We start from the raw sequence: 72,089 nt of genomic DNA on the forward strand, positions 1-72,089 counted from the left end.
GCGATTTTTCAGACTCAATTCAGACTCTATGCTCTGTATAATTTTTCATTGTTAGTTTTCTGGTTAATTTGATTATTTTAACGTCTGTTCTTTATTATTTGCAGAAGAAGTTGTTATAAATACGTTACGGTTAAGTGATTTATTTTTCCCCGACGCTAAATCTATAGCCATCGCTCGACTTTTCGACTTATACATGAAATCGATTATAGACAGAGACTTAGGAGAAGAATTATAAGTTTTTTTTGTTTTGAAAATTTATGCATATATGAATATTTTACATGTTAGACCATTTGCATGTAAAAATCCAACACGCTCCTTTACGAGAAATTTTTATTCGAGAACCTATGTTTGACTTTTATAATTCTGCATCACAAAATAAAGGGAAAAAATTGATACTTATAATAATATAAATTAATTGATAAAAATTTAAAAGTAGGCTTCATTACAACAAAATGTTACGTCACATATCTCAAGCGTCAGTATATGTTTATTTTTTTTTTGTTTCAAAATTAAATACAGCATCGTCTAAAAAATTGTGCAGGGTGAGGTTGCTTAAGTCGTACCCCTTGAAGTAATAGCACTGTGATTTTTCATAAAATAAATTCTGAGCATATTTTGAAAATGTATTTAGTGAGCTTAATAATTAATAATTACAGAATTTTATTTGACGACTAAAGGAGACTAAATTAAAATCTTAGTATGTAGATGGAAATGTTTATAAAATATAATTCTACCTTATTTTTTTTTCCTAAAATCAGTTTCATATGTTGTGTACTAATTTTTTACCAACTTATGTAGACATGTATATTTTACTTATTAGATTATTTTCATATTAAAAATTCAAGATGCTTCTTTACAAGAAAAAAGTTTCTGAAAGCTTTTGGGCTGAAGCACAACTATGGTGGATTTTCCAGTATTCAATGTTTATTCTGCATCTCAAAACTAATAAAAAAATGATACACATTACATATAATAACATAAATTCACAAATGAAATAAAATCAAAAGTCAGCTATATTTATTTCTAGTATCTTAAAATTCTCTGAAGATTTACAGAGAATGAGGTTGCCTCATAAAAAAATAAATTATTTATAAACCAAAATTAAACAAATCTTGAACGTTCATTATGATTAATAATTACTGAATTAATTTTTTTTATTTTAATTTTTTCGTAAATGTGTTTTTGTATAGGCAACTACCCGACCAAAGAGACAAGATTTTATTCTTAAAATAAAGCCGGAAATATTTATAAAATATAACTTTACTCTATTTTGTACTTAAAATTGATTTCACATGTGAATTGCTTAAGTTCTATCAAACCCTTGTCTATTCTGAATGCGAATTGTTATCACTGTATAGTATTGATGTGTTTATGTAAGTTTCTTCCAGGATAAACTTGTTCTATTAAACAAAATACTTTAGTAGAGAAATAGCAAAAGAATCCTAATGCGATGAATTTTATATGGAGAACGAGACAAATTATACAAAGTAGAATATGTTATATAAATGATTATACAAACATCTAATATTATTTTATTAAATATAAACAAATGAACTTTATCTACGTCTATATACTTTCCCATTAAGGTATTTTAGGTCATTTTTAATAACCTTAGATTTAAACCATTGTATAAAAAGAATAGTAAATTTTTTACTATCGCCTTTTTATAATTTATTTATCAATGTTACAAGAGTACATGAAAAAAGTAAATCAAAAAAGTTAAGTTTTAAAATAAGAAATTTACAGTGACCACTAATCATCAATCTAGAATTATATCGCAATGGTATATACTATGAAAAAAAAGATTAATTTCCTTTTTTCACAAATTTCACATAGGGCAACGATATGCTAGAGAGGAGTCTATAAAGAAGATTTTCAGAAAACTTCAAGTAAATCGGTCCAGTAGAGTTTGAGAAATAGTTATCATCGTATTGAAAACCATAGTTTTGAGAAAAAGGCATTCAAAGTTTTGCAAAAGGAAGGAAACCGAAGAGGATTATCATGGTCGAACAGCTGTATCTGCGTAAATTAAAAATTTTAAAAATCCTATCATACATATATAGTATAACATTAAAAATATGTAAAAAAAGCAAAATTGGAATTTCTACCCTTAAGTTTGTTTCAAATCTGATAGACTTGTCGAATTTCATCCAAAACTTTGCCGAACGCCCCAGATGTTTCCTACAGATGTCCATTACATAAGTGTCCTTTACCATCAGGATGGATCTTTCTAAACAGTCCCACGTCAGTCATATTTTAGTCAAAGAATAGAGAATATTACCTACCATACCGCCATATGTGTTAACGTCGTGCCGTTGTGACGTAACTCGGAACGTCGGATCGTCGGAACATTCATATAATCTGACATTGTGCTCGGGTATTGTGTGTATTCGTTCGTTTTTCTCGCTTTTCTTTAAAAAGGACATAAAAGGACATTGTCCCGTGTTGTTATGCTAATAATAACGATAATAATGTGACGCATCTGAATACAACGGCTAAAGGTAAAGGTGGGTATGGTATACACGTCGCCTGCGATTACCTCAGGCGGCGCACTCTCGACTAGAGTAAGAGAAATTAGTTGAAAATGACGCAAAAAACTATGTCATACGTCATTTTTTTTTAAATTTTATTTTTAATAGCAATTAGAATACAAGACAATTCTATGAGCTATTTGGCTTATGACATTTGTTTTATTCTACTTAGCAAACTATACACATAGTACATTCAGATAATTTACAGGTATACTTATTTGAAAGCGTGAGAAGGATCGCTATCCTGCGATATCACCTTCTTAGATATTAGGTTGTCAAATATCTTCCTTCCGCCTTTTTGTATTATAAACCAAGAGCAAAAAAGCGGAAGGGAGATATTTGACAACCTAATATATATTTTTGAGATTACTTTGAAAATTTGATTTTTTTTTGTATTTTGAATTTTTTTGACAAAATACTTATTATTATAATCTGTCTATATCTCATAATTTGATGTGCATATGTCTAATGATCATTTGGACCGCCAAATGGCATTTGTTTTCACTTTCTTTATTGGATCTCCGAAACCGGTGGACTTGCCTTACCAAAAATGTTGCCAAAAAGAATTTATTTTGTTTATTAGTTTCCTTGATACTTTTTTAACTAAATTACCTAATAAAATGGCAATGGCCCATTTGAAAATTTTTCTTATATTAACTAGGAGATTAAAGTGTAAATGAAGTGCAAGTAGCCAAATAGGCAAAAACTTAGATTATACATCTTTAAGGGAAATGTAATGCATAAGGATTGAAATTATAAAAAAAAATATTTCAGAAAATATAAACAACAAATAATTATTAAGAAAGTTTTGCAATACAGTCAAAGTACAAAAGTGCCTTTTTAATACTATCACAACTCATTTTATTCAAAATTTTGACATCCAAGTGTATGCAACAGTTTTTACTAAATTTTAGGAAATTTATAATGTCCGGAATAAAAATTAAAAGTTATTCAACAAAAAGTAAAAAATGTCCTAAATCCTTATAATACAATGTATGAAAATACAATAAACTTGAGTTTTAAGTACAAATTATTCAAAATTTTAATATCCAAGTGAATATAACATTTTTTATCAGATTTTAGTAAATTTTATAAAGTTTTTATTTATGGGAATTATTATGTTCAAAATAAAAATAAAATGTTATTTGAAGAAAACTAAAAAATGTACGCTTTAAAAAAATGAATTCTTTATAAGGATCAAAATATTAAAGCACACATTTCGACTACGCATTATTCAAAATTTTATTACTAATGTATACGAGTATGTAACAGTTTGTATCAGATTTTAGTGAATTTTATCTGGTTTTTATTAGTGCAATCTTATTATTATGTCCAGAATGAAAAGTAGAAGTTATGTGAAGGAAACAAAAAAATGTACGAAATCTCTATAATTAGAATACTAAAACCCACGTTTTGACTACGGATTATTCAAAATTTCAATATGCAAATATATATAACAGATTTTACTATGTTCTAGTAAACTTTATCTAATTTTCAGTAGTGTAATCAAATCACAATGTTCGGAATAAATATTAAAATGTTTTAAATCACTATATTACAAATTATGGAAATACTAAAGTCCGCATTTCAACTGCAAATTATTCAAAACTTTAGTATCCAAGTGTATCTAATAGTTTTCACGATAATTTTGTAAATTTCACTTAGTTTTTACTGAGGTATATGAAATATAGAAGCCTGTTTAAAATTGTTAAAGTAATCAAAAAATTGTAAAAAAATATTAGGTTGTCAAATATCTCCCTTCCACTTTTTTGCTCTTGGTTTATAATACAAAAAGGCGGAAGGGAGATATTTGACAACCTATTATTCAAAAAAATTATTATATACACAAAACTTTTTTCTAGTAAAAAATATTCTCTAGTTTTTAATAAAGTTTATAAATTATATTGTTTAAAAAAATGTAAAAATTCTTCTAAATTCAAAAATGTTCAATATCGAAATACTAAATACTTAAATCAACTACTCAACATTCATCTCCAAATTTTTTTACTAATAACAAAAATATCATATTTGTTCATGTGTTCAAATTCAATTTTGCTATAGGATTTTTTCATATTTTCAACTCGAGAATATCCCCGAATGTATTTTGCCGCAAAATCAACAGTGATTTACTTTTCTGACGCGACTTTTAAATTTCGTTGCCGCGCGCATCAATCACTCGAGTAATTCAAAATTGTTGTCGCCTCTAAGTGGATTTACTGCACATTCTATTACTTAATAAACGTTTTTGTAAAAATCACATTCGATTACATATTTTATAAGAGATATGATAAAAGATTTAGATCCACAAAAAAATGATAAGTGAAATAAATCGTATATTCATAAAGCACTACACAAAATATTAGGTTGTCAAATATCTCCCTTCCGCTTTTTTGCTCTTGGTTTATAATACAAAAAGGCGGAAGGGAGATATTTGACAACCTAATATTTTTTGCTCCAATGAACTTTTCTAAAATACATTTAAATATTTTATTATATGTATTAACTACACCAGTTGCTTATACAATTATAAAATAACTTAATTATTAGTAAATTTACTATCATAAATATCTTGGACAAAAAGTTTGGTTCACTCAAAAATTTTCTCTTACATTTACCCTACTTAATAAATTTGCTTCATAAATTTCGCGCGCCCCAATCCCCCGTATAAAATATGAATTAATATCGATATCAAAGTACATTTTGCCAAAAACTAATTTCCATACAAAACCTTTTTTAAAATTACACGAAAAAATATCGCAATATGAATTATTGCCGAAATATCTATTGTTGGGCGACGGCACTATGTGAAAACGCGAACGCTATCATTTGTTTCATCCCCGAACGAATAGACGAAAATCATCCCTCTCGGTCGAAATTGCCTGTTTGACAATTGTTTATTGAGCAGAAATTCTCAATATTATTAAAAAGGATTCAATATGGACATGGAAATAAAGTATACGAGATATTGGATTTTTTGGTTTGAGCCAATAACGCTTCACATTTGAAAATTGCTAATTAAAAGTATTATACATTAGTTTATAAATATTTGAACTATACTGATAAATTTATTACTCTTTGTTGTTAATTTCAAACTCCTATTTTTTATTTAAATCCATCAATTTTGTATAATTATTATTGGTAAACAATGCAACAAAATAGTCACAAATTCGCAATTTATGTACATATATACTTTGGCAGATTTATTTAATTTATATATATATATATATATATATATATATATGTATTGTTTTACAAGTCATACAAATGTAGGCTGATTTATAATCTTTATATATATAGATTGTAAAATGATATATTTATTAGATAACTTGTTTTCTCACACATAAGTCACATTAACTGTTTTTTGTTCTTAATTATAATTTCAAATACTTTAATCATCAATTATATATTTGTTTATATAATCGCAATCAATTATATATTTATTTATATCATCACACTTACTATTTTTATTTTTAATACATTTATTGAGTTATTTATTTTGCTATTTATATATGTTTTGTTTCGTATAAATAATTTTTCTTAACGTTTTTTGCCTATATTTGTTTAAGAAAATTGTTACTAAATGATTTACTATATGTATATTCATGTTTGAATTATTATTTAATTTGTTTTTTTTTGTTCATTGATTTAATTACGAATTTATTATTAATATTTTTAATCTTGATATTTATTTTTTATATATTAATTATAAAGCAAATTATCAAAATGCATTCAGATGTAATAAATATAATCGATGGTTAACATTATTTTTATTAATATATATTTATAAATCTTCTTATACATTTATGTATTTATAAAGTAAGTAATTTTTTTGTATAATAAATTATTTAATTATTTAAGTATTTAGTTGTATAATTATGTAACAATTCTCACAATTAATCCATTAAAAGTTCCATTAAATTTATTTATTATATTATTTTTATGTTGTTTTTTATTAGTGCATAGTTGTTTAAAAAAAATCCAAAATAATAATAAACGTCCAATAAATCACAGTTTAAATGTTTTTTTTTCAAATAATTTACAATAATTATAAAATGAAGTATCTAAATACAATTACAAACCAAATTACAAAAATTATAAATAAAATTACATAACAATAAGATGAAAAGAACAATTAACGAACAATCACGAGTCTAAAATTGTTTTTTTTTTTTTTTAATTTACAATAATAATAAAGGACAAATTCTACATTATTAATTACAGCACTTAAAGCAGAATTTAATTACAAACTAACTTTTTTTTTCAACTATTTAAATAATTTAAAAAAAATCAAAACAATGATATAAAGTATCACAACTCACTAGTCAATTTTTTTTTATTGATTTGCATAAATTTTAAACAAAAAAATCATAAAAATTAAATAAAGCCAAATATAAAACTATTTCTTTTTTCAATAATTTGTAATATTAAAAAAATCTGTAAAAATCAAACGCACAAAGTACATGAAGTATAATTAGTATGATTATTATTGTTTATTTCGTAATACTACTATGTTTCTTAATTTCAGGGTTTTGTATTAAATGTAATAATATCCCGCAGAAAAAAAACGTATATACTGATCACGACATTTTAACGAGATACTTTCATCTCTCAGAACAATAATTTTTATCACCTAATAAAATCCTGTGCCAATTTCATACCATTCCAATCACAATAATTTCAGAAATATTTATATTTTTTTTCAGGCGTCTATAAAACCGTTGGAATACTTGTGGTTTTTATTATTTGATATATACATTGCCGAAAAAATGAAATTTTTCACACATGCAGCACCTATCTAGCCTGTTGTCGTTATGTCGATGGCAATATTTTTATAACCCGGTTATAAATCTGGTTAATAAAAAAGAATTAAAACGCATTTGTTGCGGTTATAAAATTTATTCGAACTTCGACGTGGAAATGGAAAATGAAAGGGAATATGGACAAATGTAAAGTATATGTTGTATTAGAATACATGGACATTAGAGTAATATTTTTATTCATTTTTCAATTTCTTTATTTCTGAGAATCCTTTAGTTTTTTCGTAGAAGTTTTCCTCTACGAGAAACGTAGCTCGCGGCTTTCTACGGAAATGAAAGTCGAGATTTCACGGTTTTCTTCGAAGATCTGACATCGAGAGGGCGTAAAATGTTTGTGAAAAAAGCAAAAAAAAATTAGAGCGTCATTTTACCTCCTGAACACTGATATTTGCTGAACACTGCGAAAATAACATTTGTAAAAAAATATGCGAACCTGATGTAATTTTATACTAAACATTTATCCCAATAGTTTTCTTGGTGAGACCTATTATTTTCCGCATACAATTTTCCCAAATAACAATTACAATGCTTTCTAGGTACAATTAAACAATGTTAGTTTCTCCGTATCTGGATCGAGTAAATGTGTGTCAGACAGAACAAAAGTTTCGAAAGCGTTTTGGTTCTGTGGGAGCTTTTCAGCGCGATCGATTGATTTTAAATTGCATGCGATTCAAGGTAATCAAAGTTCGGAATATGGAATAGCTTTCGCGGCTTTTCCAAAACTATAGACGCCACTGATAATAGATCGAGGGTAAATGATCCCGAATTTATTTTGAATTAATTTTTTGTAGAAATGTTATTAAAAATTAGAATTAGTTAGGGAAAAAATAGTTTTTTTTCATTCCACGTAATTTGAAAATTATGAGCTTTTAAGTGCAACCTAGAGCTTTGGTAAAACTGTGTCAATTTTTCGGTTATTATGATTAATTTTTATTATTTTTTATTCATTTCAACTTTTAAATATTAATTGTAAATAACATTTCTAAAATCACAAAAAAAAATAATCACAAAATTGCCGTAAAATTTTTAGAATCAAACCTTTTTGTTACTGTGAACTTAAAATTATTAAAATGCACTACTTTTAGAGGCCCTAATTTTAAAAAAATGTACTAAAGTGTGTTGGAATATTTTATCAAAATTTGGTTCATTTAATCAGGATTGTAAAATGGTGAAAAACTCAATAATTGGATGATAAAAAATGAGTATAAAAATTAAAACTCGAATTTAATAATATAATACATTATATAATACAATATCGCTCACATTCATTTCAAATGTTTCTATTTTACCTCATTTGAACTGACTTATTAAATAAAAATTAAACGTGGATTATATAATTAATTTTTCTTAGAGTAAGTTACTGTAATCGCCACAAAATCGAAATCGAAATTATAGCATATCTTCACGTTTCAGGGGTTTCTGAACATTCTGTCATGTGTCATGTGTGTGTGTATGTATGTATGTATGTATGGATACATTTTTCAATAAAATATATAGACTTAATAAAATATATACTTATTACATAAAATAATTATCAATTTTTAAATAACTAAATTACATGCTTTCAACTACTAAACAAATTAACTTATATTTTTAACCGCTTTGATTTTATTTAGATTAATTTTATTATTTTGATTTGAATTTAATTATTATTAATTTGATTTTATTTAGATTAATATGAACTTTGATTTTATTTAGATTAATTTATTGGGTTAATAAACATCTATAATAACTTGTCAGATACTATTAGATTAATAAGAACAATTTATTTGATTTTTTTTATTTATAAAAATTGTTTGAACCTAAATAAATTGATCTAATTGAATCACCATATAATGTATTAATAATAGGGTGTGTTAACAAAAATCTGTAACATAGCTTATTAAGGTTAATAATATATATATATATATATATATATATATCGATATTTAGTGAATATAAATAATTTAAGGGATAGTAAAAAATTAGTCTTTTTAAAATCAGTAGCTAAAACAAAAGCTAATTTTAAAAATCTGTTCAAATGCACACATATTTTTTCCAAATTTTTCTCATTCGATTCAGAATGGCTTGAAACGTTGAGACAACATTAAAATAGCGAATCGGATTTTTTGATGAAAACAAACTTTTTCGAGAAGTTAAAAATATTTATATCAATTTATATTAAAAAACTCCCAGTTCATTTTTGTCAGATTGTTCATAGTATGACAATATTATAATATAAGAGCTAGTAAATTTTTTTCTCCCAGCTCTCTTATTAATAGCTATAGAATCCCACATCTGGTCTGGTGTGAGAAATTAGCTAGAATATCAGAAAAGTGGTTTAGAAGTTTTAGTATATGAGGGGCAAACTCGTACCCGATCATATATAGGTTTAACATTTGGAAAGCACGAGTAATTAATTCGAACCGAAGAATATATATATATATATATATATATATATATATATATAACCATACATATATAAATATTTATACATATGTGCATGTTTAATCAGAATACGCCGTTTCTGAAACAAAAAGCGAGCAAAGTACGAAAATACAAGACAGGCAGATTCGTATTCGAGTAATAATAACATAAAATATAATGCTTGAAAAAATTAATGATATGAAAAAATAGCATTAGTATTTATAAATATACATCTCATCAAAATATATAAATTTTTAATATTTTTTAAAAATTAGTAGGTACAGTTGATATAATGAATTTTTCTGTCTATCTAACTTTCCTAGAACTGTAAAAATGGCACAAATAAAAGCAGAAAATTTTAGGAAAATTATAAACACAGATATTGCAAGAAACGTGAATATGTAGAGAAAAATATTTAAATGACTTCTATTATAAATTTAGTTTAATCTTGCAACCAATTATTTATTAATCCTGGGGCAGTATTTTATACTAAGAGCTCATTGGAATTTTATGAGTTTTTGATTTATTTAAAATTAAATATTGATGAATAGTATATCTATTATTTTATTTCGTTTACAAATTCATCCCTGTATTTTTCGTATTTCCGCGTGTTTTCCGCTCATAACAAACTTGAAGCTCAAAGATCGGTTCGAAAGATAAAAATATTTAATTAAACTTAATTCTATTACATTGTGCTAAAATACAAACTTTGCCCACTTTATACGCCCAAGAGATTTTCCGAAAATTACATATATAAGGAAAACTTGTGCGATAAATTAACAAATTGATTATAATAAATAAAATTATGTATTAATCTGATATGTGTTAAATTATCCCTTATCATTGAACAGTCGATTTTGGAAACAGTATTCAATGAAGTGGCTTAATTTATACAATAGTTTAGGGGGGTATATGGTATATTAGCATTTGGCCCTCATAGATCATAATTCCGTATATAATACGTCTATAATTTCAAGTCGATTGACTTAAACCACTGATTAGACCTTAATACGCTAGAATCACTTTTGTTCTAAAGAGATAGTAATGTAATATATCTATCTTGACTAATTTTATTCACTTAATATATCATATCAGAAATATCTTTAGAATTTTCATTTCTTTACTTACTCATTTTATTGAATTAAATATGAATTTACTATGATAACACATGATTTTTTATAGAATTTAATAGTAAAAAATTATTTAAATTAAATGCCTATGTTTTATTTATTTTTAAAGTTTGATATAATCACTCAAATATTAATTTAATAAACAAAATAAATATACCAAGCAAATAAATTATTTTATAAAAAATAGACGTTACCCGATCCTCATTAGTTCTTTGTTTATTTTTTGGAGAAACTCATTTTGTTTTAATTTTTTCTACCATAATTTTGATATGTTGCTACCTTATTCAGTAATAATCATTTTATTAAACAAATATAAATTTTTATGGATTTCCTTTAATTTTACATTATTTTTTTCATGTGGGTAGTTCAGTCCAATACTTCTTCTGGTTCTTTTTTACATTCGTATTTTTTAAATTTTTTTACAATGCGGAATTAAAAAATATATACTAATATGTATATATAGGGTGTCCCAGAACTCACCGTCAATTAGAAACTAGGTGTAAAGTAATTATCACTATCATGGAAAAAATTAGGGAAAAATCTCACGTAACTTGAAAACTATGAGCTTTTAAGAGCTTTAGTGAAAATGTGATATTTTTTTGTTTATTGTATTTAAATTTTATTAATTTTATTTGTTTAACTTTGAATCTGTAATTATAAATAACATTTCTACTACCACGATGGATTGACATAATTATTCCAAGATTTAGAAAAATATATCTTTTGTTGAATGAATTCAAAATTTTCAAAATTGTTCATACTGGAAAGGCGCTTCTATAAAAAATAATCAGAATTGTAAAATGATAAAATACCTAATAGTTATATAATAAAAAAATCGAGTAAAAAATGAGCGCTTGAAAATAACATGCATTTTTTAGTACATTTTACTCACAATATATTTGCTAAATCTCTGGTTGCAATAAAAGCTCCTAATTTTCAAACTATGTCCGATGATTTATTCATGATAGTCATCATCAATACTTTCATCCAGTTTTTGCTTGATATTGAGTTCTGGGACACCCTCTGAAGTTGATCCTTAATATTGATAGTTTTGAATTTCTTTGCTTCCAGGGGCTCAAACGTTTCAAAATTTATGAAATAAAATTGTCTGAAGGTTTTAGCTTTTATAATAAAAATTCTAGTACAAAGATCAATTCACCAAAGCTTTAGATTGTACTTAAAAGCTCGTAATTATCAAACTACGTCAGATAATTTTTTTTCTAATTGTTTCATAATATTTTTCATCAATACTTTCATCCAATGTTTGCTTGTTGTTGAGTTCTGGGACACCCTGTTAGGGCAGAGCCCTAATATGAGAAAGTTTGAATTTTTTTGCTTCTAGGGGCTCAACGCTTCAAAATTAATAAAAAAAAATCTCTGAAAGTTTTAGCTTTTAATATTAACTAGTCCACACTCCAACTAAAGTTTCTTATGGAAATAACATGGGTAAAATTTCATTTGAGAATTTTATAATTCAGCGACAAATGAAAGAAAATTTTGAGAATAAAATTGTAATTGCTTATTTTGGTCATAAATAAGAAAATTGCAACAAAAAATTGTTTTTTTTTATGTATAAAATATGAATTTACTTACTGAGAAGAGCAAAAAAACTTTGGTCAGGAGCTAAAACGTTCAGATAATTTTTTTTATCAATTTGGAAGCACTTGAGCCCATTGGTGCAAAGAGATTTGAAAACATCCATATTAAGAACCACCCTAATATATATATATATATATATATATATATATATATATGTATTGATGTATGCATGTACTCGTATGCATGTGATGTTATACAAAAAGTCGTATATACAATTCCATTATGAGTCATGTAGTCAAATATAAGCGTTGAATTAATGGAACGTGAATACAACAGGTGTTGCAAACACGTATTATATTGATATACTCTCTCTACTAACTTCCACCGACACTCTCTCTCACCTCTCTCTATAGCTCTCAGTCAACCAGTCAGTACACGCGATTCTCATTCTCATCGGACGGACGAATTCGAACTGAATGTATAAACAGATAGACGAACGGGGACAAAGTCTCATATGGATACAGAACAAATAGAAATTCATAGTTAATATTATACGGTGATGAAGGAAATGCACGTGAAAACGGTTCGAGAGCGATTTTCTAGGCAAATAAAATTTAAAGTTGGCGGTTGATATTTGGTAAAACTATTGATCTTATATACTTGTTTTAAATTGTATTATCTTAGTGTTTAACAAACCACTACTACATTCCCCTATTACCCCGTACTGAATGTCCTAACTGAATCTTTAAACTCAAGAGGTTTCTAATGTCCGTAATAGAGGGTCATGTAATGATGGGACGTAATGGGGCGCTTTTAATTTACCAGTACATTTTGCGACCTTAAAAGGGTTCCGAGGAAATTATCAGACTCAAACAATGATAGTGCAATCGTTAGCATATTTTAGAAAATTACATAGGATAACGGCGTTGATTACAACGGCTTGTTCCATACCAAACCGGTACGGCGTTTTGCGTTTAACCTGAAACGACGCGTTGTTTCGGGGTTAGAAGCCAAGTTGGCCTACCGGGGTAAGGGACATAGGGAAAAATTAATTATTGATATTAATTAAATATTTATTCTATAAATTTGTAATATTATTTACTTATATTATTTTTATAATTTATAATAGTATTTGGGATTATTTAGAATTAACATGCATTATTTAATTTCAAGCATTAAATATTGTAAATAGTCATGTTAGAAGTGCTGTCGTTTATATTATTTTAAATCTATTTCTGCATTTCAATATTTCTAAATAAAAGTCTGTCATCCTGTTCTACGAAATTCAATTTTGTGCAACATGATGGACATTGCACAGATAATATATTCTATTGATTTTTGCACAGACATTCCGACATGTACGTGTTAATATATAGGAGGTGGTAGAAAATTTATAAAAAATATTGCAAAAAATTACTTATCGACAGAAGCAATAAATTAAGTATGACACAGATAATAAAAAAAAATTCTGACATTATTATAATTCATTTCATTCATTTATAATCTAAAATTGTAAGATATTCCAAAGAAAAAACGTTTCTGTATGAAAATAAATTTTTACTTAATAAATTTATCAGGAATAAACTTTCAAATCTATTCGATACGATGATATTTTTGTAATTTTGTACAGAAACTTATTTAAATATGACCTTATTTGTCCAATATTTCACTATTTTTTGTAGTATAAATTTTGTCACCAGCTTCAATTCTATAAAATATTTTCCACGTGCACTTTTATTAAATTACATCTAAAATGAAAAGTGTGTATTAGTACACCCCCTCATCCTTGCTTCGTCATTATTTACAATTTTCAGACGTTCGTCTTTACTTTTAAATGAATTGCTTTGAAGATTATAAATATTGATAAGCACCTTTACTCTGTGTTTATTTTTCCAATATATTTCCTACAGTTTGCTTACATATTGACTCATCTTATAAAAAATATACAGCAAAGTCAGAGAAACAAAATTTTGAGATTTACCGAGTACTTTACTTGAATGTAGTAAATATATCATTTGCAGAGAACGTGCAGATAGAATTATTAATATTTCAAGAAATTTGTAATTAATGAAATCCCACATCTGAAACATGCGCACGGATATGTGCAAACAGTATATGACTCAAAGAACGTTTATGGTAATCCTGCTGCATTTTCCTCAATTATTAATATTGGAGTCGTAAATGGAACAAAATTATTACTGCGAGAAGCAGAAAGGATTCTCAATTGTAATATAAAATTACATGGTGAATGAAATATTGGACGCCAACTGAAGTCTAGTCACTGGTGATCTTTTTCTGCTGAAACTTCTTGTACCAAAAACTAAGTTATTAAAAAAAACTTTGCAAAACTTAGATTTTTGAGAAATTTTGATATTTTTGAATAAAATTCACTTTTGTGAAAAATTGGATTTTTTCAATATTTTGATTTTTTTGTATATAAATTTTTTCGAAAATGTTAAACTTTTTTAAAACAATGGCGCTGCATAGATGATTTATAGTCGAAATTTGTCTGCACATTTCTGTAATGTTTTGGTTCAGGTTTAAAAATATTAAATTACACTCAAAATTAAATAGTTCAATTATCAATCCAACTTAATTCTAAAACAGTAATACTTAAAACATACTTTTACATCATAATAAATCTAATTTTCAAATGTAGACATAATAAATCTTACAATTAGAATCGTTTTGCGAATTGTTTGAAACCGCAGGCATCTGCGCCGTCTCGACAAGATTTTCGCTTTGCAAATGCTGTAATTAGCAGTAATTAAAATTCGCATATCTTAACCCCAAAAAAAAACATATAAATCAGTAATAGTTCCAACAACTCATACCCTAAAATAAAATTAATTCATGAGTGTTAACAAACATATCACATTTGAAGTTGAAAATATCGAACGTTCATGAAAGTACTCACTAAAATCAATACTTTTAAATGAAAATTATAAATGTATTTATTTCCATCTAATGATCATTTATATCAACTATTATAAATTCTATGCCGAAGTGTCGAGCATATTATTTTCCCTGCAGTTATTTTTAAAGTGTGATATAAAACAGCAGTAATAGCTATAAAAACTATAAGCGAACCGAATACAAACTTTTTCCGCAGTTTATTTTACTTTTCTCTCAATATAGAAAATGATTGAGAAAAGTTAAAATGACGATTCGAACGAAATATCACGTACGATGAAATTGTTTCAATATACACATAATAATAGAATAAAGACTCGAAGGAAAATATTAAGGGCGAAGGAAAATTAGTGGTGGAAAAATCGAAAACTGGGTATATATAATACATATAAACATGAAATTAGCAAATCGAATTAATTATAACTCATATTACTTCAGAACCTAAATATTTAACATCTCGATTTTCTATTATCTCACTTTTCCTTTCCAATTGCCGAAATTATCGCTCACGTGCCCGTCGGTGATATCGTTACCAAAATCGTAAATATTCCCCTAAATGTCGATATTCGCCATTTGGGCATTCGATTTCTATTCGGGGGCAATAATGAAAATTGATTTGGCAACCATTTCTAATTGCCGGAGATCTCGCGATAATAACACATCGCGTATGTGGGCGATTTAGTCGGGGTAACTTATTTATTAGAATTGCAAAGCGAGGTCGCAAAAACGCATAAATTGAAGTAAATATAGAAAATAATCGATGGAGAATTAGTTTTGTGCAGTAACTGATATTTTATACAAAAGCTGTTTGGGGTTTTGCGTAGGCTTGTGCAATTTTTAGCCTAAATTGCACGCAACCTGCGACGACGCGTTGTTTCAGGTTGCTGCGCGCACGGCGGTAGTCGGAATCTTGGGAAACAACTTTTTAAGGATTTTTGATCACAAAAAATACAAATAATTGTTTAAATATTTCAGATAAATAAAACCGTTTTGTTACATATTTTTACTGAATATATCACTCCATATATATTACTACATTTAGTGTACATTACCAAAAAACTTAAGTGCGCCTTCGATATTCAATCACACTAGGGCACAATCTACTAGATTTTTCAGTATTGACAGAAAACAATCAATCATTACACTGTCATTCGGGGATGAAAGCAATCGGGGTAGAAATTTGGGGGCAATGGGGTTGTTTTCGAAAGCGTACGTATATCGTCTAAGAGGGTTCATCTAGCCTGAATTACATCAAATATAGGCGAACAACACACGTGTATTATGTGAAAATACAATACACACTGTCCTCGAATAAATTTGTAATAGAAGAGCTGAAGGAGTATGAAACTGATAGGAATTAATAAATATAATAGCTTATTATTGGGAAGGTTCTATTTTTGATGACTTATATTTTTTTATCTTTGTTTTTTATAGTTTTTTTTGTAATAATCATTCAATACAATGTTTTGATAATTCTTGTGAGACTCATATAAAAACAATAAATTTATAGATATATTTTTTTTTATTCACAAAAATATAGTACTATACAATTGACAAAGAATCAATTGTATTTATCAAAAAATCGAACAACTTAAAAAAATTAAAATATTGTACCTGTTATCATTTATTTATTTATATTGTCATTTATTTATTATCATCAAATTGTACTTTAGCTCTGATAAGGATATTTTTACGTCAAAATTCATTATAATTATTTCTGAACGTTTTTTATAATTTTTATCGTATATATATATATATGAAAACTAGATAAAATTTTTAATATATTTGTCAAAGACTGTTTATACTTAAATTGTACTAAAAGAGTACTAAAAGTATGTGGGTTTACAAAAATATTTCCATTTAGTATCAAATATTTTTTAAAAAAATTTGAAAATTTTTAAAATTGAACTATATTTTGTAGAAGTCTAAATTTTTGCAGAATTAAACTCAAATATTTATTTTATGATCCTAGAAAGTTTTTTTAAAATTGTTACATAAATAAATGAGCTATTTATATTTCAATTACCAAACAGTAGAATTATTGATATGATCTTTCACACTAAATAATTATTTATAATTAAAATTCTTTTCAAATATTTTTTATTAATTTATCTTATTTTATTAAAATAAATAATATTGTTACATTCAATATTATGTAATTTTGTGTTAAGTGCATTATTAATTTTACTATATATTGTAATTTATTCATATTTTAATATATATATATATATATATATATATATATATATATATATATATATGATTGTTTCTTTTCCGTGTGTTTCAGTCTTGTGTAGTCGTAACATCTACAAATATCTTCCAAAAAAATCGAGTGTTTTTAACAAAAAAATATTAGTGATATGGATATATAAATTATTACAGAATAAACCTGATGATGGAACGTACCTAGTTCCGAAATGTCGTATTAAACATCTTCAAAAAACAAATTGTTTTTTATTATTGGATTTACTGTTCGGAAAAGAAACAATCAATATATTGAAAAAATCCAGGACTTATCTATTGAATATATATATATATATATATATATATATAATTGTATATATATATATATATTAATTGTTATCCATAATGTAAAATAATTGTATTTTTAAGTTCTCTTGGAAGAAATCTGTGGGTTATATATTAAAAACATTTTTTTTTAATAAAAATTAACTCATTTGTTACCAGCCTCTTATATTTTACAGAATCACTCTTAAATAGTCTTAAACAGTATGAAATTTAAATAAATTACACAAGAAATCTTAATACTTTTAATTTATAATACTTGAAATTTTTAGCCTAACTTGCATGCAACCTAGAACAACGCGTTGTTTCAGGTTAGTGCGCATTGTTGGGAAACTTTCATAGTTAATCAACAAAATCAAGTAAATATCACAGTCTTTTATAATAATATTTTTAGTGCTAACGTTACTTATTCAATATTTACTAGCGCCTTTACCATTCTATTCTATAAGATATCTGCCACTAATGTAGAAGCACTTGAGAAAAGACATCAATAAAGTTTATCAATTGTTCAATGACAGATTGTAGATGCCAAACAACGCCATAACTTATGTATTATACACAGGTCCTCTCTAATGTATGGATATTGTCAAGACATTGAGAGAGGAGAAAGTTCTGAAATATATATAGAAGATCCTAGAAATCACAAAAGGGAGTAGAGTTATAGAGAAGGATAATAATGCAAATACTATTATACAAAATTTTATCTTTTATCAAAGTGTTGTTAAAAACTACCTTTACCATTCCAGACTCGACTATGAATTTTTCACGAGTACGTTCACCCACCTCTATTTTCCCTGCTATTTTTTATCACGTGTAGTGTTTGTTATGTAAAACCGAGACCAAACCGAGTATATTATACTATAATATATTATGTTATGTTCGTGTCGGGTCAACCATTATCATATTTTAATTACTATCGTGCGATTTTTGCGATGATGACGCGCTCATTCAGCATTCTCACTCCGGAGTGGAGAGGACGAGAGCCCCGAGAGCGGATTTCGAGAGCGCCTGATGGAAATTATGTAAATTTAGCACATTAAGGACCTTCACTTCACACCCCTACCCTGGCATATACACACTATAAAGGGTGAGAAGACATATGCAAGGTGTACAATGTTAGGATGTCACATTTGCACCAGAGAAAAGGTCGATGGAAATTCGGTTTTGGGTGTAAATCAGGCTAATATATTTTAGTAAATTCAGAATTGATTTTGGGTAAAATAGTAAAGATTTTTTGTACTTCTGAATGATATCAACAAACCTCTAACACATTTCAAGTTTTACATTTACACGTAAAATATTTTTGTTACATACGCCATCGGCTTTTCGGACGATCGAGCTTAACCTCGATCGGCACGTTATTTTAGGTTGACAAAAATAACGCGTTGGGGCGCATGCCGGACTTTTTGAAAATCGCACTTGACAATAATACGGCGCTGTAGACTTCATAAAATAAAATATTATATATATATATATATCGGGTTGCTTTAAAATTTTGTTAATTTTTGTAGAATATTATCTTTTACTCCAGACGACCAGATCTTTTACTCTTGAAACAAAATTACTTAATTTGTATCTTCATGTTTCAGAGGTTTCTGAACATTTTGGCATACCTCAGAAAAAATTGATGTGTGTGTATGTGTCTGGAGACATATTTTCGTCCACGTTTTCGGGCGCACGAATCAACCGATTTGAATGGTTCAGAAAACATTCGATTCCTATTGATAGGGAGATGTGCTGATTAGTTTTTGGCAAAGGCAGGTCCAGCCATTTTGAAGATACCGAGCTAAATGTGCAAAAATGGCAGATTTTAGTAGAATTGAGCATCCGATTTGATTGATTTAAAAAACTTTCTGATTGTGTTGACAAAACAATTGCTTTTGGAAAAAAAATATCCCAATTTATAAAATGTCTAAAATAATTCAGACTTTAATTTTAATTTGGTTGAAGTTTGCACTTATATACTTTAAATGCATAATTTTAACTTCGTAATTCATTTTATATATTTCTTATAAATATTCGACAATATTTCAGTATTTATTTATAATAATCTATTTGAAAATATTTAATATTCCTCGAACATTTCGTTACGGTAAGGAAAGTTCCAGCAATTTCTCTTTTATTAAAATTAGTTAGTTTTTAGTAGAATAAGTTATAGTAGTTAAAATAATTGAAAATGAAAATTGTTACGTAAATTTTACGTTTCAAAGGTTTCTGAACATTTTAGCATTAGAAAAAAATTATGTATGTGTGTATGTGCGTGTATGTGTGTATCTTTGTCCGGATTCATTTATCGTCGATAATTTCAAGATTTGAATGATTCGAAGAGGACTGGTTAAATTTATGGGAAGGCAGGTCAGGTGGTTTTGGAGATCTAATGAAGAAAGAAAAAAAATGCTATTTAGCAGTCAAAAATTAATCCTATACATATACAAATCAGTTCCTCAGATATCTTATATAGATTTTAAAATTAAGTACAAATTTTGCTTACATGGGTTTCTCGTACAAAAGTTAGACAGCGACGCGGCGCTTATGCGCTTCAATATTTACTCTTAAAATAAAATTACCTAACTTGTTTCAATTTTTGCATAGTGCTTTCTTATAATCACATTGAATTTTCATCCATGTACTATTTTTTACAAATTTAAACACATTTTATTATCACGCCTCCTTAGGAACAAGTTGGGAACTTCTCTTACAAAATTTTACTAAGGGAACCTTTATCAATTTCCTCGTATTAACCTCTTGCAAAAACTTCCCGATCGTTTTAACAAAATTCAAATATTCAAATAGTACTTTAAGTAGTTTCGAGTGGATTCGAGGAAATAAGATAAATTGATTTAGGATTCATTTCAAATGATTGTGTTAGATTGACAGGACGGAATAAATTACGAGGGAAAGGACTTGGATAAGGGTCGGATAAAACTTACTATTTGGTAAAAAATAGTTTTGTGTAGTATATAAGACTATTTTTTACAAATATTTATTCCATTTGAATATTTATTCCTCCAGCTATCCATTACAAAAATGCACAGTCAAAATGCAATAACTCGATGCATTTCGATGTTCGATTCGTATTAGTTTCAATTAAGTAATAATTAATGTACGAGTAGTTATTTGTTAGTTATTGATATCCGATATGCTTTCGGGAATGTTTAAATGAGCGTTGAAAATGAAAATATTTCCGATATAATACTATGAGAATCGGGTTAATTGATGAGGTTAATTAAAATCGAACCCGATAGTATAAATAGCAACTGTATTGATACTGATTGAAAATTCGAATTTGTGTGAGGGCCTGGGGTAAAAAAAAAGTTGGTAGAAATATACAGGAATTATAGAAAAACATGACAAATTAGTATAACAATAATTCTAAATAATTCTTTCTTTGAATAAATTCTAGTGTATTGCCTATAGTTGCTCCGAATAAAATCAAATGAGTATTTAATTTCTACATTTAGTTCTTACATAATTTTTAATTTTATTATGTAAAATTTATAAAAAATTTAGTGGTTATACATATTATTCAAAAAAATGTAAGACAAATCTTTAAATTATCTAATAACAACTTTATTCATGCATTATATATGACATTTTCATTAAAAATAAATTTTGTTATATGATCTTCGACTATCATAACATTTCTGCATTAATATTTCATTATATATAAATATATATATATATATATATATATATATATATTAATTAAAGCAATAATATTACCAAACAATTATGCCTTTGTAATCTCTTTAAACAAATTAAATATGTGAGGTATTTAAAATATGATGCAAGTATTTTTAATTAATCCAAACAATTGGAATGTTTTGATTAGCAAGTACGTTTAATAAACATATAATTAAATTAATTTACCAATAATATATACACAAATATAATATAAGAGAAATTTTATAATGTTTAGTATTTTAATTCCATATATTTTTTGTGAATTGTTATACCTAAAATTTTACTTTTAATGAAAAATTAATTTGAACAGGTCATAATACATTTTATTTAGAACAAACTGTCGTGTTCTGTAAATAATAAAATTTTACACAAATCTCGTTCAACAAACAAAAACATATTGTTTATGTCTACTATTATAACTTCATATATATTTATCGTTAACTTTTTTATTATTTTTTTCTAGGATCTAACGAAAGTTTAGGTATCTTATAAATTGTTATATCTAATTACTTTCAATGAAAAATTAATTCTATTAAACCATATTTCATTTATAACATTTTATCGTATTCTGTAAATATTAAAATTTTACATACATTTGGTTCAACAAATAAAAATTTAATTTTTTGACTCTCATACATTTTTATTTTTCCATTTTGCAAAATCCTTTGTACACTTTTATTGTCAGTAATTCAGCTTTATTAAATGCATTTCTCATTTATTTGACTTTATGCATGCCATGACCTATTTTCAAATTTTAATTCAAAATTCCACCAGGAAAACAAAAGTTTTTACTTTCAGAATTAAAAATATTAAATTGTAGGAAAATAATGAAAAATTAAATTTGATGAATTAAATTAAAATGTTTAAAATAAAGTGACTGGGTTTGAATTATAAAATTAAAGTTTGAATTAAAATGTTATATTTAAAGTAGTTTTATATATTTTTTTAAGCTTTAGAATTTTGGTCATCTTCGATGAGATTTTACTAAAACTTTATTTATATAATAATAATAAGCTACAAATTATAAATTTTTTTTGTTTCAAACCCATTTATTAAACATACATAAGATAAAAAATTGCTATTAATATTCTAGATAATGCATGCTTTTTATTGCATTTTTCCATTTCACACTAATTTTTGTTGAATCATTTTTCTCTGTTTATTTTTCTATTATTATTTTATGTATTCCATTTCCATAAAACCTATGAATTTTAAATAACACAAATTCCAAAGCAATTAAAATAAAAAACGCATAAATTAAGTGAATTTCATATTTATATCTCTGATTATAAAACATCTTCATTCATTAACATTCATCCATTTAAGACTCTTTTCAAATTAAATATTCATATAAATACAATCAGGGGAAAAGTCTGTGATACAGATTTTAAAATGGGAAGAAAATTTATAGATTTGACATAAAAAATATTGTATGATATATCAAATTAAATCAGGTATAATTTGAATATACAATTTTTGGACATTTAATTCTATGGAAATATATTCTTTACAAATTATTATCTTAATGCTGGGAAACAAGAATAACTGAATTCTATACTTTTAATTAGAAAATATGTAAAAATAATTGTTGAAATTCTTGATAAAAAAACTTAAGAATAATTTTAACTTGAAAACATCACAAATTTATCAAATACACATCAGGTTTAGACTGTGATTATACGGGAGCACTTTTTCAATTTTGTGCAAATTTAGGCAACTATTTTTTTGAAATTGAATTCGAAAAGAAATGACGATTGTTAATGTTCCGGAGATTAATTGATTTATGATTTATGATTTACATTTGATTTGCTCAGATATAACAAGATAGCAAAAATAATGAAAGTTACAGTATCTGTAATAATATATTTGAAAACGTTTAAAATTTCTCGAATATTTCTTTACGGTACGGTAAGTTCTAGCAATTTGCCTTAAGGCGCGATGCCATACACCACTAGTTTTATTTTACAATTATATATAAAAACGCACAAATTAATAAGACGCAAATACAAATAAAAATGTATTAAATACAAATAATACTTTACAATCAAATCAAATATTGTATATGAATCTAACAGAACTAGATGCAAATATTATCAGAAATAATTTCGACCATATCGCCACGAAGGTTGAATTATGACTGATTGTGAGGTACAATAAACATTTCGTGTTGCACCCTCTATGGTTCCGTACCCGAAACTATTCAATTAGATAACAATTTTTGAATTTTTGAATTTTAGTATCACCTGGTAACAATTCGTAGTTTTGTCCCTTTCTGACCCCAATAAAAGAGGTTCGCAATAACAACTAAAATCATTCTGTATTTGGACCTCTCGGTCGACACTACACTACAGTCAGTGGTAAGTCTTTTGAAAAATATTTATGTATTATGTAATCATTTCGTGCATTCAGTTTCAAATATGTGTCATGGAACTTGTTGTTTTGGTTTATTCGATTTGACTTGATTTCCTGTTGAATTATAATTACAAGAATGTAAATAAATTGAAGTAAAAATTCGTTTCTTTAATATTAAACGATTTGCGTTACATTTTCTAATTCAATATATTTGTGCTGAAGTGTCGCCTTAGTGTTTATTGTTGTGAAAATATTTAATTTTAGCCTTTGAGTTAACATAAATAATTTAATGCAATCTTTAGATTATCAAATTTAAATATAATTAAATAATATTAAATTTTAATATAAATCTCATGTTTCAAATATTTACAATTGACTACATTTGTTTTGTTTCAGATTTCATACAATGTTTTGCGTAGTGGCGGATTGCTTTAGGGATTTATTGTGCATGAATTTTTTTTATTCAATCACATTGACATTTTTTAATTATTTTTTATAATTTTGTTAAATTATAATTTTGAGTTATTTGCGTCCACATTTTAATTTTTTTTTTTTGTTTGTGCGAGGACTTATTCGTAATTTTAATATCGTTTAAAACGATTTCCGCGTTTAAATGTGTTCCTGTCGCCTACCCCCCACGGCAGGTTCTAGTAATTCGCGTTTCGTTAATAAATTTTTTTTTTTCATTCGGTGTATGGGTCCTTGCGATGTTTTTCCCAGAAGCAACGCAACCCCATACACTTTAATTTTTAATTAGTATTATTTGTACAATGTTTAATTTTTTGGAATTATTTTACTAGTAGCATGGATGTAAATAACTCGTTTAAAAATCTAAAAACTTTGTTAAATAAATTACTTGTTTTTATTTTGACTGATTTTTCTGCTGCAATGCAATGAATATGTTTTAATTAAATAATTTAAATTTTTTGTGATTGCACAATAAGTCTCCTAAACGGAGAAATGTTGAAGACGTACTGTTTGAAATTAAAAAACAAGGTAAGATGATACAAAACCTTAAATTATGTAAAAAAATAACAAAATTCACATTTATTTTAGTGTAAATGGGCCTCGACTAAAGATGGGTTGAGTACTACAACAACGAACAGGAGAACATGTGTACCGATATGATGTAACAGAGCACTGGAATAAATACGAGTAGGCTACCACATAGTATTTATAAGTCATTGTCTATTTCATTTTTTGCAAGTCACTTTTCATTTCAGGGTTGCAGAATTAATTTCTCACCAGGACTGCTAGGAGATTGTGGTGGATTAAAAAGGTTGAAGAAACCCTTTTTGGTGTGCAATGACTGCTACTTGTTACATCTTAGCATTGCGTTTACCAATATACAGGGTTTACCTTGGAGCCCCAATCTGACTTTTAATAAAAACCGGTAATTATCTGTAGAGTGCGTAACTAACTACACGAATGAAACAGAATCTATACTTATTTACTTATTTAATGTTACCTAGTTGTGTTTGTCATAGGTGCCAAGATATGACTGTATTTTTGTAGTCATGTCTTAAGACTAAATTCTGATATACTATTGTTTTGGTTGATCAAAAAGCTTGAAATTACAGATGTGTATGATACGGCGTGATGACAAAGGGGATCGCATACAATCGGAGAATTCTCACTTTTTCTGGATTGTGTGTTCTTTGCCCATGGAACAACACACGCACCACTATACACTAATTGTGTACTTCCGACTCGATTGACCACCTCAGAGGACTTATACTTAAAAAGTGATTGCGTCTTTGTAACGACAGCATGCAATGTTTCCAAAGGGTTGCACAACCTTTAGTGCAAACTACATCCGCCGCCCGCCTATATGGTTCCTGTCGTATGTGGTCCAGAATCGCGATAAAGACTACATACATCATTTTCAAGGAGTTTCTAAACTCCTAAACTAAATCCCCACCTGCCTATAAGGCTCCTATCGTATGAGGTCCGGAGTCGCGATCGTTTTTTAGTATCATTCCTCTCAGGTAGGTCAATCCAATACGGAGGACACAAGTTAGTGCATTAGTGATGGTTGTGATGTTGTGCCAGGGAAAAAGAACACGATCTAGAAAAATCCGATCGAGTTTTCCGATTTTAAGCTTTCTCCTGCGTAATTACGCCGTTCTATACATTTTTAATCATTTCTAGCTTTATCATTAGCCCATCGTTAGTACATTCGAATTTAGGCTTAATGCATCACTATACATAAGTGCGGTCAAGCTCTCGGATCTGTAAACATAACTCGGTAACAATCAATAAGTTGGTAAGTAGATTCTGTTTTAATTGTGTAATTAGTTAAAATCTCCACTGGTAACTGCAGGTTTTGTTGAGTCGAATTAGGGCGCTTAGGTAAACCTTTCATATTGGGGAGTGAGATGCTAAACATACCAAATAGCAATCTTTACACTCTAACAAAAGTACCCTTAACCCTTTCAGTTCACCTCAATATGGATACCTACAGGTTTTCTCGTATTCATAAGTTAATATTAAGTAATTAGACCTTAGTTAGATATAAGTATTAATATTTTTATTTTTGTTACCGGGGCCCCGTTTGTATGTTTGTTCCTATTTTTAGGGGCACTTGTGTTTTTTTTAATCTCATTTCAGATGTCTTTCCAAGAAAATTGCTTACCAAGTGAGTACCAAGAACTACTTCCACAACCCATAGGAGGAAATTAGTCAGACCAATTGATGTACCAAGACACTGAGATTATTGGCATACTGCTAAGTAATATGTATAAATCTTCTTTCTTTTTATTTCAGGGTTACAGAATTAATTGCTTTTCGCACCACAAAGCACAAGGACTTCCAAATAACTGCTGGGAGGATATGCATATTTAAAGGTTTTTATCCTATTATTGTTAATTTGATCTTATTATTAGTTATGACCATATATTCTTTTATTTATATAACCGGGGCCCCGTTTCCCATTTCAGATCTTCTTCAAAGAAGACATTGTATTGTATGTCTATATGTTTTACCAAGATATACACGAACCACCAAGAGACCACTACCGAATTAAAGGATATGTACAAGTGGGTACCAACAATTACTTCTGCAACCCATACGAATAAATGTAATGAAATTCTATGTTTACCTCTTTTTAGGTCTTCAACGAGATTTGGCAGAAAATATCATCAACTCAAAACCAACTAGCACCACTACTACCTGAACTACCGCCTACAACTGAATTGGATGATATGACATAATCGAAAGGAAAATTAACTGTGAGATAAGACTTTCTATTATTATAGTAGTATTTAGTTAATATCAGGTTAGGGGACGTCTTGACATTAAAATCTTTGGAGGTACCTTTTTTGGGGTTGTTCGCGTACTTTTATTCAGAGCTCAAAAGGGTGGCGTCATGAAAGAACCTCTCTTATATTTTTCGCGCTCTTCTTTATATTAATTAATTAATTATCATTTGTCCTTAAACTTCATAGGCTGGGAACCTATGAAGTTTTTTTCCAAGTGTTTACATGGTGGATCTGGGGGGTACATCATGTAAATGCTCTTTTTTTATAAATTTACAATCACCACTAAAATACTAAAGTACACATTTTATATTGATTTTTTTCTTTACCACGAGATGTTCTTTCATTTTTAAAAACCGAAATTTTTGGGTACATTAGGTCATTTCGCGGGGATTCTTCTTTTCGCGATATATTCGGGTCAGTTAGGTATAATTAGTTTGTAAGTTAGTTTAAGTGGATTAGGGCTGCACAAATCGATACTTAGTAGTATTTACACTATATCCATTTCCATCTGAAATGTTAGAAACGTAAATATGAATAAAAGTATCTATTTCTGTGGCGACACCACATTAAAAAAAACGCGCCTGGCAACTCTACCCCATGGGTGGTGAGGAAAAGAGTTGCATCCTAATTAAGTACATATAATTATCAACATTAAAATATTTAAATAATCATGTTAATTAATAAACATAAATGCGTCAATATATGTGTCAAAATATCTTAAAATAAAATTTTTGCAAAATAATCTTTGCTTTTTAATATGTGGTTGATGTTATTTTTTTTATTTTTTTTCAGAACTTCATAAAGAATTATTCGATGCTTTCAGAAAGAATATTGTCAATAATTATTAATTTTGAATTAGTTGAAAAAATACTATAAATACTACAATGCGAAGAGTTATATGGTTTTTGATAAAAAATAATTTATCTCTTTGCATTGTAGTATTTTTTCAACCTCTAATTCAAAATCAATAACTAATATTCTTTTTAAACGCTTTTAATAATTCTTTAGCATATGTGAGATTTAAAACTTTAGTCAGAATTAAAAATAAAATTAGAATTATTTTCGATATACACAAAAAAATTTTTTTGTTCAAAATTACTTACTTATTTTGTTAAAATACGTAAAAACTCCTTTGAATCATTCAAATCGGACGCTTAGTTCTCTCAAAAACTGCTATTTTTTGCACATTTAGCTGGGTATCTCCGAAACGGCTGGACCTGCCTTTGCCAAAAGCTAATTACCACTTCTCCCCATCATTACAAATTGAATGTTCTTTAGATCATTCAAATTGGATGCTCCGTTCTCTCAAAAACTCGATTTCTATTTTCTGCACTCTTTGCTCCGTAACTCCGAAATTACTATTTAAAATTACTATAACTTACACAACGCAAAGTTGAAAATTATATTTAGATAATATAAGGGCGCCTGAACGGATAGGGCTTAGGGCGGCAGAAAGCTTAATCCGCCACTGGTGATTACACAATATTTTTGAGCATTTTCAAAAGTTTTAAAGCAAAACTAAGTATGTAGTCGCAATACACAAGTCTTCAAATACTTAATATTTCCATATCCCATCATTTATCCTAATGTATCCCTCCAAAATTTAATTTTTTGTTCGAACGTTCGGTTCGTCGAAATGTTTTTACTCGTCCCGGTTTTGCGCCGATCGGATCATCATAGTGTCGTTAGGGATTACGTATGATTTCATGAGAGATTTGCACATGTTATAAATTGATACATTGGATTTAGTCACTAAATACTATATACTCGGCCAGATTTACCTACTACCGGGTTTTTATCAGTGTTTTAACGAATTAATTCTAGAGGGATGAAACAACATATTGGAGAGTAAAAACGTATCATAGAAGAGCTTACGCGTTCAGAATAGAATTACAATTGTTTTACAAAATTTAAAACAAAATTAAACATAATATTTGTTCGATAACTTTTTTTTAATTTTTTATAAATTACAATCTGTCTAAATAAAAAGACATTGAGTAAATGACAAATAACATATTAAATTTTAAAAGAAAAACCCAGTGGTTCACCTTTTATTTGTGTACTCTAGTGTTCGATAACTCTGGCCCATATATATCCCTCTGTTTAAAAAAAAAGAATTTCGGAAATAATATGCGTGTGTATATATGTGTTTGTTTGTGTCTACATATAAGTAGACTTTACATAAATCTTTCCTAAGTCTTACCAAAGCAATCGTATTAATGAAACTAAATGAATAAAAGCACTTATCCAAATATATATTTGTGAAGGAGGAGGCGCGCTCGCGCTGAATAGCATTACACATTTTACGCTTCGCGGGCGATTTATTCGCAAAACCGAGATGGAAGTGTAATGTTTCATTCAATTAAAACATTATGAACGTATTTTGGAGGCGATAAAGACGCATTTGAATTATAATAGGCGGGAAAATTCATACATAATTGAGAATTGATTTTAGATGCATCATGGAGTGAAATATCTCATTCAGCATTTTTATTAACTTTGAAAAATCTGAATCGAAATTTAGGGAAAAACTTGATGATTCACTAGTTATCGAACAGGTTCAAAATAATTAATGACATTGGGAAGGTGAAAATTGAGGGTTGCATGCATGCATTTTGCAAACTCGCATTCTAACGAAAAATAAGAAAATTCATCTAATACATAATTGTTAGAGTTGGAAAAGGTGTGCTATCATATAAAATTTGTGAGTTATTTGACAAAAACCAAAAAAATGTCCCGAATTTTCTAATAAATGCTAAAGAATATGAAAGATCGAATTCAAAGTTGTTTTAGTCCAAACTTTTATATCGCGGTGTATATAACTGTTGGCATGGAATCGTAGTAAATTTTATCTAGTTTTACAGAAGGGGTGCTTTTATGTGATATTTGTGAGTTATTTGACAAAAACCCAAAAAATGTCCTAAATTTTCTATTTATTATGCCAAAGAATGAAAGTCTAATTGAAATTAATTTTGTTGTGCTATAATTTTTAAATGTTTAGGTTATTTAAATTTCCGTGCAAAATATTAGGTTGTCAAATATCTCCCTTCCGCTTTTTTGCTCTTGGTTTATAATACAAAAAGGCGGAAGGGAGATATTTGACAACCTTATATTTATTTTATAATTTGGTTTTAAAATATATTTTTATTGTCTTACAGGTAACAAAATTGGACTTTGTCGTCACATAAGAAGATTGAGCCTTCAATATTATTTAGAGTTCTGGGAGCCAGGATTTTATTGAAGATAACCTTTACAAATCTTGTGCGAAATTCCTTCGACAAAGAAGTAAATTTTGGCCAGAATCATTTTTGAAGAAATTTATGCACCATGGACAAACAATAACCAAATTACACGATTTTACTAAATTTAATTTGCTTATTAAGTAATCTAAGTTATTTTTAATTAATTGCTGTACTAAATACTGGTGAAATAAAAATTGTGTATTTTTTTTGTTTTAATTTGTTTATACTTTCTGTTATAAATATTTACATTTACATGCCTAAATGATGTTTAGACCATAACGTACATAATTCATTTATATATTTATGTATATTATTGATTATAAAAGCTGAATGATTTTATAATTGTACAATTCTATAAATAATATGGAAATAATTGTTTGCATTAAGTCTTATAGAAATTAATAAAAAATGTCTATATGTATGAATAAAAAATTATTGTTATTGTATAATATTTTACATTTATAAAAATAAACCTTGAATATAACAAAAATTTTTTTTTTTTATTTAAACTTGTTATTTTAATATGTTTTATATCCACCGGTCACTATATAATATTTGAATTTTAATAAAAAAAATGAAAAAATATAAATTAAAAAAAATGCTTGATATTATAATATGTTTTATATCCACAGGTGACTATATGATATTTGAATTTTAATAAAATTCAGTTTTACTTGGTTTTTCAAACAGTGAATTATGTGATATTATTTTTTCAAATAGTTTTTATATTAAATTATTTTTTTTAGTTTACTATACAAGCTCTTTAATAAATAATGTAGTTTCATATATAGGGTATGCCATTTAACATTTTTCATTTTCTTTTTTTTCAACGGTCAGCCGAGGCTTTTTTTTAGTTTTTGAATGAAATTATTATAATCATTATTAACTGAATTAATTTCATCATTAACTGAAAGGATTATACTTTCAAATAAAAAAAGAAATTGGAGAAAATATACATTAGTTTTCCAAAAAACGGACCCTTTATAAATTACAGTGCTTGTAATTCAAGACCATATTTATAAGAAATAGACTAGAAATGTCGAATAAGGTTCTAAACGTTGTTGAAAATTACAAGGACTCTTTGCGTAATGGGTTAGAGCTGTGGACTCGACTTGGAAGTTTAGGAGGCCTGGTTCGAATCTCACGGAAAACAATTGCGTTTTTTACGCCAAGTTTGGTGAAATCTTGATAGAATTTGGAATTTGTATTTAACAATCATTACTGAAGATCCAAATTTGATGTAAATATAAAATTTCTTAAGTTTAGTAGTGAAGTTTTAAATAAAATATTCATAATAATTGGACTCGGTATGTCTACATAAAATAATAGAAACTCATCAAAAATGTTAAGATAATAAGTTCATTAGAATATTATTCAGTTCACAAATCTAATAATTGGTGGTATTGCTCTAGGGCAGGTGCTTGAGTTGAGTTAAATTTCAGCTTAATTCAGGAAAAATAGTGTGAGACTGTGTGAAAAATAGTGTGTATATATATATATATATATATATATATATATATATATATATATATATACAGATCTACGTTTTCAAGTAAAAATTGCTCTGTCTTACGTTTGTGAATAAGTTTACAAGAACGACTGAATAGTTCCGTACCTCGTGCCGCAAAATATAGACAATACTAGGTGTTAAGAAATGGTTTTACTACCTGTGTCACGTTAAAGGTTTTTTGAAGAACTTTCTTTTTTTTGATCACAAACCGTTATTTTATTTCTAAACAAAATGTATAATTTGAAGTGGATAGTTCGTAGTATTAAATAAGGGTAAAATACTTTTAGTAGTAAATTCATAAATCATGGTTATTGTACTAACCTGGTTCATTTTAAAAAATTAAAAATTTGATGATCAGTGTAAAATAAATATTTAACATTATAATATAATTGGACAGTGAACAAATTTTGGGCCATAGATTGTTCTGTTTACAGTGTAATTTTATGTTAGTGAATGAGTAAAATTATTAAACTAAACTACTGCTAAAATATTGATACTAAAAACTATGTTACCAGTCTATATAAATATATGTTCTATGCTCTATGTTTAATTTTTGCTGTAAATATTTTTAAAATAAATCAATAGTCAGTTCTGTCTGAGACTTGGTTGAACAAGTGTCTTTATCGTAATAATAATTGTCATTTGTCATACATTTAAATAGATTTAAAGTTAAAGTGTGTTTATTGTGAAAATTTGATTTAGGTAAGTACAAAATAATGTTTTATATTTTAATTTTAAGGCAAAGTGGTTCACGTTTATGTATTTCTAAATATTTTGGCAAACTGTTGGGCATAATGCTAAACAAATATTTGTTAATTACATTTCCAACATATTGTGATATTGATTTAAGTCCAAAACAATTTTTAATACATGAAATTGTTACTTAAAACGTCAAAATTTTATTATATTGTTTAAGATTAAACGTCAAATGTCAAAATTGACAGTTGTTTTTAGGTTAAAAATGTCTGTTGTGACAGGTTTATTTCCAAATGTGTTTTCAAATGTGTTAATTAATGAATATTTTATTTGAAAATAAAACCACAAAAATTTAGTGAAAAAATCCGTGGATAGATATCTTTAAAATAATCAAGTAGAACATGTAAGATTTAGTTTATATTTTCTTACTTTTCAAAATTGCTTAAAAGTGGAAAATACTTTTTTTTTATTGTTCAAACAAACGGTGTGTTTTTTTATACAAGGAAATACGTTTTTGAATGTTTTTTTTTTAAAAACAAATATTCGTGTATTAATTGTCGTGTTAAGAATATTTATTAAAAGTGCAGTTGTTATTAATAATTCAATATTTACATCAATACATGAATACATCAAATCAAATACACAAATGCTTTCTGTAAGTAATATTTTTTCTTTTGAATCATAAGTGCCATTTCCAATTAAATTAATTAATTAATTTGTTTGCCTAATGTTAATGAAATATTTGCACAAAATTAAATTACCAACATTTTTTTTAATATTTGAATACTTGAACATATCATTCAAAAGCAGAATAATGAATTGAGCGAGCTAACAGTACAATTATGTTGTATATGATTTATAAATCATAAACCATCCATGGACTACTATCAACGGATTTTATCAAACACATTTTACTAAATTGCAATCAATATGCGAGTTTGGGACATTTTTTGCATTTTGTCAAGTATTTTGGAAATTTTATTCCGGACACTTTTATTTGTTTATTTCAGAATAAACTAGATAAGATTTACTAAAGTTCAGTATAAATTGTTATATGCACTTTGATATTGAAATTTTGAATAATTTGTGATTGAAGCGCTGATTTCAGTTTAATAATTGACTATAGGTAGATTTTGGACTTTTTTTTGCATTTTGTCAAATAACTTTAAAACTATGTTCAGAACATGTTTATTTGTTTATATTAGTATAAACTAGATACAATTTACTATCAAATAGTATCAATTGTTTTATATACTTGCATATCAAAATTTTGAATAATTTTCAGTTGAACCGCAAATTTAAACGCAATATGTAAATTTGGAACTTTTTCTACTTTTCTTCGAATAACTTTTAATTTTCTTCTCGGACAATTTAATTTATTTACATTAGTGAAAACTAGATAAAATTTATTAAGTTAGTATTAAGTAACATGAAATCCTATTTTAGATGTGTATCCTTAGAATAAATTTTGATTTTATTACAGGTGCTTATGACTCATAAGGATGCCGTTAAGGAACCGCACAACCTCCGTCTCCTTTATAGTAAAAGGAAAATATAATCAACAACTAATTGGATAAAGTGTTTTTGATGAAAAGGACACAATTATCCTGTTTGATGAGCTTTCAGGGAGTGTACCACTGGAAAACAACAAAAACTTTGGTTGCAACGTCGGAATTTTAGCAAAAAAATAGATTTGTTTTCGCAATTTTCGAAATGTTTTGACTGATTCCAAAAGATTTTGGGGCGCTGATTTCAAAAATGCTATCTATTTTTGGATAAACCCACATACACCCCCCGAAAAATCGAAATCTTTGGTTGCAAAATTGATTTTTCTTTAAAAAAATCGGCTTTATTCGCGATTTTCAAAATGTTTTGATTGGTTTTGATTGATTTTGGGACCCTGATTTCGAAAATATTATCCGTTTTTGGATAAATCCACATACACCCCCCAAAAAATCGAAATCTTTGGTGGCAGAATCAAAATTTTACTAATGAAATGAAAACTTTTTTTCGCGATTTTCAAAATGTTTTGACCGATTCTGATAGTTTTCGAGGCGCTGATTCCGAATATGAAATCAGTTTTTGGAAAAAAAAATTTTCTGCCCTTGGTACCAAATTGAAGTTTGAAAAATTGCCAACTTTGAAGCTGATTTTAACTATGAAGACGATGATAAATTTGTATTTTTTTTGGTTTGGTATAAAGATTGTACTTTAGTCTACACAAAGCATTAATTAAAATTATTAATTTCATTCATTAAGTGCCTTAAAATTGCATTTGAAAGTCACGATTTTGGCCAATTTTGGCTGCTCCTGATAGACTGTCTTTTTATCGAAAAAATAATAAGATTTTTAAATTACACCAAAGTAGGTTTGGTTTACTGCTAACCAGGCGTAAATATGAATTTATTCAAAATTATCCTTCGACTTTTTCTTATCTTTTATATATATATATATATATATATATATATATATATATACACGCGTATATATATATGCGTATATATATATATATATATATGCGTATATATATATATATGCGTATATATATATATATATATATATATATATATATATATATATATATATAATGCGTATATATATATATATATTATGTCGATTTTTGTAATACTGTCACTCAATAAATTTAATTATATCTATATGTTTTATTTATTTGAAAAATTATTGGCTCCAAATATTTTTTTCAGTCAAATGGGGTTCGAACTGGCGAACTTCGAATTGATATTCTGGCCTAAACCGCATCTTTACGACCTCAGCCATTCGCACATTTGGCATACTACATTTTTAGGAAACTTATATCTTTCAGTTTGAAAATAACACTTTATATTTTTAAAAAAGACTCGGTTTCGAGTAACCAATTGGCCGAGATCGTTAAGTGACCACTAAGATTGCTCAGCGTGTCTCGGTTCGATTCCAGAAGAGGCACAAAAAATCGAATGTCTAGTTTTTCATAATTATCAAATATTAGTTCAAAATATTAAATTCAGGTGTCGCATTTCGACCTTGACACTTAGAATATTTCTGAAAAATTCAAGGTTCGCACTTGACTGTAAGAGAGATACATAAAGAGAGAAAAAAAAAAAAAAAAAGTAGAGGAAGAACTGGGGAAAGAGAGGGGTAGAGGCAGATGATGAATAAGAGAGATGTGTATGATACATATTCTTTATTAAAATTCAATATTAATACAATATAGGAATAAACATAACTTTTATCATCAATAACTTAAATAGCCGAGCGGTTTAAGTGACCGCATACTCGGTGAAATCGCTCTGGAGGCAGGCACAAGGTGAGACGGATCGAATCCAGCTGAAGGCTACGACATGGAACTCTGAAGCAGAAAAAATGGAGCAGTGCTGGTGAGTGGCTGTTGGCGAGCGCGAAGGGTCCTGAAACGAACACACCAAGTGATGGTCAACCAGAGGTCCATGATGCGAGAGGTTACATGCAGAGAGACACATTGCGGAAGATGCATGCCGAACCCAAAAATCTACCCAAAAACCACAACATGCGAAAAAAACACCAAAAAAGGAAAAAAATGTGAAAAAAAGGGAAAAAAGGGAAAAAAAGGGGGAGAAGAGGAGGAGGAGGAGGAAGGAGGGGGTGGAGAGCCTAAAAAAAAACCCCTTAAGTCCCAGATCAATTTTTCTCTTTTCTGTTCAGCGTTGAAACTTTTTTATGTTTTTTAGTGTTCCCTCACACCAATTCCCAAAACCAACACTCGAATGAAATCAAGTCCACGTTGAAATTTTCACAACGAGAAAAAATTACTGGGACTTAGTTAAAATATTTAACTTTGCCCCAATAAAATTTTCTCGTTGTGAAATATTCAATGTGAGCCTCATTCATTCGAATGTTGGCTTTGGGATAATACAGCATGCATAAATAACTCGTCTGTCTTAATTGAAAAGGTTTCAGAAAATTTGGACTTAGAAAAAAAATTATCTGAAAGGACTTAGAAAAAAAAAATTCTTCGAAAGAATTATAATCAGAAAATTTGGACTTAGAAAAAAATTATCTGGAAGGACTTAGAAAAAAAAAAAATATTCGAAAGAATTATTATCAGAAAATTTGGACTTAGAAAAAAAAAAATATTCGAGAGAATTATTTAATTAATCGATGAAATGAAATGATATTAATCGAATCAAAATTGTTTATACGACTTGATAAAACATGTGAAACCTTTACAATTAATCGAGACAAAAACAAATTTAGTTGACTTGAATAATATGCAAATTATTAGAAAAAGCCATAATTAATAAGAAATTCAATAAAACTTGTAAAATGAAATAATGAAAAATGTTCGAAAACTTGAACATTAAAAACTTCAAAACTGTTTAAAGCTGATTGTTATCCTTTAGAAATCGAGTTAAATAATTTTTACAACTTGAATCGAATAATAAACTTGTAAACAAAATTAAATTTTGTCTAATCATTCAAGTCAACTCTTTGAAACGTTGATTGTATGTCTTGATCAAAATTGTTTTTAGCAATAAAAGAATAAAAATTTATCATTCAGCTATGCAGCGATATGACTGAAAGATTTAAAATAAAATTACAGTAAAAGACTTTTAAAAGCTGCATTTAATTAAGAATTTGGTAAGTCATATTGAGCATTTTAAATATTTTGATCAAAACCAACAATCGTCTTATCCAATAAATAAGAATGTACATGCAGTCAATATCGCTACAGGGAAAACACATGATTCTTGATACTGGAAATGTAATTTAAAAAATTGCTTCCGAAGAATAATGAACAAGAGGTGTCACAAAAAAAGAGATTTTAGTAACAAAGGAAATTTGTAATTTGTAATAAAATACCATCAATTTAGGAGTTACCTAAGGAAGGATGCTAGGGCCCTTTCAACAAATAAGTAGTCAAAGCTGTATTGGTTAACTAATAATTTGGTAACAAAACTTTAATAGATAAGAATTTTGAATTCTACACAAAATCAGCTCATAGTGTTGTTATAAAATAAAAGAATTTCTGATAGACTATTCATGGAATTGTAATCATATAAATTACTTTCAATGTCTTTGATACATAAGAGAAATATAAACTTTTCTTTTATATATATTTAAAACATGTATAAAATGCACCTGTATAAATGTAAAAAAAAAAATGAATCAACATGTTTTCCCCATAACAAATTAAATATGAACATAGTCTTTCACACATATGTCTGCCAAATTAATTTAAAATCTTTTATTAGCATAATAGTTGTAGTTGAATAAACAAAGAATGTATTGTACTTTAGGCATTAAAAATTAATAAAGTATATCTTATTAAAGAAAATGATATTTACTCAAATATTATAATATAAACAATATTTTCAGCAGATATATGTATACAACTATATTAATAATGCACGAGCCAGAATATATTTTACTAAAATATATACAGACTGCTTTATAAATGATATCGGATGAGAAAAGAGTTCTCAAAGCATCTTTCAATTAATTTCATTTAATATGAAAAACAAGCATTAAATGCATAACTATATAAGAAATATTATTATTAATTACTCGGTCATTAATTGTAAACCTCTTTCAGATTTAAAGTTTCACTATAGATTACAAGAAAGAAATTATAGTTTCACTATAGATTACAAGAAATATTGTGATGAAGTAAACATTTTCAAAATTATTTGACTGCTTTAAATTCAAAAATAAGAAAAACTTAATGCATATATAATGCATATGTAGTACCTTATTTTAAATATTCAATATTTAATTCTTATGTGTGTACATTATATATATATATATATATATATATATATATATATATATATATAAAGCGAGAGGTTTTTCTTCAGATGGTAAAATAATATGATAAAATTGTTCTTGGGCATCCATCCAATAATTAATAACAGTTTTATTGAAAGAAAATGTTTTTATTAAGAAAACATATGTTTCGGGTCTTGATTTTACCCATCTGCTCTGCCGCAATTAAATATTTCAGGGTTACAATTTAAAACAATATAAAAAATACATAACTACAGGAAAATATAAATAAAATATGTAAAAAAGCATAAATCTAACCAATTTAATAAATTAAATAAGTAAAAAACATTTTCTTTCAATGAAAACTGTTTTAATTACTGGATGGATCCAAGAACAATTTTTATCATATTATTTCACCATCCGAAAAAAAACCTCTCGCTTATATATAGATATATATATATATATATATAGATATATGTATATATATATATATATATATATATATGTATATCTTTATATATATATATATATATATATATATATGTACACACATAAGAAGTAAATATTGAATATTTAAAATAAAGCATATCAGATGTAGTATGATAAATGCCTGTATATATCAGAAATATATCCTTGACTCGCTTTGTATAAAACATGCTTTGCACTTACATTGTTCGATATCCTCTATAGCAGCTCCCAGAACACAAACCCAATACACGAACCACCTCTGGAGCATCTGCCAGAAATCTTAAGTACTCGACACAAAATCACTACTTTAGAACCACTACATAACTTTGTTCGTTACATGTCTCTTCGACTTATTGCAACTATCCGAGTAAAGTCTTTACACAATACACGACACACGACTTACATTAGAGACTTTCGTGAATTTAGAATTCGATAATAAAGAGATATGTGTTGGAAGTACTCAAATATAAATTATACATTTTACAATTGCATATATATAAATAAAGGATACATTGGCGCTGTAAATGAATTAATAACCTACAAAAGCACATATATAAACTATACATTTCACAATTACATGTATATGATTAAAGGATACTTTGGCGCTGTAAATGAATTGTTTATATATAAAATTGTCTCAAAATGGAGGCCCTGAAAGAGATACTTATCAAACTATTCAAGGTACTTCCACACACATATACTTTTTGGCTTTTAATTAACGTTTCACGATAAATTTATTATATCAAAATGATCTACTAAATTAATTACACGTTTTGATGCATAAATTAATTAAAACTAATCAAGGATTTAATTAAAAAAACGTTAATTAACGCGACAGCATGTTAATTCACGAAAATCTGTTTGACAATTGAACATGTGTTAAAATGGCTGCCGTCACTTGTACAACTTAAAGCGCGAAATTCAAATTTGAAATTTAAACTTTGTGAAAATGTAAACTGGCATTAACTGCGGTGTTAACACCAATGTTAATAATAATGTTAAGTTTATAAATCTAATAAATACGATGAATTTATCATCCTAATACTTTTGATGAGTTTTTATTATTAAACATTTCGAGTGTTATTATTATGAATATTATTTAAAAAATTGTAAACTATACAAATAAATTTTGATATATAATAATAAATATTTCTAATTAGTAGCAAGAAATTACCTGTAAAAGAAGTGTATCATCTTTGGAAATCTCATATAAATAAAATCAACAATATATATTTTGCTAATAAAAATTTTATTCATTAAACTTCTAACTTTAAACTCCAACGATAATTATAATATCTTTAATTATATTTATTTGATCTATTATTTCTATATTTATTTTGCTAACTTTCAAACAATATATTTACATATTATAATAATCTACATATACATTCTTACATGCATATATATATATATATATATACATGTATATAGATGTATATAATTATTTTTATATTTATAAATATAATATTGTTTATGCAAAACTGTATATATATCATTCTAGTAATTTTTCGAATAGTAGAGAGTCCAGAGAAAAGGCGTTTAAGATTTGGATTGTCAAGTGGATTATGGACTAAAAGACCTTAATTTATAAATAAATATTTATATAGGAAATTTTAATAACTCACAAACATCATATGAAAGCACACCTTTTTGGTTAGATAGAGAGAAACTAGATAAAATTTACTACGATTCCATGCCAACAGTTATATATACACCCCGATATAAAAATTTGGAATAAAATGACTTTGAAATCGATCTTTTATTTTCTTTGAGATTTAATAAAAATTTCGGGACATTTTTTTGGTTTTTGTCAAATAACTCACAAATATCAAGGTAAAGCATCCCTTTTCAGTTAGATAGGAAGAACTTCATAAGATGTAACGATTTCCACCTAGTATTGTCTATATTGTGCGGCGAGAGTTACGGAACGATTCAGTCGTTTTTGTAACCCTATTCAAGATTCTCAATGAATTTTTGATTCTGATGAAACTTTGTACAACAATTTATTTTTAATTTTATTTTTTTACTATAAATTTTACATAAATACAATATAATACAATGCTAATGATATATTCTAACTAAATACTCAAAGTTATTCTGTCTCTAATAAAATATATTTAAAAAATAAATTAATTTATGAATGATTAAAAATATTCCGAGTGGATTTATTACACGTAATTGAAAACGAACGAACACTTTAACTCGAAGTATTTTCTAAAAGCAAATTTTCACGAATCAACAATTTTTGTAATTTTCCAGTTTCCGTAGAACTTTAATGGTTTAGTATGTTCATTAAGAGCAAATACTTTATGGCTGTCCCAAATAAAATAGTCTAATTTTAATTTTAATAAACTTGAAAAAAAATAACTCATTTTCTCAAACTTTGATGGATTTTTAAAATTAAACTACTTGTCGTAAGGCATTAATATTTCAGTAAGTTCTATAAGAGCATGATATACATCGCTAAAAAAAGTTCCATAAAAATCGGTTTAAATTTTTTCGGTTCGGTAGTATGAGCTTAAATGTGGACAAAAAGCCTAACACTTTTTCCAAATTACAAAGAAACGGCTTGGCAGATCGTCGCACAAAACTCACACGCGATAGTCCTCATTGATACACATCAAATGGCTTTTAAATTTCTGAAATCGGTTCAGGCGTTTTTGAGCAAACTTCGATGAAAAGTCTAATTTTGACAAGTGCCAAAAAAACGATACCAATTTTTGCAAACTTCGACGGATTTTTAAAGTTAAACGGATTGTCGTAGGGCCATAATATTTTAGTATGATATAGAAGGCTATGGTATCTACCGTCAAAAAAATAATCATAAAAATCGTCGAATTTTTTTTTTAAAAACTTTATTACAAGAAAACGGCCTGGCTGATCTTTACCAACAACTAATCAGCACGATTCCCAACCAAAATCTATCGAACGCTTTTTGAATTTTGAAAATCGATTCAGAATTGCGGGGTAAAACGTGGACGAAAAATTTTTCACTTTTTTGCGATTTACAAAGAAACGGCCCGGCCGATCGTCGCACAAGCTAGTCCTCACCGAGATACATCGAATATCTTTTAAATTTTGGAAATCGGTCCAGCGGTTTTAGAGAAAACGTCGTTTTACGGCAAAAAAAATCTGTTCACACACGCACACACACACACATACATTTTCCAAATTTGGTCTCACTCGATTCAGAATGGTTTGAAACGTGGAGAAAACATAAAATTAGCGAATCGAATTTTTTGATGAAAACAAACTTCTCCTTCGGGAAGTTAATAATATTTAATTCATAAATTTGATATGATGAGCTTATTAACCTAATTCTTGATGATTTTTTTTTATTTTGATGAAACTTTGTATAATAGTTTTGTTTAAATTTTAATTTTTTACTATAAATTTTACAATATAATACAGCACTAATGATATATTTTAACCTAATATACAACAATGGCCATAGCTTCAAATGATGAAAAGATTTATAATATATTAGTGAGTTATTTGCAAAGATGTTACATTAAGATATAGAGAATTGAATGTTGCAATAAGTAGTATTAAATAAGTATATATTATTTGTATATTATGAATTAATTTTGTTGATGTATTTATAAAAATTGTATTGGTGGGCTAAATGACCGACTGGTTAAAGGCCTTAAATAAATAAAAAAAAAACTAATACTTATAATTATTCAGTGTTTATAAAATATATTTAACCCTCCGTCGGTCGGCGTGGTCTGGCTAGACTTTTTTCGACTTCAATTAAAAAAAAAAAATACTTCTAGTAATCCTATCGACTTGAATTTTTCTTGACTGTTCCTAAAATTTCATTAGCTGTCGATCAATGAAAAAATCAGGACGAAAAAATGTACAGAAGGATAATTATAAGGATATTAACTTTTTTAAACTTCGAACGGTCGGAAAGGTCTGTCTAGACCACTCATACATTTTGTATGAAATATACGCTTTTTGATATATGTAAACCAGTATTTTGTTTTTTTTTTCATGGTATTTTCTATTCAAACTGCGTTGTATATATTTTTTGCTATGTGTTGTAACATGAATGTTAGTATTTTCATGTCGAGAGTTTCTTGAAAACCTACCAAACTTATTGGTAATCGCAGACACTGAAAATCGGATGAGTAATGCACACATTATCAACAATTTTTCTACCAGTACGGCGTTCGAAATTTTTTTTGGCAAACCTGTAGTGAAATTATATTTTCACTTTGAGTTTTACAGCTCATTTCAAAGGCGACGCACCTCATTTCGTTTTCATTTGAATTTCACATTCATTTCAAAGGCGCCGAAAAGGAATAAATATTGTTTTTCATTGATATAAAATAGAAAAATTAACAAAAAAAGCAACATTTTTTTATATTTCTTGATTTTTTTTATATAATGTAATATTTGTATTATAAGCAAGCTCAACACATGCAAAAGACGGTAAGAAAAAGAAAAAATCAAAACTATAAATATTTACTACTAATAATCGTTATCAATCACCAAAAACTCATTTATCCCATATAAATGCATGTAAAATGAATGGTGGTACAGCCAGACCTTTCCGACCGTTCGAAGGTGAAAAAATATCCGACCGACGGAGGATTAATTACAAGAAAACGGCTCGGTAGATTTTTACCTAAAACTAATCAGTATGATTCCCAACTAATATCTTTTGAACAGTTTTTGATTTTTCAAAATCGGTTTGGTAGTATGAGCTTAAATGTGAACGAATTGTTTAACACTTTTTTTTGCAAATTACAAAGAAACGGCTTGGCCGATCTCTGCACACAAGTTACAAAAGATCGGCTAAGCCGTTTCTTTGTAATTATTATATATCATTAGTTATTTTTTCTCAGTTGTGTGACTACAACTGAGAAAAAATAACTCACATCGAAATACATATTTAAATTATTTAACGATTCTAATCAGAATCTAAACCAATCTTTGTATTACTTAAACTACCCCAAAAATCATCCCTTCTTTCGGCCAAAAATATTTATTACCCTGGGTGGGATATCCCCTCTACGGGCGCTACGAGTCTTAACACCGACTTCTAAATAGACCGTTATACTCAGTTGGCTTTCGGCCGTGGCTACGACAGCATCGGAGTTACGAATTTGTTCCTTCATTGCAAAAATATTTACGCGAAAACATGTGAAATTTAATTAAATCAGTAGTAATGTGAAAATAAGATACTATGTATACCTAGTGTTTAGTGGATTATTTGAAATGTGATTAAAATCGTAGGTTTTATTTTTAATTTATTTGAGTGGTGTTGGGAAACATGAAGCAGTATAAAGCGTTTCTTGTGGGTGTTGTTACGCTGTTTGTTGTGAAAGGTAATAAAATATTATTTAAATATTTTATTTTGCTTATAACAAATTATATATGGTATACAGATGAAACGATATCTATTTTGTATTGTAAATTGTTTTAAAATTTTTTGTGTATCATATTTGTTTAATGACTAGAAGTACCCATGTGTTTTTTGCCTTATAAGGTAATTGTAAAATATTTTTTTAATATCATCAAAAGTTAGTAAGACACTCATATCAAGTAAATGTAAATTTTTGTTTGCTTTTCACCTACATTTTTTTAAATTTATTTAATAATTTTTATTCACATTTTTTTCTGTGTTTTGACAATAAGATATTTAGAGAATAGTAGAAAATATTTATGAATAATAAATTAAATAAATATTTTTTTAAAGTAGGCTTTTAGTACAAAAATATAAAATCCTAAGCAACATTAGCTTCCGTCCAGAAATTTCTTAAAATAAATACAATTTCAATATCAAAAATTTACTAATAAAATATTATTTTAGTACTAATGCTCATAATTACGAAGAAAAAATATTACAAATACGATTTTTTTTTCTGAAATTTCCCTTTATATAAACTTTTATATAAATTGTTAGTTTTAAATTTTATTAAATTTGTTGGCCTTTCAGCTACATTTTTCTAAAATTTATTTATTAATTTTTATCTATGTTTTCACAATAAGATATTTATGGTTTAGTAAAAAATATTTGTAAATTATCTAGAATTAAATAAATTTTTTGTGAAATTCCTTTAATTGCTCAAATATATAAAATTGTACATAACATTAGCTTCCGTTCTAAATTTCTCAAAACAAATACAAATTCATATTAAAAATTTACTGCTAATAAAATACTAATTTAGTTTTAATGCTCATAATTATAAAGAAAAAAAATATTATAAATATAAAATATTTATTTCATTTCCTTTTCTATAAACTATTATATAAATTCTTGCTTTTGAAATTTAATAAATTAGTAGTATAAAAATTTGAATCCTAACTTCTGATTTTTTTTTAATTTTCTTTCTTACAATTTTTTATATAAATTGTTACTTGTGAAATTTAATGAATTAGTAGTATTAAATTTTAAATCCTAAATTCAATAAGTTAAAAGTATATTCATTCATACAGTTACATAATTTTGTTCAACAGTTCTGAATAGAACATTTATTTGAATAAACAAAAATTAACTAATAAATTTTTTTTATAAACTATTGAAATAATTTAAATTTTTGTAATTATAGTTTTCAATAAATAGAAAATTTTAAATATGATATAAAATAATTAGTAACTACATTAAATTTCTTCCAAAACATTAAACATTTCGACTGTATTTTTTTTTACATTTTAGCAATATCTTTTCAATTTATTTCATTTACTGATTTAATATTATAAGTTTTATTTAAATATTTCGACATTTAAATTTTTCTATTTTACAGCATAGTTTAATTTTTTTTAATTTTATTCATTTCCAATTAGTAATTTATGATAATTATAAAATTTTCGAGCATAATATTAAACAAATTTATTTACTATGATAATTCTTAGTTTTATAATTTAATTATTAATCTAGAATTTTTCAATTATTAATATAGAATTTAATTTTGAATAATAATTTTTATAAATATTTCGGTTTATGTCTATAATATTCTAAATTTTTATAGTTAATTTAAATTTTATAATTTTAATAAATTTTAGTAATTTATGATAATTTCGAATATTCAAGTCTAATTATATTAAAAGTTAAGTAAAAAATTATAACAAATTACATTATGTATCAAATCAAATCAAATATTATAATTATTTAGAAAGCAATATTGTGTTTTATTCATGAAATATTAACTGTTCTATAAAATATAATTATAATAAATATTATAACCCATAAAATATTATAATTCAAACAGCAAATAATTTTAGTTAGCGTTTTTTGAATTAATATGTAAATTGATTTGGTTATTTAAATTTTAAAAAAATTAAATTTCAAATTACGATTTTATTTAAATTATTCATCTTTATAGAAAATAGCAAATTTGACTAAAAAATAAGAATAACTAATTAAAAATCTCATAGTATTTTGTCATAATATCACAATCACAAATCATTGTCATAAAAATCACAATGGAAATATTCACTTCAAATTTGAAAATTTATGATTTGTATTTCTTATATAATTTACATAAGGTTTTATCTTGACTATTGTTCGAAATCCATAAAAGTTCTTATCTATAAATTTCTAATAAAATTCTAAAGAACATTGATTTTTGTCAGGATTGATTTTAAACCGACAACTATTTCATTACGTAATATTCAAGTTTATATTTATTATGATAAATGAATGAATTCAGATAATAAATTATAAATGCAGTTTGCTGATAACAGTTGAAGAATTTAAATATTTAAAGTGTGATTCATCATTTGCTGTTAATCTGTTATATAAAATTGTATACAATGTATTTGACATATTAATTTAAATCAATTTACTATAATCAAATAGATTTTCAAATATAATAATTTATATGAAAATAGTTTGTGTGTTATTTATTGAAGAATACTCAAATTGGGAATCAAAATACATATAGTAAAGTTAATTTAAAAAATTAAATTTTAACATAAATTAGTTTTATTTTTAGTAAATGAATACAAGTCCGTATTCACATCTGATGTAATAATTTGTATAAAAAAATAGCGCTAAAACACAATATTTTAACATAAAATATGTAATGATATAAAATTTGAAAAGTTTTATCTCATTTTCAGTATCTAAATAAAATATTGAATTAATTAATTAGGTCGAAATATTCAGGGAAAAAATTATCAGATTATATTAAATTTTATTCAAATTTATTAAAAATTTCTAAAGTACTGATTTACATATTATGTTGAATTCACAGTGCATAAATTAAATCAAAATCAAAATATTTTCAGTACAAATATTTGTTACTACATATAATTTTGCCATCATGTTAAATATAGGTGCCATCATCTTTTTGAATTTTGAGTTTCATTTGTATCTGATACATGGTTTAAAGATATATATATATATTTAAATATATATATATATATATATATATATATATATATATATGTATAATATATAAATCACGTCATGCGATGTGACGTGACTTGTGGGTTTTCAGAAAAGATAATTTTCATGAAATAAGCACCACTTAAAATCAGCAGAGCGTGTTTGCTCTATTGGAAAATTGGGGTTGATTTCTCTGTTCAATTCATAAAAAATCATCGGATTACATCATGCACCTAATAATCTAAACCAACACCTCAAATAAAAAAATTATACATACATTTTTATGTACAGAATTTAACTCATTATAGTAAAAAAATATCATGTATGCAAATCTTTTTTTTTTTATTTTATAATAAATTTATTCAATTTTTTTTGCACCTATCAGTTATATAAATAATAAATTAAAATCTTGATTAACAAACATAAATTATAACAAACCAAAAAAATTGATGCAAATAAATAACAATAAACTTAAGAGATGAAAAATTGAAGAAAAATACTTAGAATGATATGACAGATTTTTTGAAACTGATTTAACATTCGTAAATGTTTTAAGATTTTTCTGACGATAAAAATCTAATAAATTTTCTCATCGTAAAAATTTCAAATCTCAAATCTGCTAAATTAAAAATAAATACAGTATCTAAATCAAAATTAAAAATCAATGTGAAAATATTTTTTTTTATTCAATATAAATTACAATCGGTCAGTATAGACATTTAGTAATTGTGCTGATAAATAAAATGGGTGAAAATAATTCTGATAATATAAAAATGTTAGAAAAAATTTGATAATGTATGTAATTATTTGATAGAATTGATGAGAATTTGTTATCCCAGCAATATATTCCATTTATAAACTAATTTCCATAAATTCAACTAAGGGTACAGGACACTAAAAATTAACATGATATTAAGCAGATCCTCCATCTGTTTAATATTGAAATATATACAAGGATTTATCTTCGTGGGATTAGGATGAAAGTTCGTGGAAATAATGTTATATAAAAATTAAAAAAATTAGTATTGCATTGTGCCTTGAAGAAAATTGATGGAACTTCCCATAATGAATTACATTTTTGAAAATCCGAATTATTTTCGATATTCAGAAAATTTATTTTTCGAAAGTAAAAAAAAAATATTTTTTGTCTAAAAATATCATTTTGTCAAAACAAGCAGAAAGAGTTTCATAAAGGTTTCTGAAAATATTTTAAAAATGTCTAGTTTGCACTTGTTTTTAATATTATCCTTAAATTTATATCTCAATTTGAAATTTATATATCAAATCCGTACTTTCTAACAATGTATATTTAGTATAAATATTTTTTTGATTTATCTTTTAATTTTGTGTAAATAATAGCATTTATTTGCTCCATATTTTAGTATAGAATTAACTTGAAATACAAAACAAATATATAAATTTATTTGCGATAACAATGGATTTTATTTAAATATTAAATAAAATTAATTTTATTCAATAATTTATTAAACTGATAATAGATAATAGATGTAATTTTGGGATTACATTATTCAAATATTGAAGTTTATTTTCAGGTTCAAAAAATTGTATGATATAATTTTTTTAGTAAAAATATTTATATTATTTGGTTTAAATTTAATTTAATTCCAAAACACACATCTTAGTATATTTTGAGTAAAAGCAGAATTAAAGAACTATAATAATTATTAAATTAAATGTAATAAAAAAACTCCAAATTTATTTATTTTTAGACCCAAAATTACCATTGGAAATTGTGGAAATAAATATTATAAAGGATTTAATTTAAACAAATAATGTTTATATTATTTTTTTTTAAATCAATTTAATTTCAAAACATACATTTCAGTATATTTTAGGAAAATGCTGAATTCGAGAATTATAATAATTTTTTAACTCAAATTTAATGGAAAAAAAATTGAAATTTGTTCACTCTTAGACCATTATTTACGTTTGAAAATTGTGGAAAAAAAATATTATAAAGGACTACTCTTTTTTAATACTAATCTGAAGATAAATATATTACAACGAATTAATTTATCAATTTCTTAGCTTATATTTTATGAATTTGATTTTCTTAAAGTAGATATAATTTAAAATGACTTATAATAATAATAATATAAGATATATAATTAATAATAATAATAATAGTAATAAAAAATAATATATATATATATATATATATTATATATATATATATAATTTAAAATAACACTGGAGGAACATAATAATTATGAAATTCAATTTTATTAATTAAGTTTTAATGTGTTAATTTATATGAAATGGCCCATAAATTTACATTTGAGAGCATTTTAGAAATCAAGTTATCCTTGATGAAAAAAAATTGAAATTTGTTCAAGAAATCTAATTTAAATATTGGGTTCAGTTTTTCAAAAAAGCTTGTATGATTTTATTTTTTTGTGTGTAACATGAAATAGAAATCTATTTGAATAAAAAAAAAATTATATAAAAAAATAACAGATATTTATTCATAAAGTTTCAGAACATCAACTCATATATATATATATATATATATATATATATATATATATATATATATATATATATATATATATATGTATATATATATTATAACAAAAGTAGTAATAAGAACAGTGAATTTTTTTTTTGATTTAAGTTCAATTTAATTTAGAAATACATATTAAGTAAATATAAAATTTAAAAAAATGACTGTTATTTGAACTTGTTTTTAGTAATTTTGAATTTGATTATTAATAAAATTTGCTAAATTGTATGGTTGCAATTATTTTGTTTAAAAAGAATTATTTTATTCAATCAATATTAAAATACATGACAGTGAAATTATCATACTAAAAATTTAATTCCTGAAAAAGAATTATTTCAAACATTCAATACAAAATAAATAAATCAAGTACAAATAATACAAAAATCTTCTAGTCAAATTCTAGGGATACAATTTTCTTTATTAATTATGAGTGCTCGTAGAATGTACTTATAACTAGCCAAAACATACTCTAAAAAATTAACCTAAAAATGAGTACATTGACTATAAAAAATTTTAATCTATCAATTCTTGAGTAAATGCACTCTCCAGCCCTCGGTCTACTACCCTTTTTCCTCCGAACCTTCGGAAAACATTGAAATTCATGAAAACCCATCATGCACGACGTAACGTGCTTATAACAGTGGAAATTATACGGCAATTAAAGTCATATTTCTAACCGCTAATTTCCATAAAAATATCACCAATAATATGTTTTGTACAATTTATTACCGACACACATTGTATAATAATATTTTATGTAATAATCACCCGAAAGCGGGTGAGAAAATGCATGGGAAATAGATTGTATGGGAAAGGGTTGTTTATGGATTTGTCATTAGGGATAAAGATAAGTAACTTGAATTCTGAGTTTTTCTAAGTAGATTCAATTTTTTTTAATTTATTTCTTGTACTAAAACAATATAAGAAATAAGTTACAATAAGGACCGATAAGAGTTGTTCGTTTGACAAGTGTTTTGTGTTCTTGTCATAAAATGAGAGAGATTGAAAGAGAGAGTTCTCTTTTCTTTTGAATATTGGATGTTAAATGAAAATTTCCATTTAAGCGATAAATATTCTGATTTTGATGAACCCGATAACGAGGTGGAAACTGTGTTTGAATGGTGCGAATAAATAGACACAGGGGTTGGAAAACACATTTTATTAAATATTTAGTTTATTTTTTGTATAGTTTTTTTTATTATATCTGTTTTGATATTAATTACTAAAACTTATGAAATTCGGCTCAAAATATGGAAAAGTATGAATTATTTGAACTAAGTCTTTGAAATGACTTTATCATAATAAAATTTATTTCAATGTAATCAAATAGTATGTACATATTTTTGTATGTTTTTTTGTATGTATGTTTTATTCAAACTTTTGGTATCCAAGTATATATCCAAGTATATACGAGTATTACGTAAAGTACGTATAGTATAGTTTTTCACAATATTTTAGTAAATTTTATCTAGTTCTTACTTATGTAAACAAATTATAATGTCCGAAATGAAAATTATGAGTTAATTAAAGAAAACTTATGTACTAAATGCCCATATTGCTAATTATGAAAATACGCATTATTTTATACCCGTATTTCAACTAAGAATTATTTAAAATTTTAATATCCAAATGTATCTGATAGTTTTTACAAGATTTTAGTAATTTTTATCTAGTTTTTAATAATGCAAACAAGTTATAATGTACGGGAAGAAAATTAAAAGTTATTTGAAGTAAAAAAATGTTCTAAATCCACATAAGTATTGCTAAAAATAAAATCCTCAGTTCAACTACGAATTATTCAAAATTTTATAATCCAAGTGTATCTAAAACTTTTCACCAAATTTAAGTAAATTTTATCTAGTTTTTACTAATGAAAACGAATTATAATGTTTTGGAAAAAAATTAAAAGTAATTTAAAGAAAAGTAATAAAAATGTTCTAAATCTAGATATTGTTATTTATAAAAATATATAAGTCCGCATTTCAAATACGATTTATTCGAAAATTTCATATAGAAGTGTATATAACAGTTTTTATAGGTTTATTGTAATTTTTTTCTAGTTTTTACAGATTCATACAAATTATAATGTCCAAGAAGAAAATTCAAAGTTAATTAAAGAACAGTAAAAATATTCTAAATCCAATATTGGTATTTATCATAATACTAAAGTCAGCATTTCAACTACGATTTATTCAAAATTTTGATATCCAAGTATGTGTAATAGTTTTCACAATATTTTAGTAAATTTTTTCTAGTTTTCACTAATGTAAACAAATGATAATGTCCTGAATGAAAATTAAAAGTTATTTGAGGAAAACTGAAAAAAAAGTTCTAAATCCACATGAAGCAGAATATAAAAATACTGAAGTCAGCATTTCAACTAGAAATTATTCAAAAATTCTATATACAAGTAAATTCAACATTTTTTACAAAAATTTTGTAAATTTTATTTAGTTTTTACTAATGTAAACAAATTATATTGTCTGCATAGAAAATCAAAAGTTATTTTTAAAACAGTGAAAATAAAAAGGTCAAAATCCATATTGCCAATTGTCACAATACTGAAGCCTGCATTTCGACTACAAATTACTGAAAATTTCAAAATTCATACATGAAATATTATAGAATTTTTTCCATATTTTTGCTACAAAATTTATTTCCATCAGACTTATTATTCAAGCCCTGTTCTCTCTCAATCGTATCAATACAATATTTTCTTAAGAAATTTCAAACTGAATATCCAATTATTTTTTGCCGCTTGCCGCAGACAGCCGCCGCGGTGAATTCGACAAGAATTGTTTTATCTCAATTGATTACGTTTTGAATAAAACCTTTGATTTGCTTTATATAAATATTATCTCCGTTTATGGACATTTTTTATTTCTTTGTTTTTCCTTCCGCCTCGTGGGCGAGATAAAGAAATTATCGAGGAAGTCACTCACGTCGGTTTCAGATACATTTTTTTGATTTAATATGAGAGGAATAATACAATTGTGGGTTTACCTTTTTTCCTGTTTAAATTTCAATTTATTCTGTGTACTACATAATGTATATTTTTATCAGTACATCTGTATATCGAATAAAACTTAGCGTTTTCCAGAAATCGCGTAGCACATATGAGCAACTTTTCTAGTAAATTATAGCTCGTTTCTGTTGACTTTAGAATTTTCAACGAATACGAAACACGCATATTTTTCTGGGAGGATATGGATTTAAAACGCTTTAGTAAATAAAAAAATAATTTAAAATAATAGTGTAGAGGGTAGAGTTATAGCACCACATTGGTGGAAAAAAATCATATAATAAATAGAAAAATTCTAGAAAATGCTGTAACAATACTCAAGTGTACAATATGCAACAAAGTGCATAAATAAATCAATAAAGTGTTATTATTTTTGTTTTTTGTGCGACAAAACCTCAACTTCTTTAATCTAATTTTTACTATTTATTTATCCATTGCTATTTATTCCCCAATTGACTTTTCATACTGGATTTGTTTAATTAAATTCACAAACGTATCATTATCCCCGATAACATGTACATAATTATTTTCCAATCATTAATTCTTTCGATTAATTTACAAAACATATTCCATAGAATTATTTTAAACAGTATTATAATAACTCAAATTATTGCATTGAAAAGCTATGGAAATATTCGACATGTAAATTATAAAATGGGGTAGATCTTGAAATTGATATGAGGGAAATATTGTAGAAGTGAAATATGTAAAATGAATTTATTTGCATTATTTGATATTGATATATTTATATTTAATTTTTAATAATGCAGATAAATATCAATGATTTTTTGTAAAGTTCTAATATATATATATATATATTTCAATAATTTTCTGAAGGAGTTTTTTCCAGAAAATCCATCTATCAACGTTTCTAGTCATATCAATGATTTTTTGTAAAGTTCTAATATACATATTTTAATAATTTTCTGAAGGATATTTTTTCTAGAAAATCTATCAACGTTTCTAGTCATTAAGAATTGTTTGACACTAGAATTGAAAAATAAATTTATCAAATTCAATCTTTTGTCTTAAAAACAGTTTCACCGATTTAAAAAAATTAGAGGCGATTCAATAAAGATTTTTTTGGATTTGGGTCAGTCAGTTGAAAAAACTAGTGCTAGAATTTGTATCCACAAAAAATACATAATTAATACAAATAGTTAGTTAGTTAATAAAAATTAAAAATCTAATATGAAATTAACAAAAATACTATGAGCGTATTCTATTACACTATTACATTAATTTCTAATACAATATTCACGTTTTGAAAATGTCGAAGGTTACAAAGGATCATTAACTCGTCCTATGATTTATGTGTTTTATTTATTTTTAGTCGACCATATCATTTCCGTATTAGTGAAAAATTTATGAATTGATTTCATATAGTTTTGAAAAACTAATAACTTAAATGCTAGTCACTAAAAATCTGTTTCTATTACCTCACAATTATAAATCATCTTGTGAGGAGAAAAGCTTCTGTCGGAAACGTAAATAAGTCGTAAAATAAAAAATAAAAAAGTAAAGAACTGCATTAAAATAAATTAAAACAACAGAGCAAATGCTTCGGCTAATTGAATTACGCTTTGTGAATAAAAAAGTTATGAAATCCGAGTGAAGAGATTTTTGTAAGAGAAATAATACACCTACACCTACTTTCAGGGATTTGTTTAATTAGAATTAAGGTGGAGAAACATTATTTTAGTCTGGAGGTTTACCAAAATTTACTTTTACAAAAAAACAGTTGTTTTTATGTTATTTTCTAGTTGACGTCGGTTCATCAATTATTACCCATGTGTCGTTGCCAATTAAAATTCAAACAAACTGATTATACCGTATATAAACGATTACAAATTAATCCACTCTCATATATTATTAAAATAATTCAAAATTCTCAAATCCTCTCTCTCGGTGACTGTATAATGTATAATTTAACCGCGATGCATGTGAATGAATGAAATATCCAAATATCCCGAAATTTATTTCGGACATATCGGATTACTAATTGCGTCGCATAATTATACACAAACGTTTTAATTATAAAGCAAAAAAGATTTATTTATCCACAAACCTATGTGCTATCGTAATTATTTGTTGCTGTGTGTAATATAAATATATTTTGTCATTAATCGCCCGAACGAATTGCATTTGCGTTTGTCATTTCGGTGTGATTTCCCATCAGGATGGAAAAGGCTAATGCACTTTATTATTGGAAATTACATTTGGGTAAAATTGTAATTTTTTTAAAAAAATATTTACAAAAACTCTATAACTAATTATGATGTACACTGAACTTTTTTGCTAAAAATATATGAAGCCAAAAATTTATTTTTTTTAGATCATTCAAATCGGATGATCCGTTCTCTCAAAAATTCTATTTCTATTTTCTGCACTCTTTGCTCGGTATCTCCGAAATGGCTGGACCTGCCTTTGCCAAAAATTAATCAGCACATCTTCTCATTAATAGAAATCGAATATTTTCTGAACAATTCAAATCGGCTGAAATATATTACAAAAATTCTATAACTAATTATGATGTACACCGAACTTTTTTGCCAAAAATTTATATTTTTTAGAAAAAATTAGTCGTTCGCCAAGTTTCCAAAAAATTGTTTTAAAAATGTTATATCATATTTATATATTGTTTTGAATATTGTTTATGTTTTGAATAATTTTATTCACTCTCTTTTTCAAAATTATTTTATTATTTTATCTTATTATATGTAAAATTCTTGTATTTTATATTATGCCAAATTGTGTTTTTAAGTACATTATTTGTATTACCTTATTGTTTTAATTACACTTTCTTATTTATTTTATTTATTAATTTTATTTTTATTATTATTTGCTTTTATTTTATATTAAATCATCATACTACAGATATCATTTTAATGTAAATTCTATCCTTTGCACTCTTATTTATTTAAATTTATGTTATTGTTTATTATTATTACTAGATGTTAAATTATTTAACAGTTGTAATAAATATTGTAATTAAAATATATGTATATATATATATATGTATTAACATATATTATTTTATTATATATTCATATTGTATGTATAATTGTATTTTTAAATTCTCTTGGAACTATTTTGTGTGCTATGTGTTTAAAAAAAAAATAAAAATAAAAAATAATTAGATTTATTATTTATTGCACAAACATTTTTGCATTAATTTTCACTATTGGTTATTGTACATATAAATTATGTATTAAAAATTAAATATAAATATATCAATATCAAATAATGCAAATAAATTCACTTTACATATTTTCACTTATACAATATTTCCCTCATATCAATTTCAAAATGCACCCCATTTTATAATTTACATGTCGAATATTTCCATAGCTTTTTAATGCAATGATTTTAGTTATTATAATACTGTTTAAAATAATTCTATGGAATATGTTTTGTAAATTATTGGAAAGAATTAATGATTGGAAAATAATTATGTACATGTTATCGGGGATAATGATACGTTTGTAAATTTAATTAAACAAATCTAGTGGTAAAAGTCAATTGGGAAATAAATATACCCACAAATATACATATTTAAATGAATTAATATTCTTTTAAAAATAATGGCTAAATGTGGTCAAAATATAGTTTTAAATAGTATCAATTTATTAAATCAATGTTAGATTTTAAAAACTTTCAGTTTCTTTTTGTAAAAGGTATTATTTTGTATGTATTTTTATTTTTTATATTAATTAATTTAATAAATTAATTTAAATATTAAATTAAGTAAACTATAATAGATTATAAATTGATATTATTTTATAAAATTAGTAAATATTATAAAATCGACAGGTATAATTTTTCTTACAAAATCAACTCTTTATATTAATATTTGGATTAATAATATTTTAATACTTATATTAATATTTAACAACTATTTAGTTTATTTTTCTTGAATAAGATTTAAAATCTGTTAATAATATGAGATAATAATAAAGTTGCAGATAATTTCATAGTCCTCAGTATGTGTAACTATGAAAAAATAAGATTAATAAGGTTTTTAAGAATGATTGCATCGAAGTCATGCGAATATGCGTTTGTAGTCTACTTTAAACTATTTTTTCAAATCATTTTTATTACTTGTTTATAATAATTTTAAGAAATTTTATCAGAATTTACAATGGACTACAAACGTCACAAACAAAATTTTATGTTTCATGCTTTTTGATTTAGATAAAATTGTACAAGGTTGTTTGTAAGTAATAAAATAGTCAACAAAAAAATATATTTGATTAAAATTGTGATATAAGAGTATTTATTTATTCATCGACAGTTTTATATGTGAAAATATTATTATCACATTAATTTAAAAATTTAGTTCAGTATTAAAACGATATATTAAAAGGTCATTTAAAGTGAAAACATATTTGGGTCGAAAGATGATATATTTTATTTATAAAAAAAAATTCAATGTAATGAAAATTTATTTTATTGTCATGATTATTTTTTAGTTGGTTAAAAGTTACTTGGCTCATAGTGATATGTTTTAGAAATTTAAGTAAATAAATTAATAATCATGATTTTTCGTAGATTTTTTCACAAAAAAATGCTTCCACTATAAAATGCTCTTCACTTAAAATTGTCCGTAGAAAATTATTTTATAATTATATACTTTTACGTATTTGTAATTCAAAATTGTAATTTTAAAATATTGTATTTAGATGTACATAAATTATAGATATGTAGCAAAGGTTTCGAAAATGTTATAAGTACATTTTGTACAAATATTACAAATTCGTAACAAATTTGTTCGTTGCAATCAAATCATCAAACAAGCTTTAACACGTGCTTTGAAATATATAAATTATTGTATGGGGTAGTCAACATTTTTGTTTATTTTATAATAAAAATAAAATAGATATTATATATATTTATATATATATATATTAACAAAGTCTAATAATCGGGCATAACATCAATAAAAAACATGAATTTCTTTCAAAAATTTATTTTAAATCCATACGTTTCGGCTATAATCCTAGCCTTCATTCAGTGGAAAAATTAGTAGATCTTAGTGTTAAATTGGAAAACTTTAATAATCCATGGTATTAGGATATGGTAATGCACTACACTATGTATTATAAACATTAACTTGAAATTACACAATATTTTCACAAAATACTGATTTGAAAAAATCACAAATGGATAGTGTGTTATTCGTAGACTGGTTGAAGATGTAACCAGATGTAACATCTTCAACCAGTCTACGAATAACACACTATCCATTTGTGATTTTTTCAAATCAGTATTTTGTGAAAATATTGTGTAATTTCAAGTTAATGTTTATAATACATAGTGTAGTGCATTACCATATCCTAATACCATGGATTATTAAAGTTTTCCAAATTAACACTAAGATCAACTAATTTTTCCACTGAATGAAGGCTAGGATTATAGCCGAAACGTATGGATTTAAAATAAATTTTTGAAAGAAATTCATGTTTTTATTGATGTTATGCCCGATTATTAGACTTTGTTAATACATATGTCAACATCAAATTCAGAATCATACAAAATATATATATATATATATATATATATATATATATATATATATATATATATAGGGTAATTACATTGTGAAAACCAGACTAATTATTTTACACCAAATAACACATATCAAACAAACAACTATCTGACTATGTTCAGTAAAACCCATCATTGTAGAAATTCATATTTTTTCTGTTTTTTAAAAAAATCGTCACCTGTTTTTTTACCCCATGGGCGGGATAAATTGGAACAACCAGAGGGCAAACAGTTGCAATGTCTTACTTTAATTTTAAAGATTTTTTTTGAAATAATAGCTTCATTTATTCAGCCAATGCAAATCTATTATTAAAAGTCAATTGAAGAATAAATATACCCACAAATATTCATATTTAAATAAATAGTTTATTTCTAAAAATAATGATTAAAATATAGTTTTAAATAGTATCAATTTATTAAATCAATGTTAGATTTTAAAAACTTTCTATTTCTTTTTGTAAAAGGTATAATTTCGTATGTATTTTTATTTTTTTATTTATTTTTTATACAATTTTTATGGGTATATTTTTCACGAAAATAACACTGCATATAACCTTGATCTGGCATTTTGTCAGAAAAAAATATTAGTATAGTTAGAATAAGTATTTATTTAAAATGTCTCTTAAAAAATTGTTTTTTTTAACTTAATTTACTATTTCCAATTACTTTTTTATACCTAATTTACTATTTTTTTATTTTTTACACCTTTGCCAGAGTAAAATTCAGTTGGTCTTTTTTACCCCACCCACGTGTAAGTTTTTAGAGAAATTATATAAATAAAACTGTTGAATCTAACTTAAAATTAACAAGACATCTTATAAAACAATTAAATAACGTATACATAAAAATTATATTGAGGTCTCGTAAGCTAAACAACAGTGCTCACATCCAAAAAAACTAACCACGAAATAAAATACTTTTGTTATGGATTTTTAAAGTTTGTCGTTTAACTCCTGATAGCAAAATTGTGAAAATTAAGGTGTTGGATGGTTATACATATTTTGCTCTCTACTTTCAAATATTTTTTCTAAAAAAATTCTTGACTTTGCTTCTTTTTGAGGTATCAGTGGTGGACCTTTTCATGGGTACATTTTTTACAAAAATAACACTGTATATAAGTTTGATCTGGTATTTTGTCAGAAAAAACCATAACTATAGTTAGAATATGTATTTATTTAAAATGTCTCTTGAAAAATTGTTTACTTTAACTTAATTTACATTTTTTTATTTTTACACCTCTACCAGTTGGTCTTTTTTACCCAACCCACTTTTAAGCTTTTATAGAAATTATATAAATAATGCATCTTATAAAACAATTAAATAACGTATACATAAAAATTATATTGAGGTCTCGTAAACTAAACAACAGTGCTCACGACCAAAAAAACTAACGACGAAAGAAAACTTTTGGTATGGATTTTTAAAATTATATTAAGGTTTCGTAAACTAAACAACAGTGCTCACGACCAAAAAAACTAACAACAAAAACAAACTTTTGTTATAAAATTATATTAAGATTTCGTAAACTAAACAACAGTGCTCACAACCAAAAAAACTAACAACGAAAAAAAACTTCTGTTAGGGATTTTTAAAGTCTGTCGTTTATCTCCTGATAGCATTATCGTTAGAATCAAGGTATTGGCTGGTTATACATCTTTTGCCCTCTACTTTCAAATATTGTTTCTAAAAACTTTTCTTGTTTTTGTGATATCGGCGTTTCAGTGTTTTCTATTAAATTGCCCTCCCCTGTCCTAAAAATTTTCCATGTGCTAAATCTAGCGCGAAATTGAGCCAAATAGAAAATCATTACATTATTCAAATATTCATAGGTAATGGAAAATGCATTATAATTTATAATGCAACTCCGCACTATATATTTACTATGGGCAGATTGCCTATTATGTTCGCTTCGAAGTTAGCCGAAAAAAAACACTGAATGTAGACACAAAATTGGAATTGCATATAAAACAAAATATTTATTTACACCTTAGATTAAGTATTAATACTTACTACTATATTTACTACTCCATTTATTAAATATCGTCCCTCTCCCTTCAGATTTAATAATCCCCGTCGGAATTCTGTCTCAGAAGCAAGTGTATTACATATTGTGGAATTTGCGTTTCGAAACTAGTTTGTTGCGTAGAGATTTTGCAATATTTCCTCTTTAATAATATATATTAAGCTCGAAGTGCTTTTATGAGACATTTTTGGAATTCCATTCCACGAAAGCATACAACTTTCATCCGGAGGAAGAATTAATCGTGTCATCCTGAGTCACTTCCAATAAAATCCAGGGGAATAGTTTTGAAACACACGAAATGTAATAGATAGATAGATATGATAATTTTAACACTTTTGAAGTACCTTGGTAAATTTAGACTCTAGTTAGTTGTTTGATTTGAGCTCTTTTTATTTTGAAAATATTGTCAAGTTAAAACTATAGACTATTTTTCTAACATCAGGACATTTTTCTATATTGTCAAATAACTTTAAAATTTTGTTCCGTACATTGTAACCTATTTGCATTAGTGAAAACTACATGAAGTTTACTAAAATCTAGTAAAAACTCTTATTTACACTTATATATTGAAATTTGGAATAATTCGCAATTGAAATGCGGACTTGTGTATTTCTCTAATTAGCAATATTTGATTTTAGGTCCTTTTTATGGATTATGTAAAATAACTCAAATATTTTGTTCCGTATTTTACAATTTGTTTGCACTTTTGAATACTAGATAAAATTTACGAAAATCTTGTGAAACTTTTTATATGCACTTGTATATTGAAATTTTGAATAATTCGCAATTGAAATGGGGACACGTTCTTTTAAACACATTTTTTCAGGACAAATTTTGACACTTTTCAAGTCGTTTAGATTAGGCTCTTTTTATAACCTTGCCAAATTTTGACATTTACATTAACCTATTTTAATTTTTTTTTAAAAAATATCAAGTTAAAACCATGGACTACTATCCACACCTTTTTTAAAAACATTTTTTCATGATCTTGATTAATTTGGACTCTTTTCAAACACTTTTACATTTTAATAACATCAACACCCTTTTTAAGATTTTTAAAACTTAATATTTTTTAGTACTTTTGGATCTTGATCGATTTCGGCTATATTTTAGTACTTAAAGATATTGATGAATTTTGGCTTATTTTAAGTACTTTCGAACCTAAATAATTTAGACTCTTTTTAAACTAATCAATTTAACTTCTTTTTAAGTACTTCAGGACCTTGATATATTCATTTTATGCACTTTAGCATCTTTATAATTTTAACCTATTTTTAAGTACTTTAGGACCTTGATAAATATAACCCCTTTTTAAGTACTATTAAATCTTAATAAATTTTCAAACGTGATTCTTTTCAAAACGTGATTAACCTCTAAATAATACCTTAAGTACTTTAAGACCTTTACACTTTTTTAAAACACTTTTAGAACTTGATAAATTTAGACTTTTTTAAGTACTTTAGGACCTGGGTTTATTTTTTTTTATTTTTCAAGACTTTTAGAACATGATAAATTTAACCTCTATTCAAGAACTTCAGGAAATGATAAATTTAGACTCTTTTCAAAACGTGATGAATTTAACCTCTTTCTAAATAATTTAGAACCTTGAGAAAATCAGACACCTTGTCCTTTAAGAACTTAAAATAACATAAATTTAAACTCTTTTTAAGTACTTTAAGATCTTGATAAATTTAGTCTCTTTTTTAACTAATTTAGATCCTTGATAAATTTAGATTTTTTTATGTACTTCAGGTTCTTGACAAAATTTAGACACTTTTTAAGCACTTTAGGACCTAGTTGTAACTTTTAGTTTCAACTGCATTTGAATAACTTTTCCACCGACTGTCACCTGTTTTAGGGGGGGCTCAATTTTGTCCATTTATAAATCGTTTACACTTGAAGTGTCCCAATCGATTATGCAACAACGTGCGGCCGCCTGTCATCGCCTGTCGTGCAAAATGACATACGGCGGCGTTCTATTCGATGCAATTTTATTCTCTCTATTATAATAAATATACGTATAAGCTATGAGGTGAATAAATATAGGAAAACAGACGGAAATGGGAAGGTAAATTTGTAATTAATCAGTGGTTAGATTAAGGCAAATTTATGAAACTTTCCGTACCAAAAATTAAAATTAACTAGCTGTAAGTGGAATTCTGTCTTGAGGCAATTATGGCATCGTGCCTTAAGGCAAATTGCTGGAACTTCCCGTACCGTAACGAAATGTTCGAGGAATACTGAATGTTTTCAAATAGATTATTATAAATATTGTAACATTGTCTAATATTTATAAGAATTATATAAACTGAATTGCAGAGTTGAAATTATTTATAAAGTATATTAGAACTAATAGTCAGAATTAAAAATAAAATCTGAAATATTTTCGATATACAAAAAACTAAAAAAAAAAAAAAAAAAAGTTGGAATAAATTTTTTTTTCCAAAATCAATTATTTTGTTAAGACAAGCAGAAAGTTCTTTGAATCATTTAAATCGGACGCTTAGTTCTCTCAAAAACTGCCATTTTTTACATATTTAGCTCCGTATCTTCGAAATGGCTGGGCCTGCCTTTGCCAAAAATTGATAAACACTTCTCCCAATCATTACTAATTGAATGTTTTTTAGATGATTCAAATCGGATACTCCGTTCTCTCAAAAATTCGATTTCTATTTTCTGCACTCTTTGCTCCGTATCTCCGAAACGGCTGGACCTGCCTTTGCCAAAAACTAATCAGCTCTTTTCCCTATCAATAGGAATCGAATGTTTTTTGAACCATTCAAATCGGTTGATCCGTGCGCCCTAAAACGTGACTGGAAATTTGTATCCATACATACATACACACACACACACATACACACACACACACACACATCCATTTTTTCTGAAGTATGCCAAAACGTTCAGAAATCTTCAAAACGTCGAGAAATGTAAAAATTTTCAATTCCGATTTTCGGCCCATTACAATAACTTACCCTACGGGAAGTTAAAAAAAAATTTCTTACAGCTTACTGAAAAAAGACGATTTTTGGAGTTCTTAAATTTTTTGAAAAAATTGACCTTTTTGAAAAACTTTATTTTTTTCACTCCATGTCACACTTGTGCATCTAGTAATATTTTATAAACATCTAATATATCCTCATAAAACTAGCTTCAGCTTCAGCTTTATCCAATTTCCCTGCATTTTGCTATTTTGCGTCAAATCGACGCCAAAACCGTCAATCAGTTTCTACTAGATGCGTATCATTGCGAATATGACAAGTTTATACCGTATTCCGGACGATGTTTGTTTTTTTTGAAAAAAACTTTTTTCGTTTTCACATTATATTCCATTGGTGCAGAATTTTCACAACGGCGTGATTTTTTGACGCCGGATTTGAGTTGACGCGATTTAGGAGAATGCATTTTAGAATGTGTCATATATTGTAATGCTGGTTGAGGGGAGAATATTCAATAGATTCAATAACTAATATGAAACATTTTTTGTAAAATTGTTTTTTTTTATTAATAAATGTTTAGCGTAAAATGTTTAGTGATTTATAAATAATTATAAATTAAATATTATATTTAGCACTATAATGAAATATAATCTCCATCATAAACCTGCAGAGTACAATTTTCTCTTCTCTGCCAAAACTATTCGAGTTTCTGTAAAACGTCAAGAGATAGTTTCAAGATGGGTCTATTTTGATTAAACTTCACAAACTTTCTGAAAACCAGTCGTTTAAAGTGAACTAGTTCACTAGAAATAATAAAAAACCTACGTCTAATAATACTGTTGGGAGAAAAATCTTTTTAGGTGAAAATATAGATAAGACTGAATTGACAGGAAGAATAAATAAATAGAGCATCAAAATACATGTACTACTATATTTATGGATATGGATTTTGTATAAAATTAATAATAATCAAGTATTTTTTTTTTTTACACATTTATTATAAAAATTATTTTCGGAAAATTCGGGACATGTTTTGGTTTTTGTCAAATTATTCATAAATATCATATAAAGGCACCCTTTTTCAGTTAGATAGGAAAAAACTAGATAAAATTTACTACGATTCTATGCCAAGAGTTCTATACACTCCGATATAAAATTTTGGAATAAAACGACTTTGAATTCGATCTTTCATTTTCTTTAGCATTTAATGGAAAATTCGGGATAATTTTTTTTAACCGAAAGATTAAATTTATCAAGTACTAAAGGTGCTTGATAAGAGTTTAAATTTATCAAGATCCTGTAGTACTCAAAATAAGGTGAAATTTAACAATTATTAAAAGTATTTAAACAAGTTTAAATTTATCAAGGTCCTAAAGTACATAAAAAGAAGTTAAGTTTTTCAAGTTCTAAAAGTGTTTGAAAAAAGTCTAAATTTATTAAGGTTTTAAAGTACTTAAAAAGAGATTAATTTTATCAAGGTCCTAAAGTGTTTGAAGAGAGTCTAAATTCATCAAGGTCCTAAAGCACTTAAAAAGAGTCTAAATTTATCAAGGTCTTAAAGTACTTGAGAAAAGTTTAAATTTATCAGGTTCTAAAAAATTTTGAAAAGAATCTAAATTTATTAAGGTCCTAAAGTACATGAATAGAGTTTAAATTTATCAGGGTCTAAAAGTGTTTAAGAAGAGTCTAAATTTATCAAGTTACTAAAATGTTCAAAAAGAGTCTAAATGTATCAAAATTCTGAAGTACTTGAAAAGAGGTTAAATTTATCGAGGTCCTAAATTTATCATGATCCTGAAGTTGTTTAAATAAAGTCTAAATTCATCAAGATCTTGAAGTACTAAAAAAGTCAAAATTTATCAAGGTCCAGAAGTACTTTAAAAAAATCTGATCTTATCTTATATCCTGAAGTACTTGAAAAAAGTATTAACTTATCAAGGTTCTAAAGAACTTAGGAAGAACTTAAAATTTATCAAGGTTCTAATTTTTGAGGTCCTAAAGAATTTGAAAATTTATCAAACACTAAAAGTGTTTCAAAAAGTTTAAATGTGTTAAGGTCCGAAAGTACTTAAAAAGAGGGTAAATTTATTGAGGTCATGTAAGGTCTCAAACTTAATTTTAAAGAAGTCTAAGTTTTCAAGGTCCTAAAGTGTTTAAAAAGAGTCTAAATTCATCAAGGTCCTGAAATACTTAAAAAGAGTCTAAGAGTCCATTCAAGTTTTATGTGATTAATCATCACTTCAGTTTAATTAAACTCATTTAACCGAATTAATATAATTTCCCGAACTTAATCACCTGTTACTTGAAATGATGCGTATAAAATTAATTACGAGTATTGTATTCAAAAATAATTTGCCAAACGAGCAATCAAATTAAATAAAGAATAAAGTCGAAAGCATTGCTGCACATTTATTTCGTATAAAAGTATTCGTAAGTCCCATTACGGATTAACATCACTTGAAAAATATTCCGACAGATAATGCAGGGTATAAATTTTATTTTCACAGTACATTAGGCAAATTGTTCGCAGCCATTCGTATATATATATATATATATATATATATATATATATATAATGCTCTAAAAGACTGAACTTTTGTTTTTGTGTAAAGCGGTTTTGCTTAGCCGTAGATCATTTACAACAGGTCAAGTTCTCTTGAGAGCTTCTCTTTTATCATTACATTATTTATTAATATATATATATATATATATACATATAATATTATATAAAAAATGACAATTTTATTATTCCTTATAGATTTTTTTCCTTCGACTATTTCCCGAAGACAATCTCAATAATAGTCTCTCCGTGTGGCGTAAATCACTCGTTTCGATTCTTTTCACTAAAAGAGCACCCTCTTAGACTTAACATCGTATTTTTAGTCCAAGACGACACTAGAAATCTTCCTCTCCAATAAAGCAATAAGTGGAGAATTACTCGACGAATGAACATGTAAATTTGTAGTAGGTATAGGCAGGCAAGCGTCATACATTTTACGACATTTGATCGGAAAAACAGGGCCGGGGAAATTGATAAATGGATAAAAAAAATTAAGTTTATAAATAAAATTTGAGTTAATGTTGGAAATTGACAATTGGGTAAAAAAAATTAATTACAAAAATTAAATTTGAGGTGATGTTGAATTAACGCACTCGAGGAGTGGTGGTTCGATTTTAAAGTATGAAAAATATTAGGTATTATGTGATGTACAAATTTTTTATAATACACGTTCTATTACTGCTACTACTAATAATCGATTACCGTGGTTTTATTAAAAAAATTCAATCAATTACGCTTTGTACGGTTGTCCCATTTATAACCAGTACGCTAATTTGCACTTTAACCTTGAGCTACCCTTTGTTTCAGGTTAGTGCGTTTTGTAGCGTACCGGTTACGTATGGGACGCTAAAAAATTTTACTTATATACAAATTCTAATTTTATTTATAATTAATGTTTGTTTTATTTTGAGGTATTGTTATCATAAAAGAGTCATTTTTGGCAAATTTGAATTTTTGAAGCAATTATAGTATTTTTCTAGCAATATTTGATTTTAGGACATTTTTTTTAGATTTAGTCAAATAACGCAAAAATTTTATTCCGTACATTATAACCTGTTTAGATTAGTGAAAACTAGATAAAATTTACTAAAATTAACTACAATTTGTTATATATATACCTGTATATTAAATTTTTGAATAATTCGCAATTGAATTGCAGACTTGTGTATTTTTCTAATTAGCAATATTTGATTTTAGGATAATTTTAGATCAATTTTAGGTCAATTTTATTCCGTACCTTATAATTGGTTTGGGTTGGTAAAAACTAGATGAAATTTACTAAAATCCAGTGAAATTTGTTATATATACTTGTATATTAAATTTTTGAAAAATTTGCAATTGAAATGCGGACTTGTGTATTTTTCTAATTAACAATATTTGATTTTAGGACAATTTTAGGTCAATTTTATTCCGTACATTTTAATTTGTTTGGATTGGTGAAAACCAGAAAAAAATTACTAAAATCTAGTAAAATTTGTTATATACACTTGTATATTGAAATTCTTAATAATTCGCAATTGAAATGCGGACTTGTGTATTTTTCTAATTAGCAATATTTGATTTTATAACATTTTTTTTACATTTTGTCAAATAACTCGAAATTTTTATTCCGTACCTTATAACTTGTTAACACTAGTAAAAACTAGATGTAAGATACTAAAGTTTAGTAAAATCTCTTATATATACTTGTATATTGAAATTTTGAATAATTTGCAATTAAAATTCGGACTTGTGTATTTGTATAATTAGCAATATTTGATTTAAGGACATTTTTCTACATTTTGTCAAATAATTCAAAAACTTTATTCCGTACATTATAACCTGCATTATCGAAAACTAGATAAAATTTACTAAAAGTTAGTAATAATTATTTCATATACTTGTATATTAAAATTTTGAATAATTCGCAATTGAATTGCAGACTTGTGTATTTTCTAATTAGCAAGATTTGATTTAAGGACATTTTTCTTTAAATTTTGTCAAATAACTCGAAAATATTATTCCGTACATTATAACCTGTTTGCATTAGTGAAAACTAGATGAAATCTACTGAAATCTTGTAAAAACTCTTTTATACACTTGTATATAGAAATTTCGAATAATTTGCACTTGTGTATTTTCCTAATTAGCAATATTCGATTTTAGGATATTTTTCTACGTTTTGTCAAATAACTCGAAAATATTATTCCGTACATTATAACCTGTTTACATTATAGATAAACTTTACTAAAATCTTGTGAAAACTCTTTTATACACCTGTATATTAAAACTTGATTTTAGGACATTTTTCTACATTTTGCCAAATTACTCAAAAATTTTAGGATTACTTATGTGAAGAGACGTTAGTCATGAATTTACTAATTAATGATTAAATGTAATCAATTTTTAATAACTTATTGAGTAGATTAGAGTTTTATGTGGAATACTTAACGACGATAATTGGAACATTTGTAGCTCTTCTGAAAGAATTTATTTAGATACAAAAATTTATTTAGCGCTTTTTTATAATATTTTAGTTGTTACTTCTTCAGCAGCTCAGGACTAACTAACTTTATATTTTTACATTTTAGAATATTCCCAATATTTCTAGTTTTATGATAGCTCGCCGAGGGTACATGCGAGCTATCATAAACTTTTATTAAGGGTTGTCTTGCAGATGTACAAAATATTCGCAACATTTACCATTACTTGGAATTATACATCGTTCACATGAATTTACTTACGACTATTATTTATAATTATGAAGAACACAATTCTCAACATATGATTACAAAGCTACAAATTTTAGTACATCCTATATTTATCACAATTTCCTAGCAAACTTTTCTCGGCAAATTCGGCTTCAACTCAACCCTCTCTCGTCTATTTTTTTCGGGTTTGGGGTATTCCTTTCACTTCTTTCAGTAGTCCTGGAAAGAGGTACCTATACCTTCATTCCAACATCGTCGGTTCGTTCGCATTGAATCTATTCTTTTGGCCTCGTGCACTATTTCACCGCCTCAACTGATTATGTTAAGCCCCGTGGAATTTATTGTGGAGGGTCGCAACCCCTTTCGCCATACAAACGAGACACACACGAGAGAGACGCCGTTGTATGGATAGAAGTAGTCTGGGGGTTTATTTTTATTAACATTGAAAACTATATTTTGTTTCAATTGCGAAGACATTCTAGTAGATTGTAAGAAACAACATTGGTAATCACTTGTATATCAGAACATTTTAGGCAAGAAAATCTGGGTCCCTGCTAGATTTTCTCTAACACACCATACTTAATTTTAATAGTCTAAGTTTCTATTATTAACAGCAGTATGTTTAAATATATATCGAAGCTTTTTTTTTTTAATTTTTAACTAAATTTTGAAATTATTTTTTTATAAAATTTTGCAAGAACAGAAATAATCCTAAGTACATCAAAATCTAGATAATTTTATTTTATATTTGGATTTTTTAACAAAATTTGATACTTTCTAAGAAAATTATTTGAAATTCTAGTAGATTGTAATAAACAACATTCGTAATCACTTGTATATCAGAAAATTTTAGATAAGAAAATCTGAGTACCTTCTAGATTTTTTTTAAATTTAGCACTGCACACTCAATTTTAATAGTCTAAATTTCCGTTATTAATAGAAGTATGTTCAAATATATATTGGAGTTAAATTTTTTTTAACTAAAATTTGAAGTCCTGTACCATATCAACGTAAGCATTTTTGTTTAGCATGTACGAGTGGAATCCTAAATATTGAAGTTATTTTTTTATAAAATTTTGCAAGAACAGAAATAATCCTAAGTACATCAAAATCTAGATAATTTTATTTTATTTTTGGATTTTTTAACAAAATTTGATACTTTCTAAGAAAATTATTTGAAATTCTAGTAGATTGTAATAAACAACATTGGTAATCACTTGTATATCAGAACATTTTAGGCAAGAAAATCTGAGTACCTGCTAGATTTTCTTTAAATTTAACACTTCATACTCGATTTTAATAGTCTAAATTTCCATTATTAATAGAAGTATGTTCAAATATATATTGGAGTTTAATTTTTTTAACTAAAATTTGAAGTCCTGTACCATATCAACGTAAGCATTTTTGTTTAGCATGTACGAGTAGAATCTTAATTATTGAAGTTATTTTTTTATAAAATTTTGCAAGAACAGAAATAATCCTAAGTACATCAAAATCTAGATAATTTTATTTTATTTTTGGATTTCTTAACAAAATTTGATACTTTCTAAGAAAATTATTTGAAATTCTAGTAGATTGTAATAAACAACATTGGTAATCACTTGTATATCAGAAAATTTTAGGCATGAAAATCTGGGTACCTTCTAGATTTTCTTTAAATTTAGCACTTCACACTCAATTTTAATACTTTAAATTTTTATTATTAACAGAAATATGTTCAAATATATATCGAAGTTTAATTTTTTTTTAAACTAAAATTTAAAGTTCCGTAGGTACCATATCAATGTAACCATTTTTGTTTAGTATCTTAAATTTTGAAGTTATTTTTTTATAAAATTTTGCAAGAACAGAAATAACTCTAAGTACATCACAACTTAGATGATTTTATTTATTTTCAGAATATCTTAACAAACTTCAATACTTTCTAAGAAATTTTTTCAAAATCCTCAAAGTTCAAAAACTTGTACCATGGTTATGTATGCATTTTTCTTTAGCAACTACAATTAAAATTTTACAAATGAGAGTTAATTTTTTATAAAATTTTGTTAGACCAAAAGTGTTTTTATGTATAACAAAATGTAGATTGATTTGTCTTATTTCCGAATGTGTCAACAAAGTGTGATACCTTCGAAGAAAATTTTTCAAAATTATCAAAAGTTTGAAAATTTGTACCAAGCTTATGGAAATATTTGTGATATGTTTTGAATGCGATTAGAATCTTAAATTTTTGAGTTAAATTTCTATAAAATTTTGTAAGAAAAGAACTAATTCTGAGTATATCGAAACGTAGATAATTTTTTCTACTTTTAGACTATTCTAACTGAATTCTAAACATTCTAAGAAAATTTTCTAAAATCATTAAAAGTTTGAATATTAGTACAATGTCTACGTTAGCATTTTGTTCGGAAAGTACATTTAGTACAATCCTAAATTTTATTGGTATATTTTTATCGACAGAAATAATTGTAAGTAGAACAAAATTTATATAATCACATTTAGTTTCAACCTACTTGAACAAAATTTAATACTCTCTAAGAAAATTTTTCAAAATCGTCTAAAGTTTGAAAATTTATACTAGGTCTACGTTTGCACTTTGGTTTGGATAGATTTTTACATTTAGAGTTGAATAATTTTAAAATTTTGTTAGAACAGAAATAATTATAAGTATACCAAAACTTAGATGATCTTATCTAATTTCAGGCTCCTTTAACAAACTTTTATACTTTCTAAGAAAATTTTGACTAAAGTTGAAAAATTTGTACCATGTATATGTAAGAAAATTTCTGTTAGATTCTGAGTACATATAAAATCTTAAATTTTGGAGTTGATTTTTATTTGTAAAATTTATTTTTTGAATATCTGTGTGAATTCTATTTCAAAAAAATTAATTACTGACTTTCTACTCAGAAATTTGAAAAAAATCTCTATTTACTATTTATTCCAGCTTTGTGCAAAAACTTAATATATCTCAATAAATCTCATGGAGTTATATTATTTTAATTAAAGAAATGATTGAAAATTGATTTAGATTTATACATAATATTTATAATCAACTTAAATTATTTGATATTGAATGCTTATATGAATTAGCGTTAAAATAGAGGATTCATTGAATTTATTTTTATTTGTTTCTAGTTATTTTTTTCCCAGCTCTCTATCTTTTTCATATACGAAAAAGTGCGTTTCTGTGTGGTAGGTTATGTATCGGAAAATGTATATAAAGTAGAAATGTCTGAAAGAAGAAGTGTTAAGAGTTGATACGAAGGAATAAAAAACACATCCCTAATAGGGTCAGAAATGTCTTATTTTATATCTGCGATTCAATCGCACACGCCAATCCACTTTTGATAAAAGATACAAAAATAAAAATACACAGAAAATAAAAATACACAGATAAAAGAAATACGCACAAAATTGAAAATAGAAAATGTTGAATCTTGGATAGTAGATATAATTTTACCAGTAGTTTTTTATCCTTGGCTTCCTATTGATTTTCTGTCGATTCGTCTATTAGTAAAATCTATTATTGAATTAGTAAAATTCAGAACTGATTGAATCGTTGATATTAATTGAATAGCATTAGCATTTAAATAGACAATTTCCTTTGCCGAACGAGTTTCTCGAGCAGTT

The sequence above is a fragment of the Ctenocephalides felis genome, unplaced genomic scaffold (assembly GCF_003426905.1).
Source record: "Ctenocephalides felis isolate EL2017-DRISC unplaced genomic scaffold, ASM342690v1 CF-g0.4_SCAFFOLD_01604, whole genome shotgun sequence".
In the NCBI taxonomy this organism is placed as follows: domain Eukaryota; kingdom Metazoa; phylum Arthropoda; class Insecta; order Siphonaptera; family Pulicidae; genus Ctenocephalides; species Ctenocephalides felis.